This window comes from Pezoporus wallicus, unplaced genomic scaffold, assembly GCF_028554395.1.
Source record: "Pezoporus wallicus isolate ANWC-B61680 ecotype Strahan unplaced genomic scaffold, APGP_CSIRO_Pwel_v1 contig_2240, whole genome shotgun sequence".
Lineage (NCBI taxonomy): Eukaryota > Metazoa > Chordata > Aves > Psittaciformes > Psittacidae > Pezoporus > Pezoporus wallicus.
In genome coordinates, this window is record NW_026635056.1 from 68,337 (window position 1) to 140,425 (window position 72,089).

The 72,089-nt window shown below is 45.0% G+C and overlaps 1 pseudogene; it reads right to left on the reverse strand.

Annotated features, from left to right (window-relative positions):
- Positions 1-5,387: 5,387 nt before the first annotated feature.
- LOC130594885 (large neutral amino acids transporter small subunit 1-like) lies at positions 5,388-54,047 on the reverse strand (annotated as a pseudogene).
- Between the last annotated feature and the right edge of the window lie 18,042 nt (positions 54,048-72,089).

Here is a 72,089-nt window from a genome sequence, read left to right on the forward strand (position 1 = left end):
CCCCATTTAAAATCATTCTTCTTCTGGGTCACATGATAGAGAGGGCTTACAATCAAACTGTAATTTGGGATGTGCTTGTGTTTCTTTCTTATTAGTGGGTGGAGACATTGCTGTTATCTTGTTGATCACATCTGTGGGGATCTGTCTACGTCCATCTTGCCATTTTATTCCCAGAAATTGAATCTCCTGTGCAGGTCCCTTGACCTTACTCTGTTTTATGGCAAAACCAGCTTTCAGCAGGATTTGGATTATTTTCCTCCCTTTCTCAAAGACTTCTTCCACTGTATCGTAACCCACAATAATGTCATCAATGTATTGCAGATGTTCTGGAGCTTGCCCCTGTTCCAGTGCAGTCTGGATTAGTCCATGGCAAATGGTAGGGCTGAGTTTCCACCCCTGGGGCAGTCGGTTTCAAGTGAACTGGACACCCCTCCAAGTAAAAGCAAACTGTGGCCTACACTCTGCTGCCAAAGGAATTGAGAAAAATGCATTGGCAATATCAATCGTGGCATCCCACTTGGCTGCCTTTGACTCTAGTTCATACTGAAGTTCTAGCATGTCCGGTACGGCAGCACTCAATGGTGGTGTGACTTCATTCAGGCCACGATAGTCTACTGTTTGTCTTCGTTATCCATTAGACTTTCGCACTGGCCATATGGGGCTATTAAAGGGTGAGCGCGTCCTGCTGATCACTCCCTGACTCTCCAGTCTACGGATCAGCTGATGGATGGGAATCAGGGAGTCTCGGTTGGTGCGATATTGCTGCCGGTGCACTGTTGTGGTCGCAATTGGCACTTGTTGTTCTTCAACTTTCAGCAACCCCACAGCAGAGGGATCTTCTGAGAGACCAGGCAAGGTGGACAGCTGCTCAATTTCCTCAGTCTCCAAAGCAGCAATACCAAAAGCCCACCGGTACCCTTTTGGGTCTTTGAAGTACCCTCTCTTGAGGTAGTCTATGCCGAGGATGCATGGAGCCTCTGGACCAGTCACAATAGGGTACTTTTGCCATTCCCTCCCAGTCAGGCTGATTTCAGTCTCCAGTACAATCAACTCTTGGGATCCTCCTGTCACTCCAGAAATATAGATGTGTTCCACCCCTTGACAGCTTGATGGCATCAGGGTACACTGTGCACCGGTATCTCCTAAAGCCTTATACTCCTGTGGGACTGATGTGCCAGGCCATCTGATCCACACAGTCCAGTAAATCCGATTGTCCCCTACCTCCACCTGGCTGGAGGCAGGGCCCCTCTAATGGTCATCACAGCGTTGGACACTTAAGTCATGGTGAAAGGGATTATTCTTCGTTATCACAGGAGCTGGAGTAAAATCAGCTCTTCCATTCCATCTGGGAAACTGCTCACCAGAGACTGAAGCCGTAGCTCTCATGGGACGATCAGTCTTGGCCCTTGCTCCCCTCTTCAGTTCACTCACCCGTTCCTCCAAAGCTGAAGTAGGTTTTCCATCCCACTTTGTCATGTCTTCTCCGTGATCCAGCAGGTAAAACCATAGGGTACCCCATGGCGTATACCTCCTGTATCTCCTCTCTCGAACAATAGGACGCCTTTTGTTAATAGCTAAGACATGTGTTGGTACACGTGAGGAGCTGGATAAATCAGATAGATCATCCCTCAATTGTTCGAGGTCCTGGGACAGTTTTTCCACAGCTGAGATGATGGAAGGGCTGAGATTGTCTTCGAACTCTCGGAGTTTATGAACCATTTCATCCACTGCTAGTGGTACTATGTCATTCCAGGTTACTGTTGCCAATGAATGGGCATATGATGACAGTGCATTCCATGTAAGTTTTCGCCACATGGGTCGTGTACATTCAGCTCCATCTGGATCTATGGGTGTATCCCCCTTATTCGGCTTGATGTGATAGATTATCTCTAGGATGGCCGATTCCCTCAGAGACTGGATGCCTTTGTTGATAGTAGTGCACTTGGCCAAACGACTCGTAACATCGTCCTTGTATGGAAACCTTTCTTTCACAGCTGCCGAGAGCCTCCTCCAAAGGCTGAGGGACTTTTTCTCTCTTGCAATTGCTTTGTCAATTCCCCCTTCTCTAGCAAGTGATCCCAGCTGCTTGGCTTCTGTACCTTCTAGTTTGTGACCATCCGCCCCATTGTCCCAGCATCGGAGTAACCAGGTGATGATGTGCTCCCCTGGTTGACGGGTAAAATCTTTTCGCATATTCCGCAGCTCGGTTGAGGTCCGAGGTCGAGAAGTTACCTCTTCTTCTTCTTCGTCATGTGATGATGACTCCTGATCAGATTCTGGACCGGGTGGTGAATTCATTTTGTTTCTTCATCTCGCTTCACCCTTCTTGCCTCCTTTTTGCTTGTTCTCTTGCGTACAGGGGCAACCGATATTGGTACGAATTGGTCCTCTGGTTTGGCTGCAGCGATTATCACTGTGGTTTGAGTAGCAACTGTACTTGTTGCTGGGGTTGGTGTAGCTGCTGTGCTTGGAGCTGGGGTAACCACGCTGTCTGTTGCAGTTGAAGTTTGATCAGCTGCTGTACTTGCCACTGGGGTGGCTGCGCTGTTCATTGCAGCCAAAGTTTGAGTAGCGACTGTTGCTTTGCCCTCAGATCCGCCAACATTCTTTTCCTTTTGAAGGTGCTGGATAGTGTTGAACAAGGCCCTGTAAGCATAGGCCAAGCCCCAGCACGTTGCCATGATTTGTCCGTCTGTGGTATGGCCAGAATGACCACACACCTCATTTAAGTGTTTTACTAATTCTTCTGGATTTTGCAGTTGTTATCTCAACCCCCTGTGCCCCACGTTGGGCGCCAAAAAGAACTGCCGTGGTTTAAACCCAGTCAGGCAACTTGTTCACTCACTCCCAATGAGTGGTGCCGGGCTGACAACAATTGAGGCCCCCCCCCTCCCCCACCGGGGCTCTCCCCTTCCCCGCTCCCGGAGGGATGGGGAGGAGGATCAAAAGATTGCAACTCCCACGGGTTGAGACAAGAACAGTACAGCAACCAATGTACAACACAAATCACCACCACTACCACCAACGACAACAATGATAAGAGAAAATAACAAGGGAAGAGAATACAATACCACCCGCCAAGAAACAAGTCCCACCCGGAAGCCCGTGTCCTCCCGGGTAACTCCCAGTTACCCCCCACCCCGGCCAACGACCCCCCACCCCGGCCATGACGTGCTGTGGTATGGAATACCTCCCTGGCTAGCCTGGGTCAGGTGCCCTGTCTCTGCTTCCTCACAGCTTCCCCTCCTCCCTGGCAGAGCATGAGCCTCACAAAGTCCTTGGTCAGGGTAAACATCACTTAGCAACAACCGAAAACATCGGTATTACCAACATTGTTCCCAGGCTGGAAGACAAAACACAGCACTGCACCAGCTACCACAAAGGAGAAACATGACTGCTACTGCTGAACCCAGGACACACACATCCCTTTTTTTTTTTTTTTTTTGCTAAAGAACTTCATAAAAGGGCAAAGCGTGAGCTACTACCATTGGTGTCCTTAATGCCTTGTAATCCAAAATAACTGTAAGGAGAATCCAGTAGAAAGCATTAGTTCTTGGAGGATCCTGGCTTCCAAATAGCTTAGTTTACAGAAATATTGAGGAGAAAAGGTATCTTGAGGAGAGGTATATTGAGGAGAAAAGGTATCTTGAGGAGAGGTATATTGAGGAGAAAAGGGAGAAAAGCAACAACCCATTTGCACAAAGCACAAAGAAGATCTGCAACAGAGATTGAAGCAGCTCACTCATGGGGAAAAGATGCTTTTGATTTCCAAGTGACTATCACTTCAAGTGCAGAAGTGTAATGACCAAACTTCATAAACTGCAGTTTTGCTGAAAAGGTGATGCTTTTGACCAAATAAAGCAACATGTCTTTAAGAGAGGACAGTTTTGACTACTCAGGAAGTAGAGGAATTTTGGGTAGGCTCAGGGTATGGAATTGAACCACCCACAACAGCAAAACAAGATTTCACATGCAGATCATGTTTTATGCTCAAAGTCTGCTCCCTGAACAGGAGAATGTTGGTGGGGGCATCTCACCAAGCCAAACCTGATGCTGCAGTTTGGCATGAAGGAGGACCAGGGCCCCGGTCCCTGCTTCTCAGAGCGAAACAGACCATCCACAGCAGATCAAGACTAAACCCAGGCTCCACATCCAGGAACATCTAGCCTTTTCTACACCCCTAGTCCCAGCTGGTCCCATCTCCACTGCATGATCTAGAAGAGACACAGCGTAATGAAGGACAAGGCAATAGGCAATCCGCAGGCCAACTCCAGGGAACAAGCCAAGGGAATCCCACACTTATTTTCGCTTTGCAAATGGTTTAAGGGCAAACATGAATCACACTGCGGGCAATGAACAAGGCTGTTTGGAGAGCATGATGCTGTTCATCCCATGTTGGATGATAGCCTATCTACAGAAAAACATGGAGTGAGCAAGCCAAGGACTGAGCCTTCTGCTAAGTGCTATTCCCTGGGTTTATCAGGAGGAAGTCCACCCTCAGGCCTGCACCTGCCCCAATGCTAATTCACAGGGCCACAGGATGGGCACTGTGGTGAAGAGCATCTCAGAGAACCAACTCAATAGCTGGGAGATAGCTTGGATCCAAGAGTTAAAAGACAGACAGTGGCAGGGGACCCCATGTGCTCTAGTCAGGAATGCAATGAAAGTCAGATGAGGCTTCTCCACATAATTTCTCTGTCACTAATTCTGCTCTGCCTTGTCTCACCTAAGTCACTGCCAGTGGACAGAGTCCAAAGCATCCAGCAGCACGTATTTTGGTAGAGTTTGTGTGTGTGTGTGAGGCTGTGAGCCAACGTCAGCCAACCCTGGCTTCCCAACCATCCCCCCTTGACCAGGTAAGGCTGGTGGGCTGGGCTCAGGACCACCCTGTGGCTTTGTGACAGTCCCAGACCCTGGCACAGGCACATTTATAGGGCTGGCAACACTCAAAACAGGCTCATGAGTAGATCTACTGTCTTCTGGGGTATCCAAGACCCAAACCCAACCAAGTAAGCCTACACAGAACTGGAATACAGTCCTCAGTACCACACACACACACACACACAGATGCTGATCAGACTTGCTGCTGCCAGACAAGCAGGACCCTTTTTGAGGGTCCCAGCTGGAATCCCTCCTCCTGGCTCATGTTCATAACCAAGAACTCATCGCGGGGTTGCTCATCTGCCAGGCTAAAGGGTGGTGACAGAGGGGCTGGTGGAGGCAAGGCAGAGCTTGTGTCATGGTGTCAGACCTCTGATGTCAGGCAGCTTGATGGGGTGCTCCAGTGCCTAGGTTTTGTTTACGAAAGATCAGAAGCATTTTCTCCTTGTGTTGTCTTAAAAGAATATTGTGTATTTCCTCAAGCTACATATCTCTGCTTTTCCTGCTTATGATTCTTGTGGAACCACTTCCATCAGTTTCTGACACAGGACTGTTGCATAGACTATGGGGAAGAAAGCAAAATACAGGTCAGAGATCTCATGCAGGGGCCCAACATATATCTTGGTCATAGTTCATGATACTCTACCTCAAAAGGGCTGATCCTTTTGCCTCCCCACCATGAGACTGAGCAAATTTAGTAAAAATTCAGTTTAAGACTTGAAAGCAAATGAGCCATGGGCTACTCTTTACTCATGCCCAGAACTTAAATATGGAACATGGGGATCTTTGCTCCTGCAGCACAGATGCTGCCCTGCCCTGAGATGCTCTGATACCTCTCAACACCAGTTTCTAATTGCATGGTGATACAGTAACTACATTTGGATGCCATAACTGCAAGCAACAAAAGCTGAGTTGGACACAATAGCAGGAATGGGCATAGAAAATAGGAACCAATGCTTTTACTTCCAATTTTGAAAACCTTGGCTGTATGTGCACACAGCTTCTTTAACAGCTCAAGTACCCAGGTCAAAGCCAACTCAGGACACTGAACACAAGGCAGAGCCCACTGCCTTGCACAGAGCAGGTGAAGAGCATTTCAGGTGCAAGTTTGCACAGGAAAGGTGCTAACCTGAAGTAACTTTATTTTTCCACCCATTAGTTTTGGTGGCTAGTGTCCAAACACACCTGTGCTTTCTGCTCACAAGACAGTCTAGCCAGGCAGAGCTAACACTAATTCTAAATACACACAGTCAAGCTCAGATCAGCTGGAGGTGATCAAATTCTCTGCAGTATATGATTTAAAGTTCATATGTTTCTAATTGGGCATCTGCAGGATTATCATTCTGTGTTCACAGAATATTTTCTATATTCTCCTAACAAACCTTTGGTTTGGTAGAAAGTAATTAATATGGTAATTGCCCACACAGACACTGCACAAATGGCTTTTCCAGGAACTGAGCCTATTACTCAGAATAAAAAAGTGAGTGTTGAGACAAGGGGACACAAAACCACAAAATGGAATACATAAACCCTTAGAATTAGTTTTAAGTAATGTTAAGTTTGATGGCTTTGTAACAGTAGCAATGGAAAATTACTGAGGTGCATGATACATAGAGAAAAAAAATAGAGTACAGCTAGAGAACATACTGAGAATTCTCACAAGATAAATTGTTATAGTTGTGACATAGTTTAAGAAAAACAGTCTAGAAGAACAGGACACAGGGATAAGGAGTATCTGGGAACCGCAGGTGTCCAGGATGGGCTACAGTTAAACTAACTGATAAGTAGGAGGATAGGAGGATTATTATGTCTCTGGTGCTAACGAACCAATTAAACTGGTATGAGCATCTACTGCACATGCTTCAAAGACTGCCAGAAGTGATGAAGATTGTTGGAAGAAGTAAACGACCCTCAGAGACCACCACCACAGTTCTGTATGCATGCGGGGAACTTTCTGGAAAATGATGTAATCCATACGTAGCCTCATGAATATGTACTTATGCCCAGTGGCTATAAAAGGACAGCTTGTGTGGAAATTGGAGAGACACACATTAGGAGGAGCTATCCCCATGTCTCCCAGCACCGCAATAAAGAATACCTGCTTGTCAGCTTGAAAACTTTGTTGGCAGGTTTTTTCCTGGAGTTTTGTCCGTATCAATTTGGCAACCCAGATGGGACCCTCTCTGCTCGGCTGCATGACCCGCTGAGGACAGGGCTCCCTAGGGCCCTTGGGAATTTTTCCCAGAGGGACCCCTCGATTCATTTGGATCACTGAAGGAGCAGACAAGGACCATCTCCATAAAAGGTATTCTTTTCTTTTGTATAGTCTGTAAGGTGCAGGGGGCATCTTGCATAAGGACTAAATTGGTAATTGGGTTGGTTTGGTAAGCGTACACAAGGTTTGGAAGCCTTCTGTAAATCGAGATAAGAAATCTCATAGGTAAAGGCGTATATCCGGCTGCTAGCATCTGTTTGGTATATACCCCCAAGAAGCAGGGGGCATCTTGTGGTTTTGGGGCCTACAAGACGCAGGGGGGTCTTGTGGAAATGGTTTTGGATCTTGTTGGTATTTGATTTATTTTGTGGCTTGTTACATTAAGGATATTGGTCTTGTGATTTTGGTATCAGTGACGGACTGTTATAACTAAGCAGGGGGCATCTTGTGGTTTGGGTCCTACAAGACGCAGGGGTGTCTTGTGGAAATGGTTTTGGGTCCAGTGTGCTATCAACAGCCCATAAGGGATTTGATTCAGTGATGCTGTCAGTGTGGGTCCCTGAATAGGTTAGTTGAATTACCCTCCGATACAGTGGCTGCCCAGTACACTTCCCACAGTGGGATGCAGACAGGCTGGTCGGGCACAAGGGTCTCGTCCTTCTTGGGACATTGACAGGCTGGTCAACTATAAAGGTTTCAAGGAAACCCCCCTATTAATGTTACAATATGGTCTGAGCCATAGGGGTTAGGAAGTATTCCTTTTGATTCTACTAGTATTTGTCTCATTTGGTGGCTTGTTACAGTAATGATTTTGGTCTTGTGATTTTGGTATTGGTGACAGGATGTTATAACTGTGTTTTTAACTGTTGTTTGGTTGGATTTTAGTCTCTGTCTCAAGTGTTGTAACTGTGTGGAGTGTATCTGTGGGATCCCGTTTGTGTGTGTGAATGTGAGATTGATAACGGAAAATCAGCACAGTGAAGAGATCTTGAAAAATAGTCCTTTAGGGTGCATGTTGGCACACTGGAAAGAACTTGGAGAGTCTCCTGGGGGCTTGGTAAATAAGGAAACATTGGTGAAATATTGTAACCGATGGTGGCCTTTGTATACTTTGGAAGATCAGGAAAAATGGCCTAAAAATAGAACTCTGAACTATAATACATTGTTATAACTAATGTTGTTTTGAGGGGGCAAGGAAAATGGGATGAAGTAATGTATGCAGATATGTTTTCCACTTTAAGAAATCACGTGGAGTGACAGAATGAATGCGAGATTAATATAGTTCTGCCAGATACCTTAATTTTGGCTTTGGAAAAGGACAGGGAAAAACTGAAAGTTAAGCTGCAGATGTTCAGCCTGTGATATTGGGGAAAGATGTTTAAAGTTAAAAAACAGTAATCAGGAAGATAGGTTGAAAAATCATGTATCACAGGTACCTCCGAGAGGATCACCCTCTGCATCCGTCCTATCTGATATTGATAAGTAGGAAGAGCTTGCTGTCACTGGCAACAAGTGGCACATTCAGAATTAAGAAGGGGCTAAACCAGAAGTGCTGTTGCAGAGGCAGGCATCTGCAGCCCCTGCAGAGCAGGTTGAGCAGCTGTGAGGAAAAAAAAAAGGGAAAACCAAGGGGGAAAGTGGGGGAGCTCAGGCAGCTCCTGTGTTTGAGCAGGGGAGGAGGGATGATGGGCTGAGGTGGGGGAGTGGGCTCCTCTTCTGTGGAATTGGATCGGTGTGCGTGCTATGGGGAATTTGGACGTTGGAAGTGAGACTGCGCTGGGGGGGGGAGGGGGAGTGCCATGAGGTGGCTGCGGTGACTGAATTGGAACTAGACTGACAAGGACCTGGGGAATCTACCCTAGCAGATCCACTGGTTAAATTAAAACTAGGGACTAGAGGAAATAAAGTGGAATTTTAGTGGATACAGGAGGAACTTATTTGGTGTTAAATCAGAGAGAAAAGAATTCGTTACAGATGTGGGAGCTACTGGCCACCAAGAAAAAGCAGAAAAAAAAAAGGCATTCTGTCTGAAACCTTTAAAGTACGAATTGGGAAAACAAATAGGAATGCATAAATTTTTATGCATGCCAAATTCTCTGAAATCTTTATTAGGGCAAGAAGCAACATTTAAATAAGTCAAAATGGAATTTAGAGTTAAAAACAGTCAATTAATTGCAGTTTTGACTTTAATTCAACAGAAAAGCAAAAAGGAGGACCTCCCTGAAATAGAAGAAATCCTTAATCAGGTATATGTGGGAGTATGGGCATCTGAAGTTCCAGGTAAGGCGAAAAATGCTTTGCCTGTTAAAGTGGAAATAAAAAGGGGGGCCTGCCCAATTAGAATAAAACAATATCCCTTAAAATTAGAAGATCAAAGGAAATAAAAAAAAAAAAATGATAAATTTTAAAATATAGATTATTAATTGAATGTGAACTGGAATGTAATACTCCTAGCTGGACAGTAAAGAAATATGATGGGAAAAGTTGCAGATTGGTTCAAGATCTCAGATCAATGAACAAAATTGCAGAGGATATTCGTCCAGTAGTAGCTAATTCTTATGACTTATTGACTAAATTGAATAATAATCAGAAATGGTTTGCCATCCTGGATTTAAAAGGACACTTTCTTTTGCTTACCAAGAGTTGTGGTCAACGGCTCAATGTCCAGCTGGAGACCAGTAACGAGTGGCGTCCCTCTGGGATCGGTATTGGGACCGGTCTTGTTCAACATCTTCGTCGCTGACATGGACAATGGGATGGAGCGCGCCCTCAGCAAGTTTGCCGATGACACCAAGCTGTGTGGTTCGGTTGATACCCTGGAGGGAAGGAATGCCATCCAGAGGGACCGTGACACGCTTGTGAGGTGGGCTGATGCCAACCTCATGAAGTTTAACCATGCCAAGTGCAAGGTCCTACACCTGGGTCGGAGCAATCCCAGGCACAGCTACAGGTTAGGCAGAGAAGAGATTCAGAGCAGCCCTGCGGAGAAGGACTTGGGGTGCTGGTCAATGAGAAAATGAACATGGGCCCATGGGAATTTTTCCTGGAGGGACCCCTCGACTCATTCGGATCACTGCGGGAGCAGACAAGGACTATCTCATAAAAGGTATTCTTTTCTTTTACATAGTCTTTAAGATGCAAGGGGCATCTCAGTTTGGCAAATTGGTTTGGTAAAGCGTATGCACGGTGAGGAAGCCTTCCATAAATCGAGATAGGAAATCTCGTGGGTAAAGGCGTATACCCGGCTGCTAGTGTCCGTTTGGTATACACCCACAAGAAGCAGCGGGAATCTTGTGGCTTGGGTCCGACAAGACGCATTGGGCATCTTGCACTAAAGGTTTTACATTTTATTATATGCACAAGAAGCAGTGGGCATCTTGTGGCTTGGGTTCGACAAGATGCAGTGGGCGTCTTGCACTAAAGGTTTTACAACAAACAACAGTTTGCCAAGACAAAAATTGCCCATAGTATTTGTCCCAAACTTTGCAATTATCACAAGTCAGGGTGTGTTTTGGGTGCTTGATAGATAAGGAAATCATTAGATTAAAACTTGTTACCATTAAAGAAGAATTAATCAGAGCTAGGATGCTGGAAGACTCCAAGCCGTGAAGAAGAACTAGTGCTACTAGCTGTAGCATGCTCACCAGGAAGCTGCTATTTCTGCAGTAAAAGCCAAGGCTGCACCCTTGCTGTTCACTGGTAATACTTACAGATGACTTGGAGAACCCACTTGGACTTGTTTTGCCACCAGACCCTGAAGAAGTAAACAGGGATCCCACTGAAGATGATTGCAAAGCCAATCACACATTCCTTCGGTGTCATCCAGAAGGAAACAGCAATGAGAAACAAGCAGGCCAGGATGAAGAAAATGGGCATTCACCTGAACAGGGACCCAAAGAACAGGTTAGAAGCTGTATCAGGGGAACAGGGTACACTTTCCAGGGAAGTTTATCTTACTGTACAGCCTGAAGAGGGAAGGAGCTCATGTTCCCCCATGGATCCCTACATAGACAGTGCTCCTGTGTGACCCAGTGCCCCGAATAAGGGAACCATGACCTTGAAATGCCATGGGGAAGGTACTGATTTAGGGCAGTGCTCTTCCATAATCCTGGAGAAAACAAACATTGGCTAACACCTAACAAGTACATTTAAAACCAGCAAAACAAAGCACAGAGATTTGCTTGCCAAGAACCATGAGCCTTTCCCAGCACCCTTTTTTCTGACCCCAATTCCATACTTGAATGATTCCTTATAAAAAACACCTGTATCAACATCATTGAATTCAACAGCAACCACAAACAGCATTTTCACAACAGTTTCTTAGGGTACTTGGCTCTGAGCCGGTGTCCTGGGTTCAGCAGTAGCAGTCATTTTTTTCCTTCTTAGTAGCAGGTGCAGTGCTGTATTTTTGACTTTCAGCCTGGGAACAACACTGATAACACTGATGTTTTTAGTTGTTGCTAAGTAATGTTTACTCTGACCAAGGACTTTGTGAGTCTCATGCTCTGCCAGGGAGGACGGGAAGCCAGGAGGAAGTAGAGACAGGACACCTGACTCAAACTAACCAAAGGGGTATTCCATACCACAGCATGTCATACCCACTATATAAACTGGGAGCAGTTACCCAGAAGGGCTAGATCACTGCTCAGGTTGGACTGAGTATTGGTCGGCAGGTGGTGAGCAGTTGTATTCTCTTCCCTTGTTATTTCCCTTATCATTATTATTATTGGTGGTAGCAGTAGTAGTTTGTGTTATACCTTAGTTACTGGACTGTTCTTATCTCAACCCGTGGGAGTTCCATTCTTTTGATTCTCCTCCCCATCCCTCTGGGAGCAGGGGGAAAGGGGGGGGGAAGTGATCGAGCAGCTGAATGGTTCTGGGTTGCTGGCTGGGCTTAAACCGTGACAGCAGGGCACCCACTGAGAATAGCCTATCTTTTCAAGGAAAAACCCAAAACCAAAGGAAACACCCTGCAAGAGTTAGTTTGGGAAAGCAAAGGTACAGGTCTATGAGTTTGTTTCTCTCTGGCTGCCTGGGGCCTGGCAAAGACCCGAGTGTGCTAAGGAATAAGTGAGAAACATGCCTTTAAGGAAGTGTCCTGGGTTCAGCTTTAACAGTTTTATATTCTCTCCCCTTGGTATTTCCCTTATCATTATTGTTGGTAGTGGTAGTAGTAGTTTTGTATGGTACTGTTGGGGTTTAAGCCCAGCTGGTGATTGAGAGCCACACAGCCACTCCCTCACTCCGCCCCCTTCTTCCTCTCCCCGCTCCTGGATAGGGAGGAGAATCGAAAGAATGTAAACCCCACTCAGTTGAGATATGAACAATCTAGTAACTAAGGTATAATACTGTCATGGTTTAAACCCAGTCAGGTAACTTGTTCACTCACTCCCAGTGAGTGGTGCCGAGCTGACAACAATTGAGGTCCGTCCCCCCCTCTGCACCGGGGCTCTCCCCTTCCCCGCTCCCGGAGGAACGGGGAGGAGGATCAAAAGAGTGCAACTCCTACGGGTCGAGACAAGAACAGTCCAGCAACCAATGTACAACACAAATCACCACCGCTACTATCAACGACAACAATGATAAGGGAAAATAACAAGGGAAGAGAATACGATACCACCGGCCAAGAAAACGAGTTCCACCCGGAAACCCGTGTCCTTCCGGGTAACTTCCAGTTACCCCCCACCCCGGCCATGACGTGCTGTGGTATGGAATACCTCCCTGGCTAGCCCGGGTCAGGCGCCCCATCTCTGCTTCCTCACAGCTTCCCCTCCTCCCTGGCAGAGCATGAGCCTCACAAAGTCCTTGGTCAGGGTAAACATCACTTAGCAACAACTGAAAACATCGGCTTCACCAACACTGTTCTCAGGCTGGAAGTCAAAACACAGCACTGCACCAGCTACCACAAAGAAAAAAAGCATGACTGCTACTGCTGAACCCAGGACAAATACAAAACCACTACTACTACCACCAATAATAATAATGATAAGGAAAATAACAAGGGGAGAGAATACAATTGCTCAACAACTGCTAACTGATACCCAAGCAGCCATCTGGGCCTTCCGGATAACTCCCCGCAGTTTATATACTGGGCATGACGTGCTGTGGTATAGAATACCCCTTGGATAGTTTGGGTCAGGTGTCCTGTCTTTGCTTCCTCCCGGCTTCTTGTGCACCTCATCACTGGCAGAGTATGAGACTGAGTCCTTGATCAGAGTAAGCAATACTTAGCAACAACTAAAAACATTGGTGCGTTATCAGCTTTGTTCTCAGACTAAAGTCAAAACCACAGCACTGCACCAAGGGAGAAATGACTGCTACAGCTGAACCCAGTAAAGGTACCTTAGTTACTGGACTGTTCTTATCTCAACCTGTGGGTTTTACATTCTTTTGATTCTCCTCTCCATCTGTCTGGGAGTGGGGGAGGGAAGAAGGAGGGGAGTGAGTGAGAAGCAGAGTGATTGTGAGTTAATGGCTGGGCTTAAACCACAACAGGAAGGCAGACATGGTTGTAGCTGACACAGTCTTGGCTTCCTTCCAGATGGGACATGGTACTGGTCAAGCTGGCCAAGGACCAAGAGAACAGTTCTCTTCTCTGCAGGTGTGGGTTTGTCTGCTTTATTAAAAAACTATTTTAATTTAATTCCACAATGGTACAGAGCATTTCACTGGGAGCCACAACCTATGATTTGTCCCGGGGAATATGTTATCCACTGAGACCTTCAGCTTCCCACCGGGCTACCCTGCCAGAGCACCCTGCAGCTGACACCCAGAGCTTCCTGCACTCTGATATCCCCATGGCAGCTCCTTGTCCTCCTCCATGAATTCACATCCAGAAGATTTCCATGCAGCAAGGACACCTGGTTACCTACAACACAACATTTCCCCCACATGCTTGCAATCCCAGTCCTTCTTCTATACAGGACAAGCAGCTTGTACTTGCTGAAACTTCCCTGGTGCTGAGAAGGGACTCAGGGAGAACTGATTCGGAGAAAACTCCAGGAACAAACTTGCCAACAGTTTCAAGTTGACAAGCAGGTATTCTTTATTGCGGCGCCGGGAGACACGGGGGATAGCTCCTCCTAACGTGTGTCCCTGAATTGCTATACAGGTCATCCTTATATGGTTACTGACCATATTACATCATTTTCCAAAAGGTTTCTGGCATGCATACAAAAATGTGGTGGTCTTTAAGGGTCGTTTACTTTTCCCAACAAGCTTAATTAACATTACAGACATAGCAATCATCCTGGCCTTCTACTTATCAGTTAGTTTAACTGCTCTCATCCTGGACATCTGCTAGTCCGGGATACTCCCCATCCCAGGTCCTGTCCTTCTATTCTGCTTTTCTCACACCTTTTGTACTGGGGCCCTGAGGGCCTGAAACTATGTCAACTATCTCCAAGCACCACAGTTATTTTCCATTACAAAGCCATCAAACTTAACATTACTTAGAACTGATTACATTTTGTACATTTGTGCCTCCTTGTCTTAAATCCCCCCTTTTTTCTGTCCTTTTGCAAATTCTTTTGCAACATTTTATATACTACCATCACCATCTAGAGTCTTTTTGAAGTAGTTTCCTGTTTCTACTTGATGCTTGATTTCTGTAAGCGGCGAGGAGAAGCAGACAGGCCAACCCAATATGGGTGATAAGCAAACTTCTACTTTATTTGTGACGCAGTTCACACATATATAGGAGTGGTATTCAGCCACTCCTTCTTGGCACAACAGTATTGGTTAGCCCCCCATAGCTTCCTCCACATTCTCCTCCCAGGTCCGATCTCCAGCTACCTGTGGGGGCCACCCCCTGCCTTGCTTGCACAGTCCTCCAGAACTCTATGGTCCTGCTCTTAGAGTCATTCTGCAACAGATTTCATTTCTTTTCCAATCTTCATAACTTACCATAGATCGTTTACAATACCAGAAAGAAAATTGTATCATGGCACAAGTAATCAATATTAAAACAATTAATATTAATATTCCTGCAACCAGTTGCCTTAACCAGGAGAGATTAGGTAACCATAAGGTTAACTTTTTCCACATCTCTTCAAACCCCCAGGAGGTATCATCCTTGGCCATTTCATGAAATATCTTAGTTTGCTTCCAAATTTCCTCCAGATCTGTTTCAATCCTTCCACTTTGATCTACATAGGAACAGCAACTTTCATTGATTATGGAACAGACCCCTCCTTGTGAAGCCAATAACATGTCTAGGGCCATTCAGTTCTGTAATACCATTTTAGATATGTTAGCGTCGAGACAAACACATAACCACCGGGATGGTTATATGAGGTGCTTTATTGAGGCACCGGGAACCAGGGGTACGCACCCAAATCTGGTTCCTACTCCTGTCACATCGCGTTCGCAATTTATACACTAAAAATTTTGTAACTAATACATATTCAACACAGATTACATCATTTACTAATACATATGCATCAAGGATTGCTACATCAGTCTATTACGACATCAGCCTCTTTTGAGCTTGCGCAGCCCCCCCTCTGGTGGTCGCCCTGGTGAAGTAAGGAGTCTTCCTCAGATGAAGTAAGAAGTCTTCCTCAGGTTGTCCTCTTCACCTTTTCTCTACTTGGCTAGGTCCCAATCGTCTTGTGGACGTTAGCATTCTCTTATCTTCACCAGGATGCTCCTGGTATGCCCTTTTTGGCTATCTTAAACTTAGGTTCTGCTTGGGTGGAGTTTTACAATACATACACCCATACTCCCCTCACCATATACAGTTATGTTAGCTCTTGCTACCAAGACTACCATTGTAACATGTAGTTATAGAGTAACTATGATACAAAATGGCAAAGTTACAACGTCTTCTAATATACAAAGCCTCACTATTGATTTATAAATTTCTCAAATATAATCATTTTACTATTTTATATGATTATTTTATTGTAAAAACTTCACCCTCTCTAACATTTCCCCCCTTTGAAAATACTTCATTTAACTTAAGCAAGTATTTTCATTCCCTTAGTAGCTGTCTCCTGATAGGTAGGTGGAGGTGTGGGGTACTTTGGATGTTCCCTAGTTACTGCTCCTATGATTTGATGAGTCCATGCACTGTTGCGAGTCATTTTCCTTTATAAGTGTTGGTCCCATCGGAATGGTTTCTGTGAACTTGCAGGTCAGAATGTTAGCGTAAGAACTGACACATAACCACCGGAATGGTTATATGAGGTGCTTTATTGCAGCGCTGGGAAACCAGGGGCACGCGCCCAAATCTGGCTTCAACCCCGTTACATTGCGCTCGCAATTTCTACACTAAAAATGTCATCACTAATACATATTCAATACAGATTACATCATTGACTAATACATATGCACCAAGGATTGCCACATCAGTCTATTACGACATCAGCCTCTTCTGCGCTTGCGCAGACCCCCTCTGGTGGTCGTCCTGATGAAGTAAGGAGTCTTCCTCAGATGAAGTAAGAAGTCTTCCTCAGATCATCCTGTTCACTTTTCTGTTCCTTAGACATGTCCCAATCATTATGTGGACGCCAGCATTCTCTTATTTTCACTTGACTACTCCTGGTACCTTCATGAGTTCTGCTTCGGTAGAGTTTCACAATACTCCCCTGGATCCACCCATATACCCTTCCCCATATATGGCTATGTTAATTGCTTATCATTATAGCTACCATTGTAATATTTAGTTATAAAGTAACTAAGATACACAATAGCAGAATTTCAACTTGTTCTTAATACAAAAAGAAACCCTCTACTGATTAACAGATTTTCAAATATAATCATCTCTTCTGTTTGTACTATTGTTTCAACACACAATTTCACCTATTACTAACAAGAATGGCATCTTGTTTTAAGTTTTGTCAAACCATTTTTCTGAGAAATTCCTAGGATAGGACTAAATGTCAATTGTGTTAATGACCAAATGACAATCAAAGTTTTGTAACAAAACCCAGACATCTTATTTACATTTCAGCTTCAGTTTCGTGGTGCCTAGTATCTGTGTTTCCCAGACTTTTGGAACTCTTTTTACCTGCGTATAATGTATCCAAGAATCCACCCCTTCTACCTTTACTGCAGTGAACGTTGTTAATAGTACTTGATGAGGTCCATCCCACTGTTCTTTTAATGGTTCCTCATTCCAATTTCGGATGTATACTTGATCTCCTGGCTGAATGTCATGCACTGGATTTTCCAAGGACAATGGCCTGTTCCACACCAGGGTGCTTCTCAATCTGGTTAGGGTTTTACCTAGAGATAGCACATAATTGTAAACATCCTGATTCCCTTTAATGTGGGTATTGGGATTAGGTTCTGGTGCCTCATATGGTTTTCCATAGAGGATTTCATAGGGGCTTACTGACATTCCACTTCTAGGTTTTATTCTGATTCGCAGCAAGGCTATGGGCAGTGCCTGTGGCCACTTTATTTTGGCCTCTTGGCATATTTTACTGATTTGCCTTTTTATTGTCTGATTCATCTTTTCCACCTGCCCACTAGATTGAGGTCTCCAGGGAGTGTGTAGATTCCATGATATTCCTAGCAGTTTACTTATCTCCTGTACTATTGTTGCGATAAAGTGTGGGCCTCTGTCTGATGATATTCCTAAAGGAACACCAAATCGTGGAATAATTTCTCTGAGTAACCACTTTACTGTCTCTTTTGCCTGATTGGTGTGACAGGGAAGGGCCTCCGGCCATCCAGAAAAGGTGTCAACCCCTACTAATAAGTATTGGTACCCTTGTGTCTTTGGTAATTCCACAAAATCAATTTGCCAATAATTTCCTGGTTCCATCCCTATTCTGATCCTTCCCATTTCAACTTGTTTCCTTACTATTGGGTTATTTTTCAAACAAATTTCACATTTTGACCCTACTGATTTTGCCATGGTTAACATCTGTGTGGAAATTATTCCTCGCTTTAAATAAGTCACCAATGCTTCTGCACCCCAATGACATTTCTGATGTTCGATCTGTAGAATTTTTCGCATTATAGCTGGTGGCACTATTATTTGTCCAGTTACTGTCGTATACCATCCTTCAGAATTCTTTTGAGTCTTTAAAAGTCCTGCCAATTTCTCATCTTCCTTTGAATAGTTTGGATCTTGTGAGAGATAGGTATGGAGTGGGCTTACCTTGAGAGGTATCAGTGCCATCATATTCCATACCTTCCGGGCCACCTGTCGAGCTGTCCGGTCTGCAAATGTATTTCCTTCAGATATCTTTGAAGTTCCTCCTTGATGCGCTTTGCAATGCATGATGGCCACCTGTTTAGGCTTTTACACAGCAATTATTAATTCCAAAATTTCTTTTTGATATTTTATATTAGTCCCTTAAGAAGATAGAAGCCCTCGTTCTTTCCATAATGCTCCATGTATATGTACTACGCCGAACGCGTACTTTGAATCTGTCCAGATATTTACCTTTTTGTCATTACTCAGTTCCAGTGCTCTCATAAGAGCTATGAGTTCAGCCCATTGTGCTGATGTTCCAGGAGGTAGCGCTTTTGCTTCAGTTATCTTTTGCTGTGTTGTTACAGCATATCCTGCATATCGTGTTCCATTTTCCACAAAGCTGCTACCATCTGTGAAAAGTTCCCAGTCAGGTTCTTCGAGAGGTTCATCCTTTAAATCTGTTCTAGTTGCATATGTATGCTCGATGACCTCTATACAGTTGTGTTCAAGCGTCCCTTCTTCTAGGTCCGTTCCTAGAAAGGCTGCTGGATTTAACAGGTTAGTAGTCTTTAAGCTTATATCATCTTGTTCTGTTAAAATTGCTTGATATTTCATCATCCTGCTAGGGGATAACCAGTACCCCCTTTTTTGTTCCAAAACGGTTGTCACCATATGTGGCACAAACACTTCCATGTGTTTTCCCAAAGTCAGTTTTCTGGCCTCCTGTATCAGAACAATAGTCGCTGCTACTGCTCTCAAACATGCAGGCCATCCCACACTTACCGGGTCCAGCTGTTTTGAGAAATATACTACTGGTCTCTTCCAGCTCCCAAGTTTCTGAGTTAACACTCCCAGTGCTAATCTCTGTCTCTCATGGACGAATAACTGAAAGTCCTTTGTCAGATCTGGGAGTCCCAAAGCCGGAGGTTTCAATAACGCCTCTTTCAGTTTCTTTAAGGCCTCTTTCTGTGGTTTATTCCAAACAAGAACAGGTGATTTTTGGGCCTCATACAGGGGTTTAGCAATGAGTCCATAGTCCATTATCCATAATCTGCACCACCCTGCCATACCCAAAAATGTCCTTAACTCATGTAAATTTTGTGGTTCTGGAATGGCACAAATTGCCTCTATGCGATTTATTCCCAGTTTTCGCTGTCCTTGCGAAATTTCACGTCCTAAGTACAACACAGTCGTGCATGCAATTTGCACCTTTTCTTTTGAGACCTTATGCCCGTTCAGGCCTAGTTGGTTTAAGATTTCAATGGTTACCTTTATACACAATGATTCCTATTGCAATAAAGATGTCATCAACATATTGCAATAGGAGATATTGTGATCTCGGTACCTGTATTTTTCCTCGAGTGGTCCATGTTTCCAGTTCTTTGGCCAACTGGTTTCCGAAGAGAGTTGGACTGTTCTTAAATCCCCGCAGGAGTCTGGTCCATGTTAATTGTGTCTTTCGTCCATTCTGTGGGTTTTCCCATTCAAATGCAAACAGTTTCCTGCTACTTTTGTCAAGGGGAATGCAGAAGAAGGCATCCTTTAAATCAATTACTGTAAACCATTTATACTTTTCCTTCACAGATGTTATCAATGTATGAGGGTTTGCCACCACCGGGTGGATGTCTTTTGTTATTTCATTTATTGCCCTCAGATCCTGTACTAACCTATATTCACCATTTGGTTTTCTTACTGGAAAAATTGGAGTGTTATATTCTGATTCACATTCTTCCAAAACTGGATATTTTAAAAATTTCTCAATTGTTTTTAAAATCCCATATCTTGCTTCTAGCTTCAGCGGGTATTGTTTAATTCTTACTGGCCTAACCCCATCCTTTAGCTCCACTATTACTGGTTGAGTTGCTTTTGATTTTCCTGGGATTTCTGTTTCCCAAACTACCGGTATTACAGCCTCTTCTACCTCCTTTGGGATTTGAGCAATAGGCTTTTCTTTAAGAACCAAAATCTGTCCTGCTTTTGATTCAGGGATTTGCATTATTAATTCACCATTCTCAAAAATGATCATTGCATCCAATTTGGCCAATAAGTCCTGTCCTAAAAGGGGAATGGGGCATTCAGCTTCATATAGAAATTCATGTGTTAATTCCTTTTCTCTAAATCGCAGATCTAGGGGCTGCAAGAATGGCCGTATTTCCTCCTTCCCTGTGGCTCCCACAGTTGTCGTAGTTCTTTCCCCTAACCTCCCATGTAAATCATTTAAAACTGAATAGGTAGCCCCTGTGTCTATTAAAAACTTCACTTCTTTTTCTCCCAATTGGATTTTGAGTTTTCATAATCATTTTCATTACACGGGCTACTTTATCAGGGTTTTCTCTACATGTTCCTGCTGATTGTTTCCAGATGATTAAATCTCCAGGTGAGAAAGGTACCTTAACATACACCGGGCCCTCAGCTCCCACCCCCTGTCTTAAAGGCGCCAGCACTGCTTTAGGTACCTGGATTCACATTTTTCCTTCCCGATTTCCCCTCCAGCGAGTTCTGTGTGAAACCAGAGTAGCGGGGAGGGTTGCCCTCTGATCTTCCCTATGCTGGCAACTTCCCATGCTTTCAAGATCACTATCACTCTCTTCCTCACTGTCATCTTCTCACCCCCCCTTCCTCCATTCGAAGCCAGTGGGGCTGATGGGGTCACTAATAAATCCAGACTTTCAATGTCCCTCTGGTGTTGTAAACTATTGTCTACAGCAAGGCATTGCATATACCTTTTTGGTAACACATCCCTTATACTGTTGATTAGCATTTACCTTCACATCCACTATTCCACAGGATTTTTTTTTTTTTTTTTTTGCCACTCATCATTATTTCTTAAAGCAACGAATAAATAAACATATGGTACCTCATCCCATTTTCCTTCCCTTTTACAATACAACATCAACTGCAATATAGTATTGTACTGTAAAGTCCCATTTTCAAGCCATTTCTCCTGATCCTCTAGTTCATACTGTGTCCACCATACATTACAGTAATCAATTAGTTTACTTTTCTTCATACTCTGCCCAAATCGACCCTCCTTCCAGTGGCTTAAAAGACAGCCTAATGGGGACGACTTAGGGATCGACGACATTTTACAAATACAAAGAGATCTCTAAAACAACTTTGTTTTTTTTTGTTTGGTTTTATTTTTTTTTTTACTCACCACTGAGTTACAATGCCTAGCTAGACAGATGCTGATCCTGCAGCACAAATACCAATACGAATACCAAGCCACATTTGCTGAACCTGCAGAGCTTTCGCTACTGTCTAACAGACGGCACCTAGGCTTTTACCCCGAGAGCTCTCTAGCCCCAACCAAGCGAAGCTTTCGCCACGTCTAACAGGCAGGCTTTACTACTAGACCAGCCGAACGCAGCTTTTTCACTGCGTATAACAGGCAGGCTTTTACCAGACCTTTACCAAAGGTCAATACCATACATTTACTACCAAAGGTCAATACCATACATTTACTAGAAATCGGTACCGTAACCCAGATCAAAAGCACCTTTCTTACCGTATCAGAGGTCCGTCGTGAGCAGCAGAGGTTGGTCACGGTCGATGGCTCCCCGAGAATTTCTTGGTGCCGGCTGGAGCAGGATCGAGACGCGATCCGCCTCAGCAATGCCCGCGAGGTCCCATCTGGGTCGCCAAAATGTTAGCGTTGAGACAAACACATAACCACCGGGATGGTTATATGAGGTGCTTTATTGAGGCGCCGGGAACCAGGGGTACGCACCCAAATCTGCTTCCGACTCCCGTCACATCGCGTTCGCAATTTATACACTAAAAATTTTGTAACTAATACATATTCAACACAGATTACATCATTGACTAATACATATGCATCAAGGATTGCTACATCAGTCTATTACGACATCAGCCTCTTTTGAGCTTGCGCAGCCCCCTCTGGTGGTCGCCCTGGTGAAGTAAGGAGTCTTCCTCAGATGAAGTAAGAAGTCTTCCTCAGGTTGTCCTCTTCACCTTTTCTCTACTTGGCTAGGTCCCAATCGTCTTGTGGACGTTAGCATTCTCTTATCTTCACCAGGATGCTCCTGGTATGCCCTTTTTGGCTATCTTAAACTTAGGTTCTGCTTGGGTAGAGTTTTACAATACATACACCCATACTCCCCTCACCATATGCAGTTATGTTAGCTCTTGCTACCAAGACTACCATTGTAACATGTAGTTATAGAGTAACTATGATACAAAACGGCAAAGTTACAACGTCTTCTAATATACAAAGCCTCACTATTGATTTATAAATTTCTCAAATATAATCATTTTACTATTTTATATGATTATTTTATTGTAAAAACTTCACCCTCTCTAACAGATAGGCTAGTTATCTCTTCTTGTTCAGCTTGGGTTATATAAATGGTTCGCTTTTCTATTTCCTCTTTGGTTGCTGAGATATTTATGATTGCCTTCTCTAATTCACTTACTCCCAAAGATGGACTTAGCCATCTCACAAAACTATGAAATGCAGTGTTTCGTTCAGCAATAGGGTTAACCCCTCGCTTAATCCGTTTAGCAAAACATCTAACCCAGGTTCCAGGAGGATGCATGTCAATAATAGTAAGATTTGGTATCACTGCACCTAAGGTGCATGCCCCCTTCCAGCTGGGGGGTAGGGTCTGATAAGCATTTTTCCCACATAATCAGTACCATCCTTTCCCTTCAGGAACGGGCCACCACTGAACTATGATACCATCTATATTAATAGTGTGATTACAATGGGAGTAGTGACCTGCACCTGTGGCATTTAAACAAACATAGTCTCCTATAATATTCTTTACTTGGACAAGGATTAGCTATCCTAAATTTTAACCTTTCCCTTGTATATAGGTTGCTGGTGTTTACCCACAAATTAGTCCATAAGACAGTATTGGGAATTGGAATGCTAATTAAAAATAGGTCCAGATTTTCTCCTGATTTAGGCAACTGCGCACACACCCAGCAGTCACTACGATTAAAAACATTAGTAACACTCTGCATTAATTTCAGGTATAAGTTTTGGTCCCATGCTGGTATGCCAGCTATCATCTAAGTCCAAATTATGACCAATAGAATTTCATACATAAGGGTCATGAAGGTTCAATCCGCCATGTCTTCTCAGGTTCTGGTGCTTTCTTTATTCTTGAATAACGTATCCAAGCAGGTTGTTCCTTTATCTTTCTTCATTGCTGTAAAGGTGGTCGATATTATCTGGTACAGTCCGCTCCACTTCTCCTGTTGAGGATCTCCTGAAAAATTCTTAACATAAATCCAGTCTCTGGATCTAAAAGAGTGAGTCGGATAATCCATGCCTCTCGCTCTTGTCCCCAGTATTCTCTTATTTCTTCTAACTGCTTTCCCAAATTGATCAGAAACTCAGGAGATAACCTTCTCCCACTTCCAGAAGACTTTCTCCTTTAAACTGGGACTAATATGGTCTCCCATATAAAATTTTACATGGGATACCCTCTTCTTCCGACCGAGGTTTAGTTCAAATTCTCAACAGAGCCAGTGGTAAAGCTTAATATCAATATCTTGACATATTTTACTAATCTGTTGTTTGATCATCTTTTCTACTTGCCCACTGGCCTGAGGCCTGTAAAGAACATGTAGTTGCCAATCATTTTCTAATTTTTGTTAATTTCTTGTAACTATTTTGCACTAAAGGGCGAGCCTCGGTTGGAAGAAATTGCCTCTGGTACTCCAAAACAAGGTATTATACTGTTTAACAATGTTCCAATTACTTGTCTTGCATTATTTATTCTACAAGGGAATGCTTCTGGCCACCCTGAAAAAGTATTCATTAACACCAACAAATATTGGTCTTGGTAATTCAGAAAAATTTATTTGCCAGTGTTGTCCCAGATAACTTCTTCCCCAGTTGTACCAATTTGATTTCTATTTTCAATTTTGGATTATTCTTGAGACAGAGCTGACATTGTCACTAATAAAACTGTGTTATATAGGTACCTTCATTCAATTTGTTCATCTAAGTATTTATACAAGGAATTGCTACCTCAATGAGTTTTGTTATGTTTCTCCTAAACCAGCTTCCAGAGTTGGTTATAGGGGATTACAATTCACCCATCAGGTATCTGAACCCAGTCTTCTTTGTTTTCCTCTCCTTTGAGATCTCCAATCAATTTTCTATCCTCCTTTGAATATCTAGGTTTAGATTTCTCAATTGTTAGTTTGCCATCAGGGATTAAGGGAATGAGTTTAGATTGTTCAGTTTCTCCTTTGGCTTCAGAATCGGCCAAATTTCACCTTGTTGATGCCCTCAACAATACATAATAGCTACTTCCTCAGGTAGCTGAACAGCTTTCAGTAGTCTCCTGTGTGTTCAATGGTCCTCGTTCTTTCCAGATGGCACCATGTGCATGGACCACACCAAATGCATATTTAGAATCAGTCCAAATATTTATCCTTTTGTCTTTAGCCAATTCCAGGGCACATTCCAGTGGTTTCTTTCAAATCTGGTTGACTTGAATATACAGTTTCATATAGTAGCCAAGCAGACGTGTGTTAATAGTTCTGTTGGTTGTTCCTGCAAAAGGATGCTGGATTGGCAACATTAGTGACCACAATTTCTATATCATCATGTTGCACAAGGGTGGCCTGGTATTTTTAAAAACATGAAGGAGATAACCAGTGGGCTTCTTTCTGTTCCAGGAATGCTGGTACAACACAGGACACTAGTACAGTAAGTTTGGTCCAAAAGTAAATATGGAGGCCTCTTCAATATTCATGACAACTGCTGCCACAGCTCTTAGGCATCCGGGCCATTTTTTGCTCGCTTCATTCAGCTGTTTTGAAAAATGCACCACTGCCCTCTTACAGGGTCCTAGTTTCTGAGTAAGGACCACCAAAGCTATTCCCTGTTCTTCATAGGAATATAGCCAAAAGGATTTAGTCACATCCAGAAGTCAGAGCTGCAGCTCACATTAGCTCTGCTTTTAAATTTCTAAAGCCCTCCTCTGCTGAATCAGCCCATTCCAAAGAGAGAGGGGTTTCTTTTAACAGTTCATATAGGGGTCTTACCAGAACACCATAATCATGCATCCAAAGTTTGCCTCATCCAGTCATTCCCAGGAACATCTGGACCTTCTTGGTGGTCGACAGTCGTGGAGTTTGACAAATGGCTTCTTTTCTAGCAGTTCCAAGTTTTCTCTGTCCTCCTGTTATTTCATATCCTAGGTAGGAAACTCAGGTTTGGATTAGTTGGGCCTTTTGTCTGCTTACCCAATAACCATTCAGTCCAGGAAAATTCAATAATCCCACCATTCACTGGACACATTCTTCCTTTGTTTCTGTGGCAATTAATAGGTCATCCACATATTGTAACAGAGTCCCTGTCTGAGTGGGTGGTTTCCATGATTCTAGTTCCAGTGCCAGCTGATTTCAAAAAATCATTGGACTATTTTAAACCCCTTAGGTAATACTGTCCAAGTTCACTGGGTTTTCTTTACTGTGTCAGGATGTTCTCATTCGGAAGCAAATAAATTCTGGTTTTCTTTGGCCAATGGTAAGCAAAAGAGTCCTTTAAATCCAAGACAGCAAACCATTTCTGATTCAATTTAGTCAATAAGGTATATGGAGTAGCTATTACTGAATATCCTCTACAAATTAGTTCATTCCTGAGATCTTGAACCAATCTGCAACTTTTCTTTACTGGCACGATAGGAGTACTACATTCCAATTCACATTCAATTAAGAATTTATATTTTAAAATTTATCAATGATTTTTTAATTCCCTTTCCTTCAATTTTAGGGGATACTGTTTTATTCTAATTGGGCAGCCCCTCCCCCCTTTTTCTTTCTACTTTAACAGGCAAAGTATTTTTTGCCTTACCTGGAACTTCAGATGCCCATACTTCCAGATATACCTGGATTAAGGATTTCTTCTATTTCAGGGAGGTCCTCCTGTTCACTTTTCTGTTGAATTAAAGATAAACTCAAAACTGCAATTAATTGTTTTAACTCTTAACTCCATTTTGCCTTCTTTAAATGTTGCTTCTTGCCCTAATAAAGATTTCGGAGAATTTAGCATGCGTAAAAATTTTATGCATTCCTATTTGTTTTCCCAATTTGTACTTTCAGAGTTTCAGAAAGAATGCCTCTTTTTTCTTCCTTTTTTTTTTTTCCCTTTTCCTTGGTGGCCAGTAGCTCCCACATCTGTAACAAATTCTTTTCCCTCTGAATTAACGCCGAATAAGTTGCTCCTGTACCCACTAAAATTCCACTTTATTCCCTCTAGTCCCTAGTTTTAATTTAACCAGTGGATCTGCTAGGGTAGATTCCCCAGGTCCCTTGTCAGTCTAGTTCCAATTCAGCCACTGGAGACACCCCATGGCACTCTCCCCCCCAGGGCAGTCTCAATTCCAACGTCCAAAAATCCCCACAGCACACACACACACCGATTCGGTCCGATAGGAGAAAAACCCACTCCCCCTCCGCCCGATATCCCTCCACCTCTGCCTCCCCAGCACTCGTTCCTCGCTCAAACACAAGAGCTGCCCGAGCTCACCTCCTTTCCCCCCTGATTTTCCTTAACTTTAAGCATCTTTCCCCGGTACCACAATCTGAACATCTCTCCATCTTAGTTTCAGCGTTTTTTTTGTGGTTTTTTTTTTTCTTTCCTGTCCTTTTCCAAAGCCAAAATTAAGGGATCTGTCAGACCTATATTAATTTGCATTCCGTCTGTCACATGGGGCGGTTTCTTAAAGAGAAAAGCATATCTGCATATGACGCAGGGAGTTGACCAATGTACAGGGGGGTTGTACAGGGGGGTTGTACAAGGGGGTTTGTCATGGTTTAAACCCAGTCAGGTAACTTGTTCACTCACTCCCAGTGAGTGGTGCCGAGCTGACAACAATCGAGGTCCATGTCACCCCCCCACTGGGACTCTCCCATTCCCCCATTCCCCGCTCCCGGAGGAACAGGGAGGAGGATCGAAAGAGTGCAACTCCTACAGGTTGAGACAAGAACAGTCCAGCAACCAATGTACACAAATCACCACTGCTACTATCAACTACAACAACGATAAGGGAAAATAACAAGGGAAAAGAATACGATACCACCGGCCAAGAAAACGAGTTCCACCCGGAAACCCGTGTCCTTCCGGGTAACTCCCAGTTACCCCCCAACCCGGGTCAGGCGCCCCATCTCTGCTTCCTCCCGGCTTCCCCTCCTCCCTGGCAGAGCATGAGCCTCACAAAGTCCTTGGTCAGGGGAAACATCACTTAGCAACAACTGAAAACATCGGCTTCACCAACACTGTTCTCAGGCTGGAAGTCAAAACACAGCACTGCACCAGCTAAAACAAAGGAAAAAAAACATGACTGCTACCTATGAACCCAGGACATTATCCACCCCTTATTCCATACCATTCACGTCGAGCTCAGATCCCACATTTTCAATACACCATCGCTCTCCCACATATATACATCCATATACATACAGACCAAGAGGAAAAGATCATTTTCTTAGTGCATGGACCAATCCCTATAATGCTGCCGAGTCCATTTGGCCCATGATATTCAAAGTTCATTCTCTGTTGGGATGATGGCTGGAGGGAAGTCAGGGCCAGTCGCTGGTGACCTGGAGACATCTAGTTGATGGGCTATAAAAGTATTACACAGCAGGCAACAGCATACAATTGAGTTCACTGGCTGTTTTCCCCTAAAATCAAATCCCCTTGAGGTATACATCGGTCTTCCCTGTCTTCCTGCATTACCCACCAAGTATATCCAGGTCCCTGAGCAAAAGCAATCCCACGAGTGGGTTTGCCTTTACCTGAAGCAGGAATAACCCAGACTGTCTTCCACAGCAAATTCTTCATATGCACCACGGGAACTTTGTCCCCCTCTACAATATGTAAAAGTTCTGACTGGGCTGGGCCGGCCCTGTTGGCAGATCCTCTGGTGTTGACCAACCAGGTGGCCTTTGGTAAATGTGTATCCCAATGCTTGAAAGTTCCCCCACCCATCGCTCTCAGTGTAGTTTTTAACAGCCCATTGTACCGTTCGATTTTCCCAGAGGCTGGTGCATGGTAGGGGATGTGATATACCCACTCAATGCCATGCTCTTTGGCCCAAATATCGATAAGGTTATTTCGTAAATGAGTCCCATTGTCTGACTCAATTCTCTCTGGGGTGCCGTGTCTCCACAAAATCTGTTTTTCAAGGCCCAGGATAGTGTTCCGGGCAGTGGCATGGGGCACAGCGTATGTTTCCAGCCACCCGGTGGTTGCTTCCACCATGGTAAGCACATGGCGCTTGCCTTGGCGGGATGTCGGCAGTGTGATATAGTCAATCTGCCAGGCCTCCCCATATTTATACTTCAACCATCGTCCTCCATACCAAAGAGGCTTTAACCGCTTGGCTTGTTTAATTGCAGCACATGTTTCACACTCATGAAAAACCTGGGCAAGGGTGTCCATTGTTAAGTCCACCTCTCGGTCATGGGCCCATCTATATGTTGCATCTCTGCCCTGATGGCCTGAAGTGTCATGGGCCCACCGGGCCAAAAATAATTCACCTTTATGTTGCCAATCTAAGTCCATCTGGGCCACTTCAATCTTAGCCGCTTTATCCACTTGTTGGCTGTTCTGGTGTTCCTCAGTGGCCCGACTCTTGGGTACATGGGCATCTACATGACGTACCTTCACCACCAGGTTCTGCACCCTGGCAGCAATATCTTTCCACAGTGCAGCAGCCCAGATGGGTTTACCTCTGCATTGCCAGTTGCTCTGCTTCCATTGCTTCAACCACCCCCACAGGGCATTTGCCACCATCCATGAGTCAGTATAGAGATAAAGTACTCGCCACTTTTCTCGTTCAGCAATGTCCAGGGCCAGCTGGATGGCTTTCACCTCGGCAAACTGACTCGATTCACCCTCTCCTTCAGCAGTTTCTGCAACTTGTCGTCCAGGACTCCATACAGCTGCCTTCCATCTCCGATGCTTTCCCACAATACGGCAAGAGCCATCAGTAAACAAGATATAGGGTTTTTCATTTTCTGACAGTTTATATGGTGGGGCCTCTTCAGCGCGCACCACCTCCTCCTCTGGTGACATTCCGAAATCTTTGCCCTCTGGCCAGTCCATGATGACTTCTAGAATGCCTGGACGACTGGGATTTCCTATTCGAGTTCGTTGTGTAATTAGTGCAGCCCATTTACTCCATGTAGCATCAGTTGCATGATGTGTAGAGGAGACCCTGCCTTTGAACATCCAGCCCAGCACGGGCAGCCGGGGTGCCAGGAGGAGCTGTGCTTCAGTGCCAATCACTTCCGAAGCAGCTCGAACCCCTTCATAGGCTGCCAGTATCTCTTTCTCAGTTGGGGTATAGCTGGCCTCAGATCCTTTGCATCCCCGACTCCAAAAGCCGAGGGGTCGACCTCGAGTCTCCCCTGGAGCTTTCTGCCAGAGGCTCCAGGTAGGACCGTTCTCCCCAGCTGCAGTGTACAGTACATTTTTTACATCTGGTCCGGTCCGGACTGGTCCAAGGGCTACTGCATGAACTATCTCGCGTTTAATTTGCTCAAAGGCTTGTTGCTGCTCAGGGCCCCATTTAAAATCATTCTTCTTCCGGGTCACATGATAGAGAGGGCTTACAATCGAACTGTAATTTGGGATGTGCATTCACCGGAACCCCAAAGCACCCAAGAAAGCTTGCGTTTCTTTCTTATTAGTTGGTGGAGACATTGCTGTTATCTTGTTGATCACATCTGTGGGGATCTGTCTACGTCCATCTTGCCATTTTATTCTGAAAAATTGAATCTCCTGTGCAGGTCCCTTGACCTTACTCCGTTTTATGGCAAAACCGGCTTTCAGCAGGATTTGGATTATTTTCCTCCCTTTCTCAAAGACTTCTTCCGCTGTATCGCCCCACACAATAATGTCATCAATGTATTGCAGGTGTTCTGGAGCTTGCCCCTATTCCAGTGCAGTCTGGATCAGTCCATGGCAAATGGTAGGGCTGTTTTTCCACCCCTGGGGCAGTCGGTTCCAAGTGAACTGGACACCCCTCCAAGTAAAAGCAAACTGTGGCCTGCACTCTGCTGCCAAAGGAATGGAGAAAAATGCATTGGCAATATCAGTCGTGGCATACCACTTGGCTGCCTTTGACTCTAGTTCATACTGAAGTTCTAGCATGTCCGGTACGGCAGCACTCAATGGTGGTGTGACTTCATTCAGGCCACGATAGTCTACTGTTAGTCTCCATTCTCCATTAGACTTTCGCACTGGCCATATGGGGCTATTGAAGGGTGAGCGGGTCCTGCTGATCACCCCCTGACTCTCCAGTCTACGGATCAGCTGATGGATGGGAATCAGGGAGTCTCGGTTGGTGCGATATTGCTGCCGGTGCACTGTTGTGGTCGCAATTGGCACTTGTTGTTCTTCAACTTTCAGCAACCCCACAGCAGAGGGATCCTCTGAGAGACCAGGCAAGGTGGACAGCTGCTCAATTTCCTCAGTCTCCAAAGCAGCAATACCAAAAGCCCACCGGTACCCTTTTGGGTCTTTGAAGTACCCTCTCTTGAGGTAGTCTATGCCGAGGATGCATTTAGCCTCTGGACCAGTCACAATAGGGTGCTTTTGCCACTCCCTCCCAGTCAGGCTGATTTCAGCCTCCAGCACAGTCAACTCTTGGGATCCTCCTGTTACTCCAGAAATATAGATGGGTTCCACCCCTTGACAGCTTGATGGCATCAGGGTACACTGTGCACTGGTATCTACTAGAGCCTTATACTTCTGTGGGACTGATGTGCCAGGCCATCTGATCCACACAGTCCAGTAAATCCGATTGTCCCCTACCTCCACCCGGCTGGAGGAAGGGCCCCTCTAATGGTCGTCACAGCATTGGACACTTGAGTCGTGTTGAAAGGGATTATTCTTCGTTATCACAGGAGCTGGAGTAAAATCAGCTCTTCCACTCCATCTGGGAAACTGCTCACCAGAGACTGAAGCCGTAGCTCTCATGGGACGATCAGTCTTGGCCCTTGCTCCCCTCTTCAGTTCACTCACCCGTTCCTCCAAAGCTGAAGTAGGTTTTCCATCCCACTTTGTCATGTCTTCTCCGTGATCCAGCAGGTAAAACCATAGGGTACCCCGTGGCGTATACCTTCTGTATCTCCTCTCTTGAATAATAGGACGTCTTTTGTTAATAGCTGAGACGTGTGTTGGTACACGTGAGGAGCTGGATAAATCAGATACATCGTCCCTCAATTTGTCGAGGTCCTGGGACAGTTTTTTCACAGCTGAGATGATGGAAGGAGTGAGATTGTCTTCGAACTCTCGGAGTTTATGAACCATTTCATCCACTGTTAGTGGTACTATGTCATTCCAGGTCACTGTTGCCAATGAATGGGCATATGATGACGGTGCATTCCGTGTAAGTTTTCGCCACATGGGTCGTGTACATTCAACTTCTTCTGGATCTATAGGTGTTTCCCCTTTATTCGGCTTGATGTGATAGATCATTTCTACGATTGCCGATTCCCTCAGAGACTGGATGCCTTTGTCGATAGTAGTCCACTTGGCCGAACGACTCCTAACATCGTCCTTGTACAGAAACCTTTCTTTCACAGCTGCCGAGAGCCTCCTCCAAAGGCTGAGGGACTTTTTCTCTCTTGCAATTGCTTTGTCAATTCCCCCTTCTCTAGCAAGTGATCCCAGCTGCTTGGCTTCTGTACCTTCTAGTTCGTGACCATCGGCCCCATTGTCCCAGCATCGGAGTAACCAGGTGAACCCAGGACAGGGTTGTACGGGGGGGTTGTACAAGCGGGTTAGAGGAATTTGCTTGCTTAAACAAAAGTATTGTCTGTTGTAAATGCCTGCTAAGCAGAGCAAAGACTCCTGGTCCTATTGATAAGGAAAAGCAGACACTTGGTCCTATTGATGAGGAAAAGCAGACACTTGGTTCTATTGATAAGCAGCTATTGATAAGGAAAAGCAGACTCCTGAATCTGCTGATAAGAGGGATAAGCAGATGGTTTATGGCTGGGATACTACCCAAACCCTAAGGCCATACGTGAAGACTAAAAGGTGAAAAGTGCGAGAAGAGGAAGACTCATTTACTTCATCTTGAAGACCCCTACCCACAGGAGGAAGACTCAGTTACTTCATCTTGAGACCCCTGCCCATGACCAGAGGGGGCACTGCGCAGGTGCAGAGGACCTTCTGGCTCATTATAATACGAAGCGGGGATAGGACATGAATATGTATAGGCGTGTTGTGCAACCTTATAAATGTAGAGGGAAACAACACTGAGGCATGCATGACTTGGAATGACTTGGTGGAATTATCCCCGTGCATCTCAGTGCTGAATAAAAAGCATACCTACTTTACAACTTTAACGAGTTGTGGAGTCAATCCGCGCATCACATACATTACTTCATCCCATTTTCCTTGCCCCCTCAAAAACAACATTAATTGTAACAATGTATCATAGTTCAAAATCTCATTTTTAGGCTATTTTTTCCTGATCTTCCAAAGTATACAAAGGCCATCATTGGTTACAATATTTTATCAACGTTTTCTCATGTACCGAGCCCCCAGGAAACCCAGTTCTTTTCCTGTGTGCCAAAATGCACTCTAAAGGACTCTTTTTCAAGATCTCCCCACTCTGCTGATTTCCTAGTGTCAGTCTCACATTCACACACACACACGGGATCCCACAGACACACTCCACACAGTTACAGCACTCAAGACAGATACTAACATTGTATCAAACTAACAATTAACAGTTCTGTCACCAGCACCAAAATCACAAGAACATACTTGAAACAAAGACAACAATTAATAATGCATTTATAACAGTCTGTCACCAATACCAAAATCACAAGACCAAAACTATAAGTATAATAAGTCACAACACAAGTCATATACCAGTAAAATCCAAAACTTTTTCTACAAGAAACCCACTGCGTCTTGCAGGACCCAAACCACAAGATGCCCACTGATTCTTGTGGGTGTATACCAAAAGGACGCTAGCAGCTGGGTATACGCCTTTACCCACGAGATTTCCTATCTCGATTTACGGAAGGCTTCCTCACTGTGTGTACGCTTACCAAACCAATTAACCAAACCGAGATGCCCCCTGCATCTTAAAGACTATATAAAAGAAAAGAATACCTTTTATGAGATGGTCCTTGTCTGCTCCCACAGTGATCCGAATGAGTCGAGGGGTCCCTCCGGGAAAAACTCCCGCGGGCCCTAGGGGGCCCTGTCCTCAGAGAGGGTCCCATCTGGGGTTCCAAATTGATTCGGAGAAAACTCCAGAAACAAACTTGCCAACAGTTTCAAGTTGACAAGCAGGTATTCTTTATTGCGGCGCCGGGAGACACAGGGGATAGCTCCTCCTAACGTGTGTCCCCGAATTGCTATACAGGTCATCCTTATATGGTTACTGACCATATTACATCATTTTCCAAAAGGTTTCCGGCATGCATACAAAAATGTGGTGGTCTTTAAGGGTCGTTTACTTTTCCCAACAAGCTTAATTAACATTACAGACATAGCAATCATCCTGGCCTTCTACTTATCAGATAGTTTAACTGCTCTCATCCTGGACATCTGCTAGTCCGGGATACTCCCCATCCCAGGTCCTGTCCTTCTATTCTGCTTTTCTCACACCTTTTGTACTGGGGCCCTGAGGGCCTGAAACTATGTCAACTATCTCCAAGCACCGCAGTTATTTTCCATTACAAAGCCATCAAACTTAACATTACTTAGAACTGATTACATTTTGTACTTTTGTGCCTACAACACAACATTTCCCCCACAGGCTTGCAATCCCAGTCCTTCTTCTATACAGGACAAGCAGCTTGTACTTGCTGAAACTTCCCTAGTGCTGAGAAGGGACTCAGGGAGGACCCACCATGGAACTATCACACCTTGATGGGTCTTTCCAGCTCTGGTTTCCTGAAACACAGCCACATCATACCGATGATGGCCAGAGCCCCACACAGCCAGTTGAAGAAGTTGAAAAAGTTGATGAGAGAAAATGTTGTTGGAAAAGGCATAGAGCAGGGTCATGATGCACTGCATCCAAGAAAAAAAAAAAAAAGCCATCAGCTGTTATAGAATGTGGCTCAAATAAATTGACGAGAGCGAGACCAATGAATCAAATCGGTTTATGGAGCGAGCGACAGCAAGCAAAACAGCGCTGGGCGGCTGGGGAGTCTCCGCTCCACCAACGGCACGCACCCCACTTCCCCAGAGTCACTCTTCTTCATCCGATATACGTGTCACCTCCTGGCGTCCTCTGTGTCTGTGTGACCTGTAGATACGGGGTCTCATTCTGTCTCCTGGTGGGTGTTAGATAAGGGGTCTCATTCTGTCTCCTGGTGTGTGTGGGGAGGAAAGCTCCTTATCGCCTTCCCCATACATCGTTTATTTTAACGGATACCCCCTGTCTATAAGCAACATGTCAAAGCACCGTAATTTTCCAGTAGCTATTAAGCAAGCAAGTAACTAAGCAAGTAACTCCTAAGCAAGCAAGATTTGATTAACAAACAGGAATTTACTCCTTACATTCCCCCCTTTTTCTGTTTACCATTTTGTTCATCAAATCTTTGGAGTGCCGCGTGGCTTAAAATTAAGGCGTCTTCTACTGCAGATTCCTTATCTAGTGGCTGGTATTGAGCCCTAATGAGCATCAAGTGGGCGGCCTCTAGCCTGCTTTTTACAATTGCAGTCACTTTGTTAAACACACAGGGGCCAAAAGTTAGTCCCAGAATTACCAATATTAAGGGCCCTGCAATGGTAGACAGTAATGTAGTCAGCCATGGAGAGTAATTAAACCATGACTCATACCAACTTTGTTGGGCTTCTTGCTCCCTTTCCATGGGGGGCCTTATGGATGTACCCCTCCGGAACGAAATTGGAATGGAGGAATAGTATTGGCTCCCTATGGGAGAATCAAACTGGGAAACTGTCAGCATCTTATGATTAATGTAACGAACCCTTTCGACCAAGGGTGGATAACGGGGAAAACTTGGGGGGTACGATATAAGGAACCAGGAGCTGATAGCGGGGGCCTCATTTTAATAAAGAAGGAACCAATCCCACAAGATCCTAAACCTGTAGGACCTAACAACGTACTAGCAGAAAAACCACCAGAGGAAATTCCTAAAATAGATGAAGTGGGGGTTAAAAATGGCACAATAATTTCCAACTGCCCAGACTGGCCTGCAATTGTAGACAGTAATGTAGTCAACCATGGAGAGTAATTAAACCATGACTCATACCAACTTTGTTAGGCTTCTCGCTCCCTTTCCTTTTTTTCTAGTCCTCGTAACTTGGTCATGGTATCCCTTACAATTCCAGTATGATCATCATACACACAACATTCTTTCTTAAGTGCGGCGCAAAGCCCTCCTTGTTGTAGGAACATTAGGTCTAATCCTCTTTGATTTTGTAACACTACTTTAGATAACGACCCTACAGATTTTTCTAGGGCACTTATGGATTGTTCAATTCTGACTAAGTCCTCATCTACAGCCATTCTTAAGGTGTGAAATTCTTTACTTTCTTTTACTAATGAGGCTACTCCTGTACTTCTCAAGATCATCAAAGTGTCTATCCTTAATACAGTGAAAGGTTCTCGTTTAAACAGGTGATGGTCTTGGGCAGTCTGGTGGTCATACATAAAATTTTCAGGATGGTAAAGAATTCTTGGTATTATCATTACTTGGATACAAAAATCTGAGGAATCCTTAAACAATTCTAGCGACAGGCAAGGTGTTACACCTATGTTTGAGCAAACCCACTTGGCATTTTTGGCTGCTAATAACCACTTAGCTGTTTTTTTCCGTTTAGTAGCAGTTGTATTAACGTCACATAGATGTTTTTGACGTTTTGGAATTTTTCCTATGCATCTGCCCTTCCCAGTGACCTGAGTCAATGCTATCCCTTGATTTTCTTTTCCCCCTGTACATTCTGCTGGGTTAGAACACGCCTAGACTTTGTAGAAACTCCCACTGCTTCATAAAAAGGAGGCTTTATCCCATAACACAGCCAGCAACGTTTGGTTAGGTTGGGATTGGTGGCATTTAAAAACTGGAAACTAGCTTCCAATAATTTCCAAAGAAAGTTGTCTCCATTAATGTCCTTAGGATTTTGAGTGTCGTTTAATACAAGATTCATTGAGTTGTTGGAAATTATTGTGCTTAGCATCTTGTGGGATTGGTTCCTTCTTTATTAAAATGAAGCCCCCGCTATTGGCTCCTGGTTCCTTAGATTGTACCCCCCAAGTTTTCCCCGTTACCCACCCTTGGTCGAAAGGGTTCGTTACATTAATCATAAGATGCTGACAGTTTCCCAGTTTGATTCTCCCACAGGGAGCCAATACTATTCCTCCATTCCAATTTCGTTCCGGAGGGGTACATCCATAAGGCCCCCATTGTACCCTTAAAAAACCTGTCTGGATTTCCAGGGACCCAATCTGAGGCTATTGTTTCGCATCCCCAGTAGGCACACTAAAATTCCCGGGGGTTATTGCAATATCCTTTTCCTGGATTCGAGCTTGGGCAAAAGTAAAACCCCACACGATCTAAACACGGGCTTCTAGGCACTAGTTGACAGAGGCTAGCAGTAAAAGTGGGCTCTCCTGATGTGGTTATACTTTGGACTACTTGTTGATCTTCCCATCTGTACAGGGTCCACTTGAAAGGTTGATGGACATATCCTTTTACCGGGATTAATGTCCATTCCCATATCCAATAAATGATCCAGAAAATTGGTGGGTTACCTCCTCTCATAAATCCAGATTTCCAATCCTTCCCTCGAGATTTGGTAGGGGTCTTACTAACCACCTGGCCCATCCACTTAATTTGCATCTCTTTCCACCCTAAACTTTTTGTGGCTATGGTCCCTCTATATCCGCACCTTAGTACGCCTCTGCCTCCATCGCCTACTCCATTGCCTGGAGCAGCGAGGTCATTTTTCTTCTCGGCAGCAGTTGCAGTCTTCAGGGGCTCGTCCATAGTTGAATCCTAATATCCTTGAGGGCAGAGTTTAGGGCTCTCGGGTATATGTTCCCCTTGATCCAATTGTCTCCCCTTTTGGATATAGGTAGCCGCCCTTAAAGGCACTTATGAGCCCATCAGTTTTCTGATTCTCAATAATCAATTTTTATTCCTGGTTTTCCTTTGTTTCCAATAGCCTGTACCGTCTCTGGGGATATCTTACATCCTTGGGGCAATTTTTGAACAGTTGATCTTTCCGCTCCTGAGTCCACTAGGAACTCAACTTCTTGTTGCCAGGGACCCACTTTTAATTTTATCAAGGGCTCTGTTCTTTCTCGAGTCCCCAGCAGATAGAGCCCCTGACACCCCTAATCTTCCTTGAACATCTTCTCATCCATCATCCTTTCTACAGTCTTTCTTAACATGTCCTTTTCCTCCACAATAGAAACAAACCACCGTTCCTCGTTCTTTTTCCCTTGGAGGCCTCCGGGGTCCCGATCCCGATTGTCGGGATTCAGGCCCCTTCCTAGGAGTGGGTACCCTCTGTCCATCTCTGACCGCCGCTACCAGGTTTCTAACCTGCTTCTTGTGCATCTCCTCTTCCCTACGAACATATACCTTCTGAGCTTCTCTCAGTTCATCTAAACTGCTGTCCTGCCATCTTCTATTTTTTCCAGCTTCTTCCTAATATCCATCCATGATTTAGGTACAAATTGTGTTTTCAGCAAGGCTTGCCCTACCGGAGTGCTAGGATCTAGCCCTGAATAAAGTTGGAGATTTTTTTCTAAGTCTCTCGAACCATTCTGTAGGGGTTTCATCCTTCTTCTGGTGTTCACTGAAGGCTTTATTAACATTTTGTCCCCTAGGGACCGATTCCCTTATCCCCTGAACTATGATAGTCCTTAAGTCCTGCATATGGCCTCTATCCATTTCATTTTGATTATTCCAATTAGGCCTCTGGAGGGGCCACTTAACATCTGTCGTGGGACCTTGCTGATGTTGCTGGTCCCAAATCCTCATTCCGGCCCTCCGGATCATATCCCTTTCTTCTGCTGTGAACAAAATACCCAATATGGCCTGCAGTTCATCCCAGGTGTAAATGTTGGGCCCCAAAAACTGATCTACTAGTTCTGCAACTCCCAGGGGATCCTCTAATAAGTTACCCATTTCCTTCTTAAAGTCTCTAACGTCTCCTGAGTTCAAAGGGACAGAGACATATCCCATACGAGGTTGCGCTCCTCCCATTGCAACCTCCCGGAGGGGATATAGATTACCCCTGCTTTCCCTTGCCCTACTTTGGCTCCGGCTCACCTGCCTGTTCTCCTCGGGGGAACTAGGGGTAGAATATGAATCACTGGGGTAGTTTGGAGCTGTTGGTGGAGGAGAGGGCTGCAGTGGTGGTGGTGGTGGTATATAAGGGGGAGGTGAAATGGGGATTTCGTCCTCACTCCGTGTCTTCTTCTTTGCTCCCCCTTTTCTTTCTTTTAAAGGATACAAATTTGTCCTAGTCTCGGACCCTATCCATAAATGTGCATACTCACTTTCCTCCAAACTAAATGGTTCCTTTGAATTAATGTAAATATTTAAAGCCTGGCAGATCCAGTCCTCAAAGGACCCAAATACGGGCCAATACAAATGATCACCTCTAATTTGCTTACCTCCCCAAACCTCCATACAGTAATGTACCATTTTTACTTTGTCCTTACCCTGCCTAGAAGGGTAGTCATCCCAATATTTAATCATCAATCCCAACGGACTATCTGGTGGTATCTGGGGAAGCTTAGCCTTAAGCTCCGACCCCCCATGGAATCAGAAGGCTTGCTTTTCTTCTGTCCCATCTTCCGGAGTGCCTTCTCACACACACACAGTCTTTTTGCCCCCTGTTCGTGGCTCAGTCCCTCGCGGGAGATGGGAACCGCACTACTAAGGGGTCCGCACTCTCTTCGTCCTTAATTGGACATCTCACACAGGCACACTCCGGGATATCCAACCCCAACCGAACGGTTAACTGGCCTATACTTGCACACTCCTGCGTCTTCGTTCAGAGCTTCGTGCACAAAGATTACGGGGTTGCCGGCTTTCTTTTGCTTCCTGTTGAATTTAGGATTTGTCGGTTGAGGGTATGGTGAGATAGCACCCAAGCAAGGGCCACTATACAGAGGGGTGCCTCCCCTGTGTGGGGCTTAGCACCAGATTGCCTCTATCCGAGTCACGGCACCAAAATTGTTATAAATGTGGCTCAAATAAATTGACGAGAGCCAGACTAATGAATCAAATCAGTTTATTGAGCAAACAACAGCAAGCAAAACAGCGCTGGGTGGCCGGGGAGTCTCTGCTCCGCCAACGGCACACAACCCACTTCCCCAAAGTCACTGGTTTTATACTCTTCTTCATCCGATATACGTGTCACTTCCTGGCGTACTCTGCGTCTGTGTGACCTGTTGCTAAGGGGTCTCATGCTGCCTCCTGGTGGGTGTGGGGAGGATGGCTCCGGCCTGTTGATAAGGAGTCTCATTCTGCCTCCCGGTGGGTGTGGGGCGAAAGGCTCCTTGTCTCCTTCCCCCATACATCGTTTATTTTTCTGGACGCCTGCGGTCTATAAGCAAAATGTCGAAGTGTCGTAATTTTCCAGTAACTCTTAAGCAAGCAAGATTTGATTAACAAACAGGAATTTACTCATTACATTAGTAACAAAAAAAAACAACAAAAAACAAATAAAAACAAATAAAAGGAGGAAGAGGGCAATTAAAAGCAAGGGGCTTCTTCCTAAATCTGTTTTCCCCACCCAGAACTGCTTTGCTGTTCTGCAGGGGGCTAATGAGAAAAAGCACTCTAGCCTGAAACAGCCAACTGATGCACTGGTAAAGATCTCTACTGGTGCTGACCTGAAAAAGCAGTGGGTCATAGTAGTAGGGGATTCTACTTTGAAAGGGACAGAAGCACTCGTCTGTCAGCCTGACCCCATCTCAAGGGAGGTGTGTTGCCTACCAGGGGCATGGATCAGGGATGTTGCAGAGAGGCTGCCTGCTCTAGTAAGTCTCATGGACTATTACCCACTTCTGGTTATACATGTGGGTGATAGGGATATAGATAGTAGTAGCCTGGGGAACATAAAGAAAGATTACAGAGACCTGGGAGAGGTGGTTAGGGGCTCTGGAGCTCAGAGAGTCTTTTCGTCAATTCTGCAGGATACAGAGGAGAACCTAAAAAAAGCTAGGAGGATTGGCCAGGTTAATAAATGGTTAAGAGGGTGGTGTCATAATCAGGGGTTTGAGTGTCTTGAACACGGGACCCAAGTTTGTAGGCCAGGTCTAGTGGGGGCTGGTGGAGCTGCTCTGATAAAGAAGGGGGAAGAGCTGTTTTGGTAGGAGGCTTGCCACACTGGTCAAGGAGGCTTTTCACTAGATGCACTGGGGGAGGGGGGCATCATTCCATCCCAACACACCCAGTCGGTTGCCAGCACCTATAATAGATGCTCGGAGAAATGTAGAGATATTCCAGCCACTCCAGCCATTGAGCTGGCTTCACTTGGAGCTCTGCTCAAATGCCTCTATACAAATGCTTATAGCACGGGGAACATACAAGAGGAATTAGAGATGTGGGCATGTCTTCAGGGATATGATATAAGAGGCATCACAGAAACATGGTGGGATGGCTCTGATGACTGGAGTGTTGGAATAGAAGGTTACAGGCTCTTTAGAAAAGACAGGCCTGGCAGGCAGGGAGGGGGAGTTGCCCTTTATGTTAGGGATAGGCTGGAGAGTATGGAACTCTGTCTGGGGACAAGTGAGCAGTCCACAGAGAGTTTGTGGCGCAGGGTTAAAGGGAAACCAGCTATGGGAGACATTACTGTAAGGATCTGTTACAGACAGCCTGACCAAGAGGAATCTGTGGATGAAGCACTCCGTAGACAGATAGGAAAAGCCTCACGCTCACAGGCCCTTGTTCTCATGGGGGACTTGAACAACCCTGACATCTGTTGGAGCGATGGTACGGCCTGGCACAAGCAATCCAGGAGGTTCCTCGATTGTGTGGATGACAACTTCCTTCTGCAAGTAATAAAGGAGACAACAAGGAGAGGTGCCATGCTTGACCTTGTGCTCACCAACAGGGAAGGGTGTAAGCGGCGAAGAGAAGCAGACAGGCCAACCCAATATGGGTGATAAGCAAACTTCTACTTTATTTGTGACGCAGTTCACATATATATAGGAGTGGTATTCAGCCACTCCTCCTTGGCACAAAAGTATTGGTTAGCCCCACACAGCTTCCTCCACATTCTCCTCCCAGGTCCGGTCTCCGGTTACGTGTGGGGGCCACCCCCTGCCTTGCTCGCACAGTCCTCCAGAGCTCTATGGTCCTGCTCTCAGAGTCATTCTGAAACAATTCCCCCCTTTTTCTTTGTGCGAGCAAAGCATTATGGGTTATTCTGTTCACCTGTTTTATCACACAACTATAAACAAGTCTAATAGCTACGATGATTAACCTAACAATGATACATAAGTGCAATACTTTAAACAGCAGTGTTTGACTCAACCTGTAATGCCCCGTGAAGACAACCATCTAGTTATTCTTAGGATATTGCTCATTTACTATTGCTGGGTAAGCTGAGCCAGGGTTCTCAGCTGTGCGTGCATCAAATTAGCATAATCAGAGAGACTCATACAACACATTCCATCAAACTCTTCACATCCATGTCCCTGTTCCAACAACAAAAGGTTCTGCAGTGTTGCATGTCTTACAGAGTCAACATTAAAACAAATCAGAAATTGCCTTCGATGTAGAATTGTCTGCTTAGCAACTCAGCAACCCAGTCTGCTTAGTTGAGCCAAGGCCCCGGCTGAAGCACTTACAGTGATTTGGCATATTATGATTGGATACATGTTTTGAAGACCCTTAGTGACTAACATATAATTGGTTAAACACAGGTGTGAGAACTCAACCTTGAAAGCTTGCCAACAGTCCACAGTTCTCATTAACTTGGTGAATTCCAGCCTCTTATCTTGCTTGCTTAAGCTTCTTCCGGTCTCTCATGGCCTTGATGTATCTTTCAGGACTATTCAAAGTTTATGTACAAATTATGCATTCTCCTGTGAGAACACTGTCTCCACATCTTCCCCCTTTATGTTTTATATATGGTTTGGGTGACCCTACTTGAGCAGGGGATCTAGGTTAGATTATATCTCCAACATATGCCAACTAGAGGCTGCTGGGCCTGCCCCTTTTTTTCTCCTGTATGGTTCTCTGACAACAGGCTGTATAGCTCTCTGATCCTTCACATCAAGGTCTGGTATGGCATGTGTCCCCACCGCTCCACGCCTGCTGGGTTGCAGCCAACAGCAGAGCTAAAGGTTCTTCTTAGTGGCAAACACAGAGGCCAACCCAGTCTTGCCCTTGATTGTGGTAGCAGGCATTTGGTCAGCCTCAGTCCTTGCACCTTGTTGTCAATGCACAGTTTCACCTGCTTTATCCAGTAACAAGTCGCTACTGCAGCAAGGCACACACAAATTTACATTAGCAGAGTAACTATTACAGGGTGCAGCAGCATGTTGAAGATGCTGATGGCAGTGAGGGGCTAGCCAAAGAAATTTCTTACCAGTGGAATTCTCCCACCCTCTTAATTTGTTCCATCACCTGCTTTATAACACTACCATTGTATTAAAATCTTTCTAGCTTTTGCCTTAGCATTTTCTAGCAGCTACTGCAAATTTCCATACTCTAACATCTCTTTTACAAGTGACAAATCTATACAATACAAGGTGCAATTTCTTATTAGCAACTAGCTAGTAAATACAGGTGGTTTTATACACAAAATCACAACCTCTAATAATAGCTACTTTACAAGCACACATATTCAGGATGTTACTTTTCAGGTGTCCCCAAGTGATGTTTTGCAGTTAATCGTTCTTTCTCTTTCTCTATCTCATTCTGCTTGGGGTATTCATGGTCAGCTCCTGTAGCTGAGGCATCAGGTTTTTCCATTCGTCTGTCCAGCTCATGGCAAGGCTTCACAAACTTTGCAGGCAGTCACCATGGACCTGTAGGCAGGAGGGCACAAATATACCCCCTCCCCCAGGTTATCACACACCACACAACTACAATATTTGAAGCACAAAATCCAGACAATCATTACTCCCACTACAGTCCCACGTACAGAACGTGGCACAAGGACCCTGTGGAGACTAACAGAAAAACAGCTCCGAGAAGCATCATTGCAGTGCGAGGTGGCAGGCTCAACCTTAGGGGGCGCCCCCGCAGAGGCTCTGCCTCCCCACATCGTATGAGGCTTGGGCTTTTATACTGACCAAAATGCACATTCATTCCAACACAGGTGGCCAGCCTGTGCTGGAAGAAGTGGCCAGCAGTATCTGGTCAGTATGTCCAGTACCTGGACATACTTATATTTACCAACTTCTAGTACATGAGTATCACAGAGAAACTGTATGGGCTCCCCCTGTCAATTGCAAGAAAAAATCATAACATATACAGCTTGAGTATAAGAGGATTTTAACACATACGTGGTCACTGTTTGTCAGGCCTCCTTAACTATTTTGAGATCAAGAGCTTCCCACTCTTTAGCCCCCTGCTGTGTAGTAAACACAGGATATGCAAAGATCCCCATTGCAGAAAATTCCCCAGTAATGATCACATCCTTGGTTACCCATTGTTACAACTGAGCGTCTCCAGGGCCAGTGAGTCTGAGCAGATGGACCCGGGAGAGGAAGAATCAGAGTCTGGAAGCAGAGGATATAAATCTGGCTCAGATTCAGGGGATTCGGGGGCTGTTCCTGCGCCGAACTCGGGGTCTCCGTTGCTCGCAGCTGTGTCTTTCTTATCAGATGTCTCTCGTTCGGTATGTGGCCATCTGCAGACCTCGCTCCTCCGTGACTGAGTTAAAATTTTTTTCACTCTAGGGCATAGTGGGTTGGAGAGGCTCGCGGTTCCTTTAAATCTCCCGCTAGCGCATGATCTCTATTTTCTACTGCGTGCTTCAAAATGGCGCCGCCATCGATTCGGCGCCAAGGCACTGCCCTCTTTCTTTCGGATTCCTCGACATTTATCATGCGTATACCTTCTAATATACTTTCTCTGTCCTTTTCAAAGTCCCTACTTTCGGAACTGGGGTGGTGGGGGAGCAGGGGGTTACACCTCCTCCGCGGCACCTTCTGAAGGAGGGGGAGAAAAGGAAGGGGGGGTGGGGGTGGGAAACCCTGTGCTCCTGCGAGCTGGGGGGAACGAGTTGTAATCTTCCCCCGGTTTCAACCGACCGGGGACATCTGCTCCTAGTTTCTCCGTTGCTACTGCGGCAGTTTTCTTTTCCACCTTGTATCTTTTTATACAGTTTATTACTTCTCTCCGTGGTTTACCGAGTTTCTTTGCCGTTTTATCATCATTAAGCATTGAGTCAAATAGTTCTTCACCAAACTTTCGCCACTCACTCTCCTCAAAAACTGTATTAGGATCTACAAAAAATCCCTTAGCCTTCCCTACAGCCACTAGACCTGCTAGCTGCTTTAGAGTCTCAGGCTCAATTCCCTGCTTTTATAAAAAGCACTGTAATAAGTCCAGGGCTACCTCTCGGTCCATTTTCATGGCCAGCCTTTTCTGGATCGTCTTCTTCTGGGTCGTCCTGTAACCTCGGTCTCCGGATCGGCCTCCCGACGCAGCAGTGTCTGGTTCGCCCCAGCGGCGGACTCCTTTCGGTTAGTCCAAGCATCCGGGTCCATCACGCCACAGCAGCAGCATTGCCCGCGCTCCCCAGCCGCTGCCGCTGGCGCCCCTCACTTGCCGTTCTGGGTCCCCGTTTGTCAGGGCCCTGTATCCGGGTCCCCGTTAAACCGGGGCCCTGTATCCGGGTCCCCGTTAACCGGGGCCCTGTATCCAGGTCCCCGTTAAACTGGGGCCCTGTATCCGGGTCCCCGTTAACAGGGGCCCTGCATTCCGGGTCCCCGCTAGTCGGGGCCCTGTATCCGGGTCCCCAGTGACCAGGGCCCTGTAGTCCGTGTCCCTGTTCAGGCGCCATTTGTAAGCAGCGAGGAGAAGCAGACAGGCCAACCCAATATGGGTGATAAGCAAACTTCTACTTTATTTGTGACGCAGTTCACATATATATAGGAGTGGTATTCAGCCACTCCTCCTTGGCACAACAGTATTGGTTAGCCCCACACAGCTCCCTCCACATTCTCCTCCCATGTCCGGTTTCCGGTTACCTGTGGGGGCCACCCCCTGCCATGCTCGCACAGTCCTCCAGAGCTCTATGGTCCTGCTCTCAGAGTCATTCTGCAACAGAAGGGCTGGTTAGAAATGTGACACTCCAGGGCAGCCTTGGATGCAGCTATCAGGAGATAGTCGAATTCGAGATCCTCAGGACAATTAGAAGAGCATGTAGCAAGCTCACTGCCCTGGACTTCAAGAGAGAAGATTTTGGCCTCTTCAGGAAACTGCTTAGGAAGGTTTCATGGGATATAGCTGTAGACGGTGGGGGGGCAAGGCTGTTGGTTGATATTCAAGGATCACCTACTGCAAGCTCAGGAGTGTTGCATCCCAACTAGAAGGAAGTGCAGCAGGAGGGCCAGGAGACCTCCTTGGATTGATAAGGAGCTGCTGAGGACAATTCAAATGAAAAAAGAGGCTTATAAAAGGTGGAAGCAAGGACAGGGGGCCTGCGAATAATACAGGGATGTTGTTCAGGAAGCTAGGGACCAGGTTAGGAAAGCTAAGGCCCAGTTAGAATTAAACTTGGCTAGGGATGTTAAGGATAACAGGAAGGGATTCTATAGGTACGTAGTGAATAAAAAACAGATTAGGGACAATGTAGGCCCCCTCTGGAAGCTATCGGGAGATCTAGCTACGCAGGATTTGGAGAAGGCTAGGTTCTGAGTGACTTCTTTGCCTCGGTCTTCACTGACAAAGGCTCTGACCGCACCACCCAAGTCTTGGAAGGTAGACACAGGGACTGTTAGAATGAAGACCTTGGGCCCACTGTAGAAGAGGATCTGGTTTGAGACCATCATAAAAACCTGAACATATACGAGTCCATGGGACCCGATGAAATCCATCCATGGGTCTTGAAGGAGCTGTCGACTGAAGTTGCTGAGCCACTGACTATCTGTCCTTGGTTCAGCCGTAGCAGTCATTTTTCTCCTTCTTGGTAGCTGGTGCAGGCTGTGTTTTGACTTTCGGCCTGGGAACAGAGCTGATAACACTGATGTTTTAGTCTGGCCAAGGACTTTGTGAGCCTCATGCTCTGCCAGGGAGGAGGGGAAGCCAGGAGGAAGCAGAGACGGGACACCTGACCCAAACTGACCAAAGAGGTATTCCATACCACAGTCATACCCAGGATGTAACTGGGAGTTACCCGGAAGGACACGGGGTCTTCTGGGTCAGACTCATTTTTTGGCGGGTGGTATCGTATTCTCTTCCCTTGTTATTTTCTCTTATCATTGTTGGTGATGGACTGTTCTTGTCTCAACCCGTGGGAGTTGCATTCTTTTGGTTCTCCTCCCCATCCTGGGGGGGAGGGGGGGAGGAAAGAAAGGGGAAGGAAAAAGGGGGGAGTGAGTGAACGACCTGTCTGGATGGGTTTAAAGCATGACACCATCATATTTGAAAAATCATGGCAGTCAGGTGAAGTTCCCGATGACTGGAAAAAGGGAAATATAACCCCCATTTTCAAGAAGGGGAAAATGAATGACCTGGGGAATTGCAGACCAGTCAGTCTAACCTCTGTGCCTGGCAAAATCTTGGAGCAGATTCTCTTTGAAGGCATGCTAAGGCACATGAAAAACAACAAGGTGCTGGGTGACAGCCAGCATGGCTTCACTAAGGGGAAATCCTGCCTGACCAATTTGGTGACCTTCTATGATGTGGCTATGGAACTGATGGACAGGGGTAGAGCAGTTGATGTCATCTGCCTGGACTTGTGCAAAGCGTTCAACACTGTCCCACACGCCATCCTTGTCTCGAAATTGGAGAGACATCAATTTGATGGATGGACCACTCGGTGGATAAAGAACTGGCTGGATGGCCACACGCAAAGAGTTGTGGTCAATGGCTCAGTGTCCAGCTGGAGACCAGTAACGAGTGGTGTCCCTCAGGGATCGGTTGGGACCGGTCTTGTTTAACATCTTCATCGCTGACATGGACAGTGGGATTGAGTGCGTCATCAGCAAGTTTGCCAATGACACTAAGCTGTGTGGTTCGGTTGATACCCTGGAGGGAAGGAATGCCATCCAGAGGGACCTTGACATGCTTGTGAGGTGTGCTGATGCCAACCTCATGAAATTTAACCATGCCAAGTGCAAGGTCCTACACCTGGGTTGGAGCAATCCCAGGCACAGCTACAGGTTAGGCAGAGAAGCGATTCAGAGCAGGCCTGTGGAGAAGGACTTGGGGGTGCTGGTCGATGGGAAAATGAACATGAACTGGCTTCAGTGTGCGTTCGCAGCCCAGAAAGCCAACCGTATCCTGGGCTGCATCAAAAGGAGCGTGACCAGCAGTTCGAAGGAGGTGATCCTGCCCTTCTACTCTGCTGTTGTGTCACCTCACCTGGAGTATTGTGTGGAGTTCTGGTGTCCTCAACATAAAAAGGACATGGAACAGTTGGAACAAGTCCAGAGGAGGGCCATGAGGGTGATCAGGGGACTGGAGCACCTCCCATTTAAAGACAGGCTGAGAAAGTTGGGGCTGTTGAGCCTGGAGAAGAGAAGGCTGCGTGGAGACCTCATAGCAGCCTTCCAGTATCTGAAGGGGGTCTATAGGGATGCTGTGGTGGGACTCTTCATTAGGGACTGTAGTGACAGGTCAAGGGGTAACAGGTTAAAACTTAAACAGGGGAAGTTTAGATTGGCTGTAGACACCCTGAGCAGGTCACAGTTCCAGCTCTCTACTGACTTGCAATTCCAGGAACCCCCTCATGCTTAAACAGGTTCAGAGCTGAGATCCAATTAAGTTAGCGCGAAGTGGAATGATGCTGACATTTCGCCATGTAGCAGAGATACCAGAAGCATCCACACCCTCATATTTCCAGAGTTCTGAAAGAATAAATTAACAAGCACTTATGTGCCACCTCCCAAGAGCTATGCCAACCACTGCGGCACAGTTGGGGCCAAAAGGCAGCACAAGAACTGCTTGGGGGAAGAGATAAGTGAAGAATTTCTATACTGGGCATGACGTGCTGTGGTATGGAATACCCCTTTGGCTAGTTTGGGTCAGGTGTCCTGTCTCTGCTTCCTCCTGGCTTCCCCTCCTTCCTGGCAGAGCATGAGACTGAAAACGTCCTTGGTCAGAGTAAACATAACTGAGCAGCAACTAAAAACTTCAGTGTTATCAGTGTTTTTCCCAGGCTTAAAGTCAAAACCACAGCACTGCACCATCTGCTAAGAAGGAGAAAAATGACTGCTACTGCTGAACCCAGGACCCAAAGATGAAAAGTACATGGTAAAGACTGCTTACTTCATCTTGAAGATCCCTGCTCACAACCACCAGAGGGCAGTCTGCAAGCTCCAAGAGAAGGAAATTTATGATAATGAGTTCCTGGAACTAACTGTAATAACCCCACCACTCTCTCGGGAATCTAATGAATATGCATGTTTGTGTGCAATAAATATCTGCTTGCTTAACCCCTTGGTGTTCAAGTTAAGAGGAGCGATCCCCCTTGCCCCCGGGAAAAATGAAGGACAAAAATTTCTGCTACTGATGAACCCAGGACAGAGGGCTTACAATCAGTCTGTAATTTGGGATGTGCATTCTCCAGAACCCCACAACACCTAAGAAAGCTTGTGCCTCTTTCTTATTGGTTGGTGGAGACATTGCTTTTATCTTGTTGTTCACATCTGTGGGGATCTGGCAAAGGACATCTTGGACATCTTCCCATTTCATTCACAAAAATCGGATCTCCTGTGGAGGTTCCTTGACCTTACTCCATTTTGTGGAAAATCGGTCCTTCATCAGTATTTGCATTATTTTCCTCCCTTTCTCAAAGACTTTTTCCACTGTATTGCCCCACACGATAATGTCATCAATGTATTGCAGGTGTTCTGGAGCTTGCCCCTGTTCCAGTGAAGTCTGGATCAGCCCATGGCAGATGGTAGGGCTGTGTTTTTACCCCTGGGGAAGTCAGGTTCAAGTGTACTGGATGTCCCTGTGTTGTAGTTTAAGCACAGCCTGTAACTGAGAACCACACAGCTGCTCAGCTCACTCCACCAACTTCGTCCTCTCAACGCTCCCCATTTTCTATACTGGGAATGATGTGCTGTGGTATAGAATACCCCTTTGGCTAGTTTGGGTCATGTGTCCTGTCTCTGCTTCCTCCCAGCTTCCCATCCTCCCTGGCAGAGCATGAGACTGAGAAAGCCCTTGATCGGAGTAGATATTCCTTAGCAACAACTAAAGCATTGGTGTTATCAGCACTGTGCTCAGACTAAAGTCAAAATCACATCACTGCACCAGCTACTAAGGACAAAAATGACTGCTATTGCTGAACCCAGGACACCAATTTACCCACAGCCTGAAAAGTAATAAGGCAATCTGCCTGCAAATTCTTACAACTAGGGAGTCCTGACTGTTTCGTGATGAACATAAAATAAGCCATGCTAACAATGAGCAACTTGACCTACCTTGCCACAGGAAGATTTCCCTGTAGTGAATTCCCACACCTTTACTTGGCAACCATAATATGCATTCACTTTGTCTCATAAAAGTAGTAGTCTTGCATACCAACTGTCTGTAGATTGTGATCTTGACAGCAAAAAATACCAATGTGTAGTTAAATTCTACTTACCATCCACCTTGTTTTCCTCAGCATCTTAAGGGGAACAAAATTCCTTATGCTATTCCTTCTTTCTTTCAAGACTGTGATTTATTTCAATGCCTAGGAATTCTGTTTCTGTACTTCAGGGTGGCAAATACTGAACAACACGTTATTTACTCAACTGTTCCAACACCAGGAACACTGAAAGTAGAAACAAGTAACTTTTGTCATTTCTTTTACTAGAAATCACACAGCCAATCCCATTTTATGTGCAGATATGAACCTTGCAAAGAATACATCTGGTACTCTTCTAGATGGCTGGGTTTTTGCTATAGGTCAACTGTATTCCAGCCCAGGGCCCCAAATCCCCCTATTGCTTCCTGAACTGTTCTTCCCCTCTTTGAGATAACTCGTTAATGGATGATCTAGAGTGTTGTCGTGGTTTAAACCCAGTCAGGTAACTTGTTCACTCACTCCCAGTGAGTGGTGTCGAGCTGACAACAATCAAGGTCCGTGTTCGTCTCCCCCCCCTCCCTGCACCGGGGCTCTCCCCTTCCCCGCTCCCGGAGGAACGGGGAGGAGGATCGAGAGAGTGCAACTCCCACGGGTTGAGACAAGAACAGTCCAGCAACAAATCACCACCGCTACTATCAGCTAAAACAATGATAAGGGAAAATAACAAGGGAAGAGAATACGATACCACCGGCCAAGAAAACGAGTTCCACCCGGAAGCCCCTGTCCTTCCGGGTAACTCCCAGTTACCCCCCACCCCGGGCATGACGTGCTGTGGTATGGAATACCTCCCCGGCTAGCCCGGGTCAGGCGCCCCGTCTCTGCCTCCTCACAGCTTCCCCTCCTCCCTGGCAGAGCATGAGCCTCACAGAGTCCTTGGTCAAGGTAAACATCACTTAGCAACAACCGAAAACATCGGCTTCACCAACGCTGCTCTCAAACTAGAAGTCAAAACACAGCACTGCACCAGTTAACACAAAGGAAAAACATGACTGCTACTGCTGAACCCAGGACAAGTGTATGCACAAATAGGTAACTTTTCCTACCCTAGGGCTCTTGAAAAATAAATATCTTATTTGATAAGGGTATGTTTCGAACAACCATATGTTGTGGTTTAAACCCAGTCAGGCAGCTCGTTCACTCACTCCCCCCCTTCTTGCCCTCCCCCTACTTCCTGAGGGACGGGGAGGAGAATCGAAAGAATGCAACTCCCACGGGTTGAGATAAGAACAGTTTAGTAACTAAGGTATAACACAAATCACTACTGCTACCACCAATAATAATAATGATAAAGGAAATAACAAGGGAAGAGAATATAACACCTCACTACCAGCTGACCAATAACTCGCCCCCCCCCCCCGACCGACTGAGCACCGACCCATACCTAGTCCAACCCTGCAGAGACCAAGCCCTTCTGAGTCACTCTCAGTTGCCTCCTGAGCATGACGTGCTGTGGTATGGAATACCTCTTTGGCTAGCTTGGGTCAGGTGTCCTGTCTCTGCTTCCTCCCAGCTTCCTCTCCTCCCTGGCAGGGCATGAGACTCACAAAGTCCTTGGTCAGGGTAAACATTACTTAGCAACAACTAAAAACATCGGTGTTATCAGCACTGTTCCCAGGCTGAAAGTCAAAACATAATGCTGCACCAGCTACCAAGAAGGAGAAAAATTGACTGCTGCTGCTAAACCTAGGACACCGTATAACAAGGCTGCTTGCTAGTCCACAGAAGTTTTGTGTGACTCATAAGCCCTTGGATCAGCTTTACTTCATTTATTGTTCCTAGTTCCCTATGTGGCTTTGGCACCAGACAATTGAAAAATGTTACAGAAAACTAACTTGCTGAAGGCAAGGGGTGATGAACCAACCTTTCGTATCAAAACAGACAAACAAAAATTTAACCCAAAGCATAAACAATATAGTAGCCAGCAGTGCAGAGGGGAGTAAATTTTAAAGAAGAAGCACATGTAAATGACACAGATTTGTAGATCTGGCAACTCTTTACCTTGGCTTTTCAAGATAAAAGTTCAAGCTAAAATACTGCTTCAGGAAACCTACTAATTGCTAGCAAAAGAAAGTTGGAGACACATTACTTATTGGAGTAACATAAGTGGGAATGACATGTGTCATCAAGAAATTTCATGCTGCAATCCACCCTGTCACTGAACAGATCTCACCATGGGCAAGTCTGCTTTACTCCTGTATTTGTTTTCTGATCAGTAAAATAAGAACAGGGACAACTCATCCTACCTATTTTGGGAAAAATCCAGCAGATGAGAAGTTACTTATTATTAGAAATGTATTCTCAAAGGCTTCGTAAACTACAGTATGTTCTTTCACAACAAAACTTTAATGTAAAGCAGTAAGAAAGTCCATCTAATCAATGCTCTATTTCTGCTAGCTTCTCAGCAAAAAATGTTAATGCCACATGCATGGATGCCCCTTTTCTCTGTGTCTCTGAGGAAACATATTGTCCCTTCGGATAGCATGAACAAGCACACTTCTCAAAACCTCAAATGAAAAAAAAATGAAAGAATACCTGACCATAACCAAATAAATGTTTTATAAAGCCCTCAGAAAAAATTATATCCTCTCCTAATATGTATCTTTACAATAGCACAAGGACTTCCAGTGGAGTAGAACGCAGATTGAATAGAAAATGAGGAGAGAAAGGCAGAAAATGGTCCTGTATTTAAAGGATGAAGAATTTGGATGGGGTGACACTGCAGTAACTGGTGGAATGGAAAATGGGGCTTCAGTGCCAAAACTGCAGACCTCAAAATACCATAGATACAATAAAAACTGCAGCAGGAGAGATATCCGTGTGTCATGGTAGACATCAGGGGTCCTAAATTCATCACAGCATGACTGAACTTCTCCACAAGTCAATTTCTCATGAGATGTAATGTTTGTTAGCAAAATAAACCAACAACAAACCAGGTTTTGAGCATGGCATCAGTGCACATACAGCTGAGAAACATCTAATTTCACAACTGGTGCTGAAAACAGCCAGGCACTGCAGCACAGGCCATGTTCAGCTTGTGACAGATATTGCCTAAAGTTATCCTCACCTACCTCTGCATATAAATGCCCATCCCAGTAACTGCAGCACCCCAGCACCGTGGGGTTGAAAGAGCATTTTACCCTGCCTGACCACACTCCTGCAGGAGAACACCAAAAGTCCCGTGCCAGCACACAGGCATTTATTGCATGCTGTTTGCTGCATTGCCAGGAATCAGTCTCGCTAGCCCATAACTGGCATTTTGGGCTTTTTTTCCCCCTCAATTTATTTGGGATGGGGCCATATTTCTTACTCATGCTGTTCCAAACAGCCCCAATATGCATCCAGTGTAGCACAGGAGAGATGGAGCACCTCTTACAAAGTGATGGGCTCAAGGCAGCTAGCTGTTCAGGCAGACTTTTTGGGGAAGGTGATGGTGAGCAAGGAGCCACCTGGGGCAGCTGGACAGCAGAGGGTCTGAGAGTACTTACAGACACAGAGACAGGCTGCCAGCTTGGCAGCCTTGTCAGGCACTGGGCAGGTGGGGGAGGTGGGCTTGAGCAGGTAGGTGGCAAAAAATGGAGCCATGATGTACTGTGAGGAGGACCGGATGATGAGTAGCTCTATCCAGAGCTTAAGGAAGGCAGGCAGGGAGCCGTATGCCTCCAGCCTGTAGGCATAGTCCCCGCCGGACTTGGTGATGGCAGTGCTCAGCTCAGCGTAGCACAGAGCACCCACAATGGAGAAGGCCCCACAGACGGCCCACACCACAGCCCGGGAGAGCCAGCCTTCTGCAGCACAGCAGTGGGGGTGACAAAAATGCCGGAGCCGATGATGGTTCCTATGATGATGGCCACGCCGTTGAGCAGCGTGATGGAGCACTGCAGGATCGCCCCCTCTCCCTTAGGCGAGGCACATGGCGAGGGCGAGTGGACGCAGCCGTTCTCCTGCACCCCACCTTCCACAGTGCCCAGAGTCTTCACTGCTTGCTTTTCCTCTTGCTGCTCCAGCGAGAAGGCCGAGCCCACCGTGCTCCTCTTCTTCACTGCGCTGCTGCTATTGCTGCCACTGCCCAACATGGCAGTGTGAAGCAGAAAAACAAAAAACCCACATCCCAACGACACCATGCAGCCTCCCCTTTTGTTCTGGCAGTGGAGGGCAGCATGCGCAGATCACCTCCCGCCTAGTTGGGGAGAACAGGCCTGGCTGCCTTTCCAGGAAGAGGAGGAGGAGGAATGGGGGTGTCTTGCAGCCTGCACGGGCAGTCCTGTGTCTCTTTCGCCCCAAGTGACCAGAGAGTCTGTGTTGTCCCCCCTGCCTTTCCTCAGGCCCCAGTGCTGGGGTTCAAAGGTGGCTCCTGGCTGCCAGGAGGAGGTTTGTTACCATTCATAGAATCATAGAATAGTTAGGGTTGGAAAGGACCTTAAGATCATCTAGTTCCAACACCCCTGCCATGGACAGGGACACCTCACACTAAACCATGATACCCAAGGCTTTCTCCAACCTGGCCTTGAACACCGCCAGGGATGGAGCATTCACAACTTCCCTGGGCAACCCATTCCAGTGCCTCAACACACCAACAGGAAAGAATTTCTTCCTTATATCCAATCTAAACTTCCCCTGATTAAGTTTTAACCTGTTACCCCTTGACCTGTCACTACAGTCCCTAATGAAGAGTCTGGCCCCAGCATCCCTATAGGCCCCCTTCAGATGCTGGAAGGCTGCTATGAGGTCTCCAGGCAGCCTTCTCTTCTCCAGGCTGAACAGCCCCAACTTTCTCAGCCTGTCTTCATGCGGGAGGCACTCCAGTCCCCTGATCATCCTCGTGGCCCTCCTCTGGACTTGTTCCAACAGTTCCATGCCCTTTTTATGTTGAGGACACCAGAACTGCACACAATATTCCAAGTGAGGTCTCACAAGAGCAGAGTAGAGGGTCAGGATTACCTCCTTCAACCTGCTGGTCATGCTCCTTTTGATGCAGCCCAGGATACGGTTGGCTTTCTGGGCGGCAAGCACACACTGCTGACTCATGTTAAGTTTCTCATCGACCAACACCCCCAAGTCCTTCTCCGCAGGCCTGCTCTGAATCTCTTCTCTGCCCAACCTGTAGCTGAGACTGGGATTGCTCCGCCCCAGGTGTAGGACCTTGCACTTGGCATGGTTAAACTTCATGAGGTTGGTATCAGCCCACCTCACAAGCATGTCGAGTTCCCTCTGGATGGCATCCATTCCCTTCGGTGTATCAACCGAACCACACAGCTTAGTGTCATCGGCAAACTTGCTGAGGGCGCACTCAATCCCACTGTCCATGTCAGCAATGAAGATGTTAAACAAGACCGGTCCCAACACCGATCCCTGAGGGACACCACTCGTTACTGGTCTCCAGCCGGATATCGAGCCATTGACTACAACTATTTGCGTGCAACCATCCAGCCAGTTCTTTATCCACCCAGTGGTCCACCTATCAAATTGATGTCTTTCAAATTTAGAGACAAGGCTGTTGTGTGGGACAGTGCCTAACGCTTTGCACAAGACCAGGCTGGGCTGCGTGTTCCCATGCAGGACAATGGATCTGTGTGTGTGTGTAAACCAAAACTCCAGCAAAACCCGTGTCTCCCAGTTCTCCCCCTAGTCCCACCTGATTTCTGTGCACTTGTACTCCCTCCTCCTCCTCCTCCTCCTCTTCACATAAGCACAGACCAAGGCCCCGTTGCTGCATCACCTGAATTTCTGCAGACACTGAAGAAACGTACCTGTCATTTCAGACACTGAGATCACCAAAGAGATAGCTAAAAATAAATGAATTTGCCAATTTTGCAAGCAGGCAAAACAAGTAACTTCTATTGCACTACTTCAGCTGAAAGCAGAGGGTTTGTATCCAAGGAGACTTACTTGGTTACTTCACAATAGTGCCTAAAGAGCCAATTCCTTAGCAAATTCAGACTCCATCTTGTCACTGTGGGATAGGAGATGTTTTCAGAGGTTAAAATCTGGAAGCCTTGGTTCTCAACAACGATTGTTCCCACTGAGAGTTGGAAGTGGTGCCTTTGAGGAGGTGTTCCTCAGCAACCGTTTAATTGGTGTCACACAAGAAGTTGTGCCCAAGCTCTGGAGCCCAAGATGTCCATCCTCCTCCCTGCAGGTTTCAGACATGCTTCAGTACTGGCAGCAGGGTGGGTCAGGTGTCCTGCAAGGTACCTCAGAGAAACCCAAGATATACATTCTGGGGAAAGACGGAACTTTTTAGCAACATTTTCAGGTACCTGGCCCTGGTAATCGGCATCACGACCACTTCCAACCGTGATAGGAAACCCTGAAGCACTGATCAAAACCTGACACCTGGTGGCTGTTACACCAAACAGCCCAGAGGCCTGAAGCCACTCACTGTATCTCTGGTTATAGAATCATAGAAAGGTTAGGGTTGAAAAAGACCTTAAGATCATCTAGTTCCAACCCCCCTGCCATGGGCAGAGACACCTCACGCTAGACCATGTCACCCAAGGTTCTGTCCAACCTGCCCTTGAACACTGACAGGGATGAAGCATTTGCCACTTCTTTGGGCACCCTATGACAGGACCTCACCACTCTCACAGTAAAGAAATTCTTCCTTATATCTAACCTAAACTTCCCCTGTTTAAGATTAAACCTGTTACCCTTTCTCCTATCACTACAGTCCCTAAAGAAGAGTCATTCTCCAGCATCTTTGTAGGCCCCCATCAGATATTGGAAGGCTACTATGAGGTCTCCACCTTCAGGAAAGCGTGTTCTAGCCTAGAAACAAGGCTTGCCACATAGGTGGAATATGCTATAATATTTATTGGAGTAGTCCATAATTTAAAAACACGGACTACAGCAGGGAGTTCTACTATCTGAGGTGATCCTGTGACAATGTGCATATCATTTTTTCAGTGTCCTTCAGCATCTTTCCAAACTATTACTGCTCGGCCTGTCTTGCCAGACCTATCAGTGAATACTGTGAGGGCCTCAGTTACAGGCGTAACAGTTAATTGTGAAGTAGGCAAAAGGTAAAGAGAATGTAGGGATTGCACAATTTTGTGTCCTGGGAAATGAACATTAATTTGCCCTGTAAAAATATGCTAGAGAACACCGAAAAGCAAAAGACTGATGAGTTAAAAAGGTTAGTTGTTTTGTATCAATAGGCAGATAGATAATATTAGGTTCAACACCATCTAAAGTCAATAACCGCTCTCTTCCTTTCTGAATGACCATAGCTATCATTTCAATGGCTGTTGTAACTGTTTTTCCAAAATTATGTGACAAAAATATCCATTCCAAAATAATCAATGGATCTGGGTCTTGCAGAACCTACTGTGCTAAGAGCCCATAGGGTTGAAAAGATGGATAAAAAATGAAAAGGCTAATAGGGTGGTCCATTTTTTGCCTATGAGCAACTTGACTGGTTAATTTTACAACCACTTTATCAAGGGCGATTCGCAGAGACGTCAAACATGGATCCAATAATTTGAAGAGGGGATGGAGTTCTTCTGTAGATATTCCCAAGATCCAATTTATGGGTCCTAAGAGTTTTTGTAAATCATTTAGAGTCTTTATTCCTGTCCGCAGGGTGATATTCTGAGGTTGAATGTTTTGTTTGGATATTTTTCATCCTATATATTTCCAGGGTGGAGCTTCTTGAATTTTTTCTTCTGCAATTTGGAGTCCTGCTGTTGAGACTGCTTGGATCACTTGCCATTTCACTTTTTTTTGGGCCATTTGTTCCGATTCTGCAGCAATTAAAATGTCATCCATATAATGATAGATGAAAACATTCTCAAAACACTCTCGTAAAGGGCTCAACACTGCTGCTATGAATTGCTGACATAGTGTAGGACTGATTTCATGCCTTGTGGCAACACTTTCCAATGATATCTTTTATGCGGCTCTGCAGCATTGACTGAAGGCACAGAAAAGGCAAATTGCAGTGTAGCTTGTGAAGCAAGAGGTATCATGAAAAACCAGTCTTTTAAATCAATGACTATGAGAGTCCACATTTGTGGTAACAGTGTTGGTGAGGGGAGCCCAGGTTGCAAAGCTCCCATATCTTCAATGACCTCATTTATCTTTCTTAGGTCATGTAAAAGCCTCTAAGCATTATTTTTGTTTTGAATCACAAAGACAGGTGTGTTCCATGGGCTGGTTGTGGGGACTATGTGACCAGCTTTCAGCTGTTCAGCCACCAATTTGTGTAATTGCAGCATTTTCTTTTGGGAGGGGCCAATGATCCACCTACACTGGCTCATCTGATCTCCAGTTTAAAGGTGGGACCTGCTGCAAAATAGTGCCCCTAGGAAAAATCTGTACTTAAATGTACTCCCCATTGGCTTAAACAGTCTCTGCCCCATAGGGTAGGAGACCCAGATAACACAAAAGGCCTAATCAAGGCAGATCTCCCTTCTGGCCCAAAAATAACAACAAGCTCTCTGCTCTGCTTTGGAGAGGTTTGACCACCAATTCCTACTAATGTAATAGTGAAAGTATATAAACCTGTAACAGATATTAATCAATTGTGCCTCTGGCTACGGTCATGCGCCCAGCGCTGTTGCTTTTGCTTTACTGACTTTGTCCCTCAATAAAACGTTATCTTGTTTAGAGGAGTGAGTTCGCATTTCACACTGTGTAATTACTGCAGTCCACTTACTCCATGTAGCATTGGTTGCATGATGTGTAGAAAAAACCCTGCCTTGAAAATCCAGCCCAGCATGGGCAACCGAGGTGCCAGGAGGAGCTGTGCTGCAGTGCCTATCACTTCTGATGCAGCTCGAACCCCTACATAGGCTGCCAGTATCTCTTTTTCAGTTGGAATATAGCTGGTCTTGAATCCTCTGTATCTTCAACTCCAAAAGGGGAGGGATCAGCCTCGACTCTCCCCTAGAGCTTTCTGCCAGAGGCTTCAGGTAGGACTGTTCTCCCCGGCTGCAGTGTAAAGCACATTTTTCAAATCTTGCCCGGTCCATACTGTTCCAAGGCCTACTGCATGAACTATCTCGCGTTTAATTTTTTCAAAGTCTTGTTGCTCAGGGCCCCATTTAAAATCATTTTTCTTCCAGGTCACATAATAGAGGGGGCTTACAATCAAACTTTAATTTGGGATGTCCTTGTGTTTCTTTCTTATTAGTGGGTGGAGACATTGCTGTTATCTTGTTGATCACATCTGTGGGAATCTGGCGATGCCCATCTTGACATTTTATTCCCAAAAATTGAATCTCCTGTGCAGGTCCCTTGACCTTACTCCGTTTTATGGCAAAACCGGCTTTCAGCAGGATTTGCATTATTTTCCTCCCTTTCTCAAAGAGTTCGTCCGCTGTATCGCCCCACACAATGTCATCAATGTATTGCAGGTGTTCTGGAGCTTGCCCCTGTTCCAGTGCAGTCTGGATCAGTCCATGGCAAATGGTAGGGGTGTGTTTCCACCCCTGGGCCACTCGGTTCCAAGTGTACTGGACGCCCCTCCAAGTAAAAGCGAACTGTGGCTTGCACTCTGCTGCCAAAGGAATTGAGAAAAATGCATTAGCAATATCAGTTGTGGCATCCCACTTGGCTGCCTTTGCCTCCAGTTCATACTGAAGTTCTAGCACGTCTGGTACGTCAGCACTCAATGGTGGTGTGACTTCATTCAGGCCATGATGATAATCTACTGTTAGTCTCCACTCTCCGTTAGTCTTTTGCACTGGCCATATGGGGCTATTAAAGGGTGAGCGGGTCCTGCTGATCACTCCTTGGCTCTCCAGTCGACGGATCAGTTGATGGATGGGAATCGGGGAGTCTCGGTTGGTGTGATATTGTCATCAGTGCACTGTTGTGGTCGCAATTGGCACTATTGTTCTTCAACCTTCAGCAACCCCACAACAGAAGGATACTCTCAGAGACCAGGCAAAGTGGACATCTGCTTAATTTCCTCAGTCTCCAAAGCAGCAATACCAAAAGCCCATCGGTACCCTTTTGGGTCTTTGAAGTACCCTCTCCTGAGGTAGTCTATGTCAAGGATGCATGGAGACTCTGGACTAGTCACAATGGGGTGCTTTTGCCACTTCCTCCCAGTCAGGCTGATTTTGGCCTCCAGTACAATCAACTCTTGGGATCCTCCTGTCACTCAGGAAATATAAATGGGTTCCACCCCTTCATAGCTTGATGGCATCAGGGTACACTGTGTACCGGTATCTACTAGAGCCTTATACTCCTGTGGGACTGATGTGCCAGGCCATCTGATCCACACAATAGGATTAGAATTCCTTGTCATAGTAGTTGGAGTAAAATCAGCTCTTCCACTCCATCTGGGAAACTGCTCACCAAAGTTTGGAGCAGCAAGTTTCTTGTGAGGATCATAATTGACCATTGTTTTCCTTTTCAATTTACATACCCATTCCTCCAGAAGTGTGGTAGGTTTCCCATCCCAATTTCTCATGTACTCTCCATATATACCTCTATATGTGTACCTCCTATATATTCCCTCTTGGGCTATATGGCACCTTCAGTTAGTAGCTGAAATTCTGGTCTGTACACATGGGGAGGTGGATAGATCATCTCTCAATTGTTTGAACTCCTGGTACAGGAGTTTTTCCACAACTGAAATGATAGGAGAGGTGAAATTGTCTTCAAACTCCCAGAGCTGACAACTCACTTCATCCACTGTTGGTACCACTACCTCCCTCCAGCTCATTGTTGCCAGTGAGTGGGGCTGGATGATGGCTCACTCCGTGTAAATTTCCGCCACATGGGTTGTGTACATTCGACTCCATCTGGATCTATGGATGTATTTCTGGCATCTGATTTATGATAGATCATCTCAAGAAAAGCTAATTCCCTCAGGTTGGAGGCCTTTTTCTGTCGTGTTTCACTTCCCTGGGCGAAATATAACATTGTCCTTGTAGGGATGCCATCCCTTCACAAGATCCACCTCCAGAGGCTGAGGGCTCTATTCTCTTTCAGAACCACTTTATCAATTCCCTCTTCCCTAGCAAACTATCCCAGCTGCTTGGCTTCCCTACCTTCTAGTTTGTGACTGTTGGCCCCATTGTCTCAGCATCGGAGCATCGAGGTGACGATGTGCTCACCTGGAAGACGGCTGAAAACTTTTTGCATATTCCGCAGTTCAGTCAAGGTCAGAGATGGAGAAGTTAAATCTTCCTCTTCTTCTGATTCCTATACTAATTCTTCTCATTCATATGATTCCCTCTAGTTCATGCCCTGAGTCTTCATCTTCCTTCACTGCAGGAGTTGTTTCTCATGCCTGTTGTTTGCTTTTCCCCTTGCTTATAGGGGCAAGTGATACTGGCATGGATTGGGCCTTTGGTTCAGCTGCAGTGTCTGTCACAGGGGCTGGAGTAGCTGCTGTGCTTGTTGCTGGGGTTGGTGTAGCTGCTGTGCTTTGGGTTTGAGTAGCTGCATTGTCTGTTACTGTTGGGGTTTGAGTAGCTGCTTTGCTTGTTGCTGGGTTTGGTGTAGCTTCTGTGCTTGGGGTCTGAGTATCTGCATTGCCTATTGCTTTGCCATTAGATCCAGAGACATCTTTTTCCTGCTCCTTACAGAACAGGGTTCTGTAGTCATGGGCCAAACCCCAGCACGTTGTGGTTATTTCTCTCTCCCTGGCATTGCCAGGATGACAGCAAGTCTTCCCTAAGTGTTCTATTAATTTTTCCAGATTCTGCATTTGTTCAGTAGTGAAATTTATTACATGCAAACATACATATACAGATTCTCCTGGAAGGCATGCTAAGGCACATGAAAAACAACAAGGTGGTTGGTGACAGCCAGCACAGCTTTACTAAGGGGAATTCCTGCCTGGCCAATTTGGTGGCTTTCTATGATGGGGCTACAGAACTCATGGACAGGGGTAGAGCAGTTGAAGTTTAACCAAGCCAAGTGCAAGGTCCTACACCTGGGTTGGAGCAATCCCAGTCTCAGCTACAGGTTGGGCAGAGAAGAGATTCAGAGCAGGCCTGCGGAGAAGGACTTGGGGGTGCTGGTCGATGAGAAAATGAAAATGAACTGGCTTCAGTGTGTGTTCGCAGCCCAGAAAGCCAACCGTATCCTGGGCTGCATCAAAAGGAGCATGACCAGCAGGTCGAAGGAGGTGATCCTGACCCTCTATTCTGCTGTTGTGACACCTCACCTGGAGTATTGTGTACAGTTCTGGTGTCCTCAACGTAAAAAGGGCATGGAACTGTTGGAACAAGTCCAGAGGAGGGCCACGAGGATGATCAGGGGACTGGAGTGCCTCCCGCATGAAGACAGGCTGAGAAAGTTGGGGCTGTTCAGCCTGGAGAAGAGAAGGCTGCGTGGAGACCTCATAGCAGCCTTCCAGCATCTGAAGGGGGCCTATAGGGATGTTGGGGAGGGACTCTTCATTAGGGACTGTAGTGATAGGACAAGGGGTAACAGGTTAAAACTGAATCAGGGGAAGTTTAGATTGGATATAAGGAAGAAATTCTTTCCTGTTGGTGTGTTGAGGCACTGGAATGGGTTGCCCAGGGAGATTGTGAATGCTCCATTCCTTGCGGTTTTCAAGGCCAGGTTGGAGAAAGCCTTGGGTATCATGGTTTAGTGTGAGGTGTCCCTGTCCATGGCAGGGGTGTTGGAACTAGATGATCTTAAGGTCCTTTCCAACACTAACTATCCTATGATTCTATGATTCTAAGATTTTAAAGAAATGTACCTAGAGCTATCCAAACAGTCTTTCATATTACAACTAATGATTTGTATCTCTGTCTCCAGTAAAATGAGATGCTACTGACACTTATGAATTTCTTGGTGGAGCAGCTACTTTTGCTGTAAATACAGAGTGATTATGTCACAAAACTTTACATTTAAATAGCTTTACATTTAAATAGATAACACATGTGACTACACCAGTGTCAGGGATTATAGAAGTGGCCACTATTACAATTTTTTGGTATGGTGGTTATCTTAAGTATCAGTCCACAGCACACCGTCAAAGACCTCAGAGGCCTTCCTGCATCATGAGCATATTCTAAAGAATGAAAGCATAACTGTATTTTCACTGGCTGGAATTATTATTAGTGAGAGAAGGAGGCACAAAAGCACAAAATGTAATCAGTTCTAAGTAATGTTAAGTTTGATGACTTTGTAATGGAAAATAACTGAGGTGCTTGAAGATAAATCATTGTAGCTGACATAGTTTTAGGTCCTTAGTACAAAAAAGTGTAAGAAAAAAGAGTAGAGAAACAGGACCTGGGGAGTATCTGGGACTAGCAGAACTCCAGAATGGGAGCAGTTAAACTAACTGATAAGTAGGACGGTATGTTTGCTATGTCTGTAATATTAATTAAGCTGGTGCTTCAAAGGCTGCCAGATGTGATTAAGATCGTTGGAAGAAGTAAACGACCCTTAAAGACCACCACCAAGTTTTTGTATGCATGCAGGAAACTTTCTGGAAAATGATGAGACAAGGGGGGCACAAAATCACAAAACAAAATATATAAACCTTTAGAATCACTTTAATGTTAAGTTTGATGGCTTTGTAACAGTAGCAATGGAAAATTACTGAGGTGCCTGATTCACAGGAAAAAAAGTAGAGTACAACTAGAGAACATAATGAGAATTCTTGTATAAGATAAACCATTGTAGTTGACGTAGTTTTAGGCCCTTATGACCTTAGTACAAAATGAGTGTAAGAAAAATAGGCTAGAAGAACAGGACACAGGGATAAGGAGGTGCCCAGGATGCACTGCAGTTAGACTAACTGATAAATAGAAGGACAGGATGATTGTTATGTCTGTGGTGTTAACGAACCAATTAAACTGGTATGAGTATCTACTGCGCATGCTTCAAAGGCTGCCAGAAGTGATGAAGATTGTTGGAAGAAGTAAATGACCCTCAGAGACCACCACCACAATTCTGTACGCATGCAGGGAACTTTCTGGAAAATGATGTAATCCATGCGTAGCCTCATGAATATGTATGTCTGCCCAGTGGCTATATAAGGACGACTTGTGTAGCAATACGGTGATACACTTTAGGAGGAGCTAACCCCCGTGTCTCCCGGTGCTGCAATAAAGAATACCTGCTTGTCAACTTGAAAACTTTGTTGGCAAGTTTGTTCCTGGAGTTTTCTCTGAATCATTAGGTCATCCAAATGAGGAAATAATAGATGATTCCAGCGAATATAGCACTGCTTACTGATGTAAAAGAGCTACCTGGAATAAATAAACTCAATGACTATTTAAGAGCAAGACTTCCTTTTCCTGTGCAAATGCAGCTCGAATTTGCATTAATTAGGGTTATTCTTGTGGTAAAAATAATAAAACTTGCCTAGGAAACTATCCTGCTATATTATTGTGTAATAATACATACAATAATCAAAACATTTAAAGGGGGACTGTTGACACAATGAAACCATTTGATTTGGTCTATTTATACAATTTTCAAGAAGAATTGTTTCCCTGTTTTTTTTCAGACCTCATTAGCACAGAAAATAAATCTATCTGCTTATGTCTAATTTTCTGCTTGTAGCACTATTTTTGCAGTGTTCAGGTACTTCTATCAGTATGTCTCTATGGCTGAACGATAAAGATGCATAGTTTTTACTGCATGACTTATGAGACATAGGACAGAAAGCTTAGACAAAGGGGGCTTGAGAAAAAAAATATTGTTAAGCAGCTGTACCCACCTGCTCACCATTAAGGCATGATAACTCTCCCCACCTCTCACTGGTGACTCTCTAGAGACCTTATAGTTAGCTTTTCAATCAAAAAATACCCCAGTCTACAATGTTTCAGCCACAACCCTCTAAATGTAGGTGCTATGAGGAGAGACAACATAAAATTATTGTCAAATGTAGACTGCAGTTAACACAAGAAATCCATCAGATTTAATTACAGAGTTTTTCATGCTATCATGGAAGCATTGAGAGCTGCAATCAATTGAAAAGGATTTTTTCTCAAAAGATTTTTCTTTTAAAAGCAAGTTATAACAGATATCCCAGGTCCTGCATCCAAATTACAAGCACTGACTTCCATGCAAGCTAACTACAGTGGAATTCATGCAGACAATTTAGATAAGGATATTAATTCTATTCCCCCACAGTCCCTCATCAGATAGAGAATAGCTCTGTTTTGCGCTTTTTTTTCTGGAAAGAGGAGAGACTGGGGGAAGGAGAATTTATATCAGTCATCATAATTAACTATTCATAATAAGTGCTATATTTTCATCTCCACATCAGTGTCAATTGATGGGATTTAAAGATGTCACATCGAATTAGTTTAAAAGAAGTATTGAAAATGAAGCTTTATTCCAAAAGGCACGATAAAGGGGGGGGAATGAAAAGTATTTTGACAGTTGCTTGAAAAATATTCCAGATTTCTTTCCATCCACATTATGTTCTGTCTGGCAACATAATGTAACACTGATACGCGGATAGACTCCACAACTCGTTAAAGTTGTAAAGTAGGTATACTTTTACTCAGCGCTGAGGCACATGGGGGATAGTTCCTCCAAAGGCATGCGCACCTCAGCATCATTTCCCCTTTACATTTATCCTCTAAAGTTATGCATATGCATGAAGTTGCACAACACACCTATACATATTCATGTCCTATCCTCGCTTCATATTATAATGAGCTAAGAAGTCCTTTGCGTCTGTGCAGTGTCTCCTAGTGGTTGTGGGCAAGAGTCTCAGGATGAAGTAAATGAGTCTTCTTTGAGCCTGAGCTTTTCAACCTTAGTCATTACGCATTCTCCCTGGAGGCTTGGTCATTGTCCAAAGCGCAGGCCTAGGCGTCCGAAGGACAGGAATCAAGTCACGGTCCCTACTTCTTAACAATAGCTATATAATTATATCTTGCTCTAGCACACATGGCGAATGCTATAAGCATGAATGAGCAGTGATATTGTTAAGCAAGCGGCTTGACCTACCCCCTTGTCCATTGCAAGTATGATAAGCATGAGAAAGCAGTAAAACAGTGCTGTGGTTTAAAACCAGTCAGGCAGCTCGTTCACTCACTCTCCCCCCTTCTTGCCCTCCCCCTACACCCAGAGGGACGGAGAGAAGAATCGAAAAGAATGCAACTCCCATGGGTTGAGATAAGAACAGTTTAATAACTAAGGTATAACACAAACCACTACTGCTACCACCAATAATAATAATGATAAAGGAAATAACAAGGGAAGAGAATACAACACCTCACCACCAGCTGACTGATAACTCGCCCCCCCATACCTCCTCCAACCCCGCAGTCTACCAGCCCTTCTGGGTAGCTCTCAGTTACATCCTGGGCATGGCGTGCTGTGGTATGGAATGCCTCTTTGGCTAGTTTGGGTCAGGTGTCCTGTCTCTGCTTCCTCCCGGCTTCCCTTCCTCTCTGGCAGAGCATGAGGCTCACAAAGTCCTTGGCCAGACCAAAACATCAGTGTTATCAGCTCTGTTCCCAGGCCGAAAATCAAAACACACCACTGCACCTGCTATGAAGAAGGAGAAAAATGACTGCTACTGCTGAACCCAGGGCACATTGTTAAGTAAGCAGTTTGACCTACCCCCTTGTACATTGCAAGTATGATAAGCATGAGCAAGTAGTAACATTGTTAAGCAAGTGGCTCAACACTGACCCCCCTGTACATTTGTTAACCCTTTGCATCCGTCCCCTCTTTTCTATAAAGTTAGTAAATTCTTTTACTAATACATAGCTTCTTCTCCTAGCCAGCTCGTATGAAAGGTATCTCTTAGCGCTTTGCCATGTGCCTTTGACAAAGAAGTTACAGCTGTTACTCGTTGCAACATTCTCCAATTCCAAACAAATAACACAGTAGAGACTATGAAGCTTATACCAACTAATATTAAAAGAACAATGATAGAGTGAAGTAGCGTATTTAGAATGCCAGTTGTGGTGGGTGACAATCCAAAAAGTACATCCCACCAGTGATGACTTGTATCTTGTCTTACCCTTAGAAGAACCATACTTCTCTGTATCATGATGAACAGTAATTAAGATTTTCTTTCCACTTGCTTGGACCCCCTTCAAAATATCAATTAAGTCTTGGTGTTTTATCAGTTGTCTTATTAATGTGAGGTCCGTTCCAATGGGTGTAGCAAATAATTTGTGATACATAGTATAATTAGACTTCAGTAACTGGTGGGATACAACTGGTGCTAAATAGGCGAAGTCACATCCAATAATTTTAACAAAGTTACAAATGCAAATATTGGAATGATTTTTAGCCGTTATGTTATTATTATCTATCTTTACAAAAGTACAAACAATTCTTAGGCATACGCAGCCTTGGCCAATATATATAAGTACAGTTTTTTGAGTAATACCTAGATGAGCTTCAAAATGACAGATGCCTTGCTCTACATCAAGGCATATGTCCTCAGCATCAATTGTGTTACTTTCGCAAATAAACCCTTGTTGTTCTCGCGTAATGCAAGACTCTAAATTTACAGTCTGCCATTTCTTATCTACCATCCAAGCCCACACTCTATGCTCGAAGGGTTAAAGAACTGCTCCTTCATGGTTTAATCCTAATGCAATAATGGGATAGATAACATAAATAGTGGCATTACGTATAGTGAGCACAAAAGCTGTAGCCGTGTTTGTAGTAGGGTCATAGGTGAAATTTACCAGGGTCCACCAAGATTGAAGCTTTCTTTCCGAATCATTAGCATTATCCCAGACAACGTTTCGAAATTCAATAGGAAAAATGCCTTCACTCCCTTCCCTGATAATTAAGGTGGCTATAGACTGCATCCACAATTATGCTTGTATACAACTAAGAGCTAAGGATATATTATCCTGAGCTATCCCAAGTGCATCCAGAATTAATTTATGATCCTGTTCCTCAGTTCTTTCCCATTTCTGTATTACTTCTGAGACCTGCCACTGGCTAGTTCCTAATGCAAATAAGGAAGACCTCAGGGGCTGCATTAATTTTGTTAACTCGCTGGTTGCAGTCTCCAATTTATTCACTAGTATTTCTGAATCAATCCCATTTAGAACCCTTAAACCTGTTCCTAGTATTCCAGTTAGATCTCTTAGTACTTTATCCTTGAAAGGTGCTTGCTTTTGTAGCCATGTTGTCCAGCCTTCAGAGGATGTCTTTATGAAAGGGAAACAACCTGGTTGGATTCTGGAGATATTGATTTGCATTGTTAACTCAACACACTTAAGGGACCATTCTGGGTTGAAAGTATTTGCTGTTGACCTGTATTCCTTACTACATATGGGCCTATTTCATGGGTTTTGGGTTCAAGCTGAATTGGGACTCAGGTGCTAATCTTTGGAGTTTGGGTAGTAGTAGTAACCACTTTAACTGGCACCGTAGTGGTAGTGCTTGAGTTAACATGTATTTTAAATTTAAATGATATTCCTCTTGTCTTTTGAGCCCAGAGACAAACTACCTCGACATTCTGTGTTAATGTAAAATTGTGCCAGCAATCTGTCTTATTTATTTGGTTACAAATCGTTACCTGTTTATTAGTCGGGGCAGTTACACTAATTTGAGTTGGTTTCCTATAGGTAGTTTTTATTCTTGCCCTTTAGTGCTCTACATACTATACCCTCTTTTTTACAATTTAATCGACATCCTACATTGACTGTCTCTCCTACAGTTCCTTGAATTATTCTCTGGTCTTCCAGTTTAGAAGGAGACGGGTAGTCGGTTCGATTACCACGTAAAACTATTACAGACAGCTTTAGATGCTGAATACTTAATTGTGAACCTATATATCCAGTGTATCCAGGGAGGGCTTTTCCCCACCGATCAGATCCCACCCCCCCTTGGCATATAATGATTACATAGCATTTCTACCTATCTTGTTCGAATAAATTTTAGTTTTAATTTATTACCACACGGTGTTACTTTCCAAGGGGCCTTCGAAGACTTCTTAACTCGAGTATGATGAATCCAGGCATTCTGTTCTTTGATTTTAACAGCCATGAAAGTCATAAGTAATACCAGAAATGGTCCTTTCCACCTTGGTTCAAGATCTTCTTTGCCTGCAGGTTTGAAGAATTTTACATATACATAGTCTCCAGGTTGTATGTTATGTACTGGGCTATCCAGTCCCCTGCTCCATGTTCCAGCCACATGTTTTTCAATCTTTATGAGTCATTTTCCTAGTTCTATTATATAGGTATTCATAATTTCCTCCCCCATCTGGGGAGATGTTCCTTGCTGAACCCCATATGGTCTTCCAAATAGAATTTCAAAAGGACTCAACCCTTCTCGTATTTTTGATTTAGTTCTAATCTTTAATAGGGCCAGTGGGAGTGCCTGGGGCCAGGGCAGACTGGCGTCCTGTCCTAATTTCACAATTTGCTGTTTAATTAGATGATTCATTTGCTCCACTTGACCACTTGATTGGGGGCAATAAGGAGTATGAAGTTGCTAATCAATACCCAAATGCTTAATAATTTGTTGTACCACATTTGAAATGAAGTGTGGTCCCCTGTCAGAAGACATAGTGGCCAGGACTCCGAAGCATGGTATTATTTCCTGTAATTGCACTTTTGTTACCTCCCAGGCTTTTGCAGTTCTAGTTGGAAAGGCTTCCGGCCAACCTGAAAAGCTATCTGTTAAAACCAACAAATATCTATACCCCCCTTTTCTTGACAGTTCCGTGAAGTCAATCTGCCATTGTTGTCCTGGCACATTAACTCTCCCAATTCGACCTATTTTTGGCCTATGGCTGTTTTTGGAATTTGGAGGAAGAGATCACACTAATGAGTTACTTGTTGGATAGTGGTATACAGGTTTCTAGCCATAATTTTTCTTATTAGATATTTATGTAGGGCATCCACCCCCCAATGCGTTTTTTGATGTTCACTCCTTACTAGGGACCATAACAGGGAAGAGGGGACTATTATTTTTCCCTGTGCTGTGCTAGCCCACCCTTCCTCACTGAAGGTTGCGCCTTGATCTGTAATTAATTTCTGATCTTCCTTATCATAATTTGGCTTACATTCCAGGGAAATTTCCCCATCAGGAATTAGGGCCCCTGTAAGCGGCTAGGAGAAACAAAACAGGCCAACCCAATATGGGTGATAAGCAAACTTCTACTTTATTTGTGGCACACTTCGCTTATATCCACGTGGTGTTTAGCCACGCCTACTAGTCAGACCAGTATTGGTTAGTTCTACACAGCTTCCTTCACATTCTCCTCCCACATCCGGTATCCGGTTACCTGTGAGGCCTACCCCTTGCCTTTCTCTCACAAGGCCTCTAAGGCTCCATGGCCTTGCTCTTAGAGTCATTCTGCAACAATTCCCCCCTTTTTCTTTGTGCGATCAAGGCATTGTGGGTCATTCTGTTCACTTGTTTTCACTACGCAACTAGAAGCAAGTCTAACAACTACAATGATTGAAATAATGATACATAAGCGCAGTCCTTCAAATAGCAGTGTTTTAAGTCAACCTGTAATGCCCCATGAGGACAACCATTTAGTTATCCCTAGGTCATTGCTCACTTGCAATTGCTGGGTAAGCTGAGCCAGGGTTTTCAGCTGTGCATGTATCGAATTAAAATGACCAGAGAGATTCATACAACACATTCCATCAAACTCTTCACATCCATGTCCCTGTTCGGGCACCATTTGTAAGCGGTGAGGAGAAGCAAGACAGGCCAACCCAATATGTGTGATAAGCAAACTTCTACTTTATTTGTGGCGCACTTCGCTTATATCCACGTGGTGTTTAGCCACGCCTACTAGTCACAACAGTATTGGTTAGTTCTACACATCTTCCTTCACATTCTCCTCCCACATCCGGTATCCGGTTACCTGTGAGGCCTACCCCTTGCCTTGCTCACACAAGGCCTCTAAGGCTCCATGGCCTTGCTCTTAGAGCCATTCTGCAACAGGCCCCTTCTATTGTCATCTCACCTTTTGCCGCTTCTTTTGCCACTCTGACCACCAGTTCATTTCACTCCTCCATTTCTGAGCTCACCTTCTGGTGTGCCTTGATGTGCATAATTGATACCTTCTCAGGCAGTTGGACCTCTTCCAACAATCACACTATTTCTTGTACATGTTTGATGTTTTTCCCTTGCGAGTTCAACAGTCCTCTTTCTTTCCAAATGGCTCCATGTGCATGCACAACCCCAAATACATATCTTGAGTCTGTATAGATGTTTATATTTTTTTTTCTTGCTATTTCTAAGGCTCTCTTCAGAGCAATCAGTTCTGCTTTTTGTGCAGAGGTGTTTATTGGTATTCTATTACCTTTCTGTAGGTGGTAACTGCATATTGAGCATGTCATTTTCCACTGATGACATAGCTGCTCCCATCAGTAAACCAGGTTTCTGCATCATCCAAAGGGGTATCCTTCATGTCCGGACGGCCGGAGAATGTGGCCTCAATTGTTTCCAGGCAATCGTGGCGTACCGGTTCTCCTTCGTTTCCACTGAGGAAAGAAGTTGGGTTGACAATGTTAGTCACCAGGTTTCTACATCATCTGGTTCCACCATGATGGCTTGGTATTTCAGAAACCTTTGTGGAGAAAGCCAGTGCCTGCCCTTCATTTCCAGCACTGCGGACACTGTATGGGACACTAGCACAGTTATTTTCTGGCCCAAGGTGAATTTTCCTGCTTCTTGGATGTTTAGCATGACTGCTGCAACGGCTCTGAGGCATTCGGGCCACCCTTTGGCTGCTGCGTCTAACTGCTTAGACAGATTAGCAACTGCTCGTATGTATGGACCCAAGTTCTGTGCCAGTATCCCCAGGGCAATCCCTTGTTTCTCATAGGAGAATAGAAAGAATGGTTTACTCATATCTAGAAGTCCAAAAGCTGGAGATAACATGAAAGAATTCTTCAGGTGGTCGAAGGCCAGCATGGCCTCCTTTGTCCACTGGAGGTCTCTATTTCCATTAGCGAAGAGTGCATACAGAGGTTTTACAAGTAATCCATATCTGTAAATCCACAACCTACACAATCCCATCATACCCAGGAAGGTCCGTAGTTCTTTTACTGTCCAGGGTTTTGGGGTTTGACATATTGCTTCCTTACAGTCTTTTCCCAAAATCCATTGCCCAGCACTAACCTCATAGCCCAGGTAAATCACTTTTTGTTTCACTACCTGAGCCTTTTTCTTAGACACCCTGTATCCCTGAAGTCCCAGAAAATTTAAGAGGTTTACCGTTCAGGTTATGC